This window comes from Neoarius graeffei, chromosome 8 (genome assembly GCF_027579695.1).
Source record: "Neoarius graeffei isolate fNeoGra1 chromosome 8, fNeoGra1.pri, whole genome shotgun sequence".
In the NCBI taxonomy this organism is placed as follows: domain Eukaryota; kingdom Metazoa; phylum Chordata; class Actinopteri; order Siluriformes; family Ariidae; genus Neoarius; species Neoarius graeffei.
The window spans coordinates 32113254-32180759 of record NC_083576.1 but is presented as its reverse complement, the minus strand read 5'-3'; the positions used below and the strand labels follow the sequence as shown (position 1 = coordinate 32180759).

At 41.1% G+C, this 67506-nt stretch overlaps 1 protein-coding gene across 1 annotated transcript; it reads right to left on the bottom strand.

The window, feature by feature from the left end:
- Positions 1-12986: 12986 nt before the first annotated feature.
- On the bottom strand, positions 12987-43468 carry rraga (Ras-related GTP binding A). The gene is made up of 11 exons (XM_060927581.1): positions 43300-43468; positions 40119-40232; positions 39799-39898; positions 24439-24505; positions 24096-24318; positions 23617-23712; positions 21260-21382; positions 21037-21128; positions 20821-20936; positions 20544-20668; positions 12987-13536 (listed from the first exon to the last, which is right to left on the bottom strand). The coding sequence occupies exons 2-10, from the start codon at positions 40143-40145 to the stop codon at positions 20565-20567; spliced, it is 948 nt and encodes a 315-aa protein (XP_060783564.1). The 5' UTR covers positions 40146-40232; positions 43300-43468; the 3' UTR covers positions 12987-13536; positions 20544-20564.
- Positions 43469-67506: the final 24038 nt, after the last annotated feature.

The window sequence follows — 67506 nt, the reverse complement described above, 5'->3', positions numbered from 1 at the left end:
CATAGCCGGGAAGATCTTGGCACGTATCTTACTCAACTGTCTCCTTCAACACCTTGAACAGGGCCTACTCCCAGAAACCCAGTGTGGCTTCTGGATTGGACATGGTACTGTGGACATGATTTTCGCAGCACATCAATTTAGGGAAAAATGCCAAGAACAGCACAGCGACCTTTACATGACATTTGTCAATCTAACCAAGGCCTTCAACACTGTCAGTAGAGATGGTCTATGGAAAATAATGGAAAAGTCTGGTTGCCCTAGCAGGTTCATCACCATTGTCCGGCAGTTCGACGATAGTATGATGGTGAAAGCTCTGGATGACAGAGAAGAGTCAGATGCCTTCCCAGTGACTAACAGGGTCAAACAAGGCTGTGTTCTTGCCCCTACACTATTCAGCATGTATTTCTCTGCAATGCTTACCGACGCTTTCTGTGACTGCCAGGATAGCATACAGGTTAGATACAGGACTGATGGCAGACTGTTCAACCTCAGACACCTACAGGCTGCCACCAAGGTAACAGAGTCGTCTGTTCACTGACGACTGTGCCCTCAATGTGAACTCGGAACAGATGATGAAGTACGAAATTCTCACAGACATGTGACAACTTTGGACTTCTCATCAGCACCAAAAAGTCTGAAGTTATGTGCCAGCCTATACCATACCAGGAAACCCCTATCAGGAACCTCACATCCAAGTTAAGGGCCAGAACCTTCAGGCAGTGGAAAGCTTCACTTACCTGGGTAGCGCACACTAAAGAGCGGTAAACATTGATGTTGAGATCAGCATCAACTGCTTTGGATTGCCAAAGCAAGTGCCACTTTCAGTAGACTACGCGAGAATGTTTGGGATCGGAGAGGGCTTAAGGTCACCACCAAACTAAAAGGTCTATACCATGCAGTGGTACTCACTACACTGCTATATGCTTGTGAGACCTGGACTGTCTACAGTAGACACGCCAAACAGCTAAACCACTTCCATACAAGCTGTCTCCCCAGACTCCTTAACATCAAGTGACAGGATAAAAAGTTCCAAACACTGAGGTCCTGGAACAGGCCGGCATCCCCAGCATCCATACTCTCCTTCAGAAAGCCCAAGTCAGGTAGGCTGGCTCTGCTGTTAGAATGTCTGATAGACAGTTCCCAAAACAGCTCATGTATGGACAACTAAGCCAAGGTAGGTGCACAGTTGGACGGCAGAAGCAGCGCTTTAAAGACTGCCTCAAAGTGTCCCTCAAGAACATGGACCTCAACCTTAGCACCTGGGAGTCCCTGGCTCAGGACCACTCTACCTGGCGAGGCAAACTTCATAGCGGAGCCCAAGTATCAGAGGCCAAGAGGAAAAAAGCACAGCACGCAAGGCTCGAGCCACATTCACTGAAAATCCAGCACTCACTATCTTGTGTCCCACTTGTGGATGTAGTTTCATGGCCCGGATAAGACGCGGTCATCTCCGGACACACAAAGACAATCCAACGCCTGCCAACTGAAGTCATGGTCATCTTCGACACCGAAGGACGAACAAATTTGAGAGAAATTATTTTTACACAAATTTACAGGTGCAGGTGAAGACCTGATATAAATAACTATAAGCACATCTGGCATTTGCAATGTATTGTATATCAGAGCACATGAACTCCATCCCACTGGATAACAGTTGTAAGAAGAAAAGAAAAAAAAACGAAAAAAAAACAATTGGACATATATAATATTTTGTCAGTAAGCTATTTGATCCTGGCTATTTATTAAGTTTCTGGTCATGTATTACGAAATGAAACTTCAACTCATTGGTCAGTCATGATATACAGTGCTGCTTGAAAGTTTGTGAACCCTTTAGAATTAAATATTTCTGCATATGACCTAAAACATCAGATTATCACACAAGTCCTAAAAGTAGATAAAGAGAACCCAGTTAAACAAATGAGACAAAAATATTATACTTGGTCATTTACTGATCGAGGAAAATAATCCAATATTACATATCCGTGAGTGGCAAAAGTATGTGAACCTTTGCTTTCAGTATCTGGTGCGACCCCCTTGTGCAGCAATAACAACTAAACATTTCCAGTAAATGTTGATCAGTCCTGCACACTGGCTTGGAGGAATTTTAGCCCATTACTCCATACAGAACAGATTCAACTCTGGGATGTTGATGGGTTTCCTCACATGAACTGCTCACTTCAGGTCCTTCCACAACATTTTGATTGGATTAAGGTCAGGACTTTGACTTGGCCATTCCAAAACATTGACTTTATTCTTCTTTAACCATTCTTTGGGAGAACGACTTGTGTGCTTAGGGTTGTCGTCTTGCTGCATGGCCCACCGTCTCTTGAGATTCAGTTCACGGACAGATGTTCGGATATTTTCCTTTAGAATTTCCTGGTATAATTCAGAATTCATTGTTCCATCAATGATGGCAAGCCGTCCTGGCCCAGATGCAGCAAAACAGGCCCAAACCATGATACTACCACCACCATGTTTCACAGATGGGATAAGGTTCTTGTGCTGGAATGCAGCATTCTCCTTTCTCCAAACATGATGCTTCTCATTTAAAAAAAAAAAAAAAAGTCTATTTTGGTCTCACCTGTACACAAAACATTTTTCCAATAGCTTTCTGGATTGTCCACTTGATCTTTAGCAAGCTGCAGATGAGCAGCAATGTTCTTTTTGGAGAGCAGTGGCTTTCTCCTTGCAACCCTGCCATGCACACCATTGTTGTTCAGTGTTCTCCTGATGGTAGATTCATGAACATTAGCCAATGTGAGAGAGGCCTTCAGTTGCTTAGAAGTTACCCTGGGGTTTTGGAGTGATCTTTGTTGGTCGACCACTCCTGGGGAGGGTAACAATGGTCTTGAATTTCCTCCATTTGTCTGACTGTAGATTGTTGGAGTCCAAACACTTAAAAGATAATTTTTGTAACCTTTTCCAGCCTGATGAGCATCAACACCAATTTTTTTGAGGTCCTCAGAAATCTTTGTTCATGCAATGATACACTTCCACAAACATGTGTTGTGAAGATCAGACTTTGATAGATCCCTGTTCTTTAAATAAAACAGGGTACCCACTCACACTTGATTGTCATCCCATTGATTGAAAACACCTGACTCTTATTTCACCATCAAATTAACTGCTAATCCTAGAGGTTCACATACAACCCCGATTCCAAAAAAAAGTTGGGAAAAAGTACAAATTGTAAATAAAAACGGAATGCAGTGATGTGGAAGTTTCAAAATTCCATATTTTATTCAGAATAGAACATGGATGACAATGTTTAAACTCAGAAAATGTATCATTTAAAGAGAAAAATTAGGTGATTTTAAATTTCATAACATCTCAAAAAAGTTAGGACAAGGCCATGTTTACCACTGTGAGACATCCCTTTTCTCTTTACAACAGTCTGTAAACGTCTGGGGACTGAGGAGACAAGTTGCTCAAGTTTAGGGATAGGAATGTGTGGCAGTTCGTGTAAATGGGTGGAGCACAGAAGGACGGCAGGACAGAACTGAGCATACAAAAACTCTCTTTATTCAGCTTTTCAGCTGTAAATACACACACACACACACACACATTAGCTGTCTGGTTATGGAGAGAGTCCCTCTGCTCTCACTCTCTCTCCTTAAGAAGGGCGCGGTCACTGGGAAGACACACAAACATCAATTAACAACAGGTGAAATGATTCTGCCACTTAACTTCCCCGACTCCGCCCTCCTGTCACAGACCGATGCTAGACCACGCCCCCGCTGCCACAGAATGTTAACCCATTCTTGTCTAATGTAGGATTCTAGTTGCTCAACTGTCTTAGGTCTTTTTTGTTGTATCTTCCGTTTTATGATGCGCCAAATGTTTTCTATGGGTGAAAGATCTGGACTGCAGGCTGGCCAGTTCAGTACCCGGACCCTTCTTCTACGCAGCCATGATGCTGTAATTGATGCAGTATGTGGTTTGGCATTGTCATGTTGGAAAATGCAAGGTCTTCCCTGAAAGAGACGTCGTCTGGATGGGAGCACATGTTGCTCTAGAACCTGGATATACCTTTCAGCATTGATGGTGTCTTTCCAGATGTGTAAGCTGCCCATGCCACACGCACTAATGCAACCCCATACCATCAGAGATGCAGGCTTCTGAACTGAGCGCTAACAACTTGGGTCATCCTTCTCCTCTTTAGTCCGAATGACACGGCATCCCTGATTGCCATAAAGAACTTCAAATTTTGATTCATCTGACCACAGTCCATTTTAAATGAGCCTTGGCCCAAAGAAGACGTCTGCGCTTCTGGATCATGTTTAGATACGGCTTCTTCTTTGAACTATAGAGTTTTAGCTGGCAACTGCAGATGGCACAGTGAATTATGTTCACAGATGTTCTCTGGAAATATTCCTGAGCCCATTTTGTGATTTCCAATACAGAAGTATGCCTGTATGTGATGCAGTGCTGTCTAAGGGCCCGAAGATCATGAGCACCCAGTATGGTTTTCCGGCCTTGACCTTTACGCATGGAGATTCTTCCAGATTCTCTGAATCTTTTGATGATATTATGCACTGTAGATCTCATCTCATTATCTCTAGCCGTTTTATCCTGTTCTACAGGGTCGCAGGCAAGCTGTAGCCTATCCGAGCTGACTACGGGCAAAAGGCGGGGTACACCCTGGACAAGTCACCAGGTCAGCACAGGGCTGACACATAGACACAGACAACCATTCACACTCACACCTACGGTCAATTTAGAGTCACCAGTTAACCTAACCTGCATGTCTTTGGACTGTGGGGGAAACCGGAGCACCCGGAGGAAACCCACGCGGACACGGGGAGAACATGCAAACTCCGCACAGAAAGGCCCTCGCCGGCCACGGGGCTCGAACCTGGACCTTCTTGCTGTGAGGCAACAGCGCTAACCACTACACCACCGTGCCGCCTGCACTGTAGATATGTTCAAACTCTCTGCAATTTTACACTGTCGAACTCCTTTCTGATATTGCTCCACTATTTGTCAGTGCAGAATTAGGGGGATTGGTGATCATCTTCCCATCTTTACTTCTGAGAGCCGCTGCCACTCCAAGATGCTGTTTTGATACCCAGTCATGTTAATGACCTATTGCCAATTGACCTAATGAGTTGCAATTTGGTCCTCCAGCTGTTCCTTTTTTGTACCTTTAACTTTTCTAGCCTCTTATTGCCCCTGTCCCAACTTTGAGACATGTTGCCATCATGAAATTTCAAATAAGCCAATATTTTGCATGACATTTCAAAATGTCTCACTTTCAACATTTGATATGTTGTCTATGTTCTATTGTGAATACAATATCAGTTTGAGATTTGTAAATTATTGCATTCCATTTTTATTTACAATTTGTACTTTGTCCCAACTTTTTTGGAATCAGGGTTGTACTTTTGCCACTCACAGATATGTAATGTTGGATCATTTTCCCCAATAAATAAATGACAAAAGTATAATATTTGTCTCATTTGTTTAACTGGGTTCTCTTTATCTACTTTTAGGACTTGTGTGAAAATCTGATGCTCCGGTTTCCCCCCCACAGTCCAAAGACATGCAGGTTAGGTTAATTGGTGGCTCTAAATTGATTGTAGGTATGAACAAGTGTGTGAATGGTTGTTCGTCTCTGTCCACCCTGTGATAACCTGGCGACTTGTCCAGAGCGTACCCTGCCTCTCGCCCATAATCAGCTGGTCTAGGCTCCAGCTTGCCTGCGACCCTGTAGAACAAGATAAGCAGCTACAGATAATGGATGGATGAAAATCTCATGTTTTAGGGTCATTTATGCAGAAATATAGAAAATTCTAAAGGGTTCACAAACTTTCAAGCACCAGTGTGCGCACGCGTGTACGCATCCACACATATGTATACAGTTGAGTTACCTGCTCCTAAATTATGTGCATACATGTCCAAGCCAGGTCCTAGACTACTTGTGGAAAAGAGGCATATTGTGTTTAATATCAGCAATCTAGCACCGAGACCATGCAAAAACTTGTTCAAACCATAACACAAGCTGAGGACTGAAGCCAGGGTCCTGAACCTGTGAGGCAGCAATGCAATACTGTACCACCATGTTGTGCTTTTTGAGATGTCAAAACACTTCAAAAATGTTCTTCCTTGATTCAACTTTTAAATTATGCATACATTTGTAGTCAGAATTTTACATACAGTGACATGAACGTGATCTTGGATATGAATATCATGGCAATATTTGGGCTTTCAGTAATTTCTTTGAATTTTTTTTTCCACCCCCCCCTCGTGCACAAGTTTTAATTTTCTTTGGGTTTTCTGAAATCAACACAGGGTCAAAAATTTACATACGTCTTAGATTATTAATTCAGAGGTGTGGAAACTTCCAAAATCTCTCATCTTGCCAAGGGCTCTTAACTTCCCGTTAGTGATCATGATTGACTGCAGCTGGTGACTTCTCTGTGCCTTCATAAAAAGGGGTTTTGTTTACATCACTCATTGGATTGACCAATACAGAGTAAAATGGGAAAGTCCAAGGAACTCTGCACAGATCTGAGAGAGGACTGCACATGTACACAACTCCGGAATGTCTCTTGGAGCCATTTCTAAACAACTGCAAATTCCAAGATCAGTTCCAAAACAACTGTATCCAAGTTATTGTGAGGTGTAAATCACTTTGCCAAGCCACTTTGCTTCAAGAAAACCCAAACTGTCATCCTCAGCTGAAAGGAAATTGGTTTGGATGGTCAGGAACAACCTGGGAACCACCATGGCACAGCCCTGCCATGAACTGGAAGCTGATGGATCACTGTCTACAGTTCAGATCACCATGGACCAAGTCTGCTATCTAAGAAATGACCCCCTACTCCAAAATTGACACTCATCTCATCTCATTATCTCTAGCCGCTTTATCCTTCTACAGGGTCGCAGGCAAGCTGGAGCCTATCCCAGCTGACTACGGGCGAAAGGCGGGGTACACCCTGGACAAGTCGCCAGGTCATCACAGGGCTGACACATAGACACAGACAACCATTCACACTCTCATTCACACCTACGGTCAATTTAGAGTCACCAGTTAACCTAACCTGCATGTCTTTGGACTGTGGGGGAAACCGGAGCACCCGGAGGAAACCCACACGGACACGGGGAGAACATGCAAACTCCACACAGAAAGGCCCTCGCCGGACCCGGGGTTCGAACCCAGGACCTTCTTGCTGTGAGGCGACAGCGCTAACCACTACACCACCGTGCCGCCCAAAATTGACACCTTCAAGCTTAAAGTTTGAAGCTGACCACACGGACAAAGAAAAAGCCTTCTGAAGGAAAGCTGTATGGTCAGATGAAAAAGATTGAGTTGTTTGGCCACAATGACCATGTACAGAGGGACACTGTACCAGCTGGTGGTGGCGGCAAGATCATTCTGCTCTGGGTCTGTTTTGCTGCTAGTGAAACTGATTCATTGCACCAAGTGGATGGAATAATGGAGGACTACCTCAGAATTCTTCAGCATAAACCATCAGAAACTTGAAAACAACTTGGGAGTTACAACAGGACAATGAACCCAAACATGCATCAGAGCTGGTTGTGGAGGATAAGACAGGCTAACATTAAGCTTAAAACAAGTTCTGACTTCAACCCTATTGAAAATGTATGGACCATGCTTCTTATAAGCAGCATACATTGGCATAGACCCATACATTGAGCCCATGTCAAGAAGAAAAAAATAAATTTAATTGAACTCTACCAATTCTGCCATGAAGGGTCATGAAACATCCAACCAGAATTCTGCCCATGGTAAACAAAAACGTTTGGTCAAGGTGAATCTTGCGTAAACATTTTACCCCAAATATTAGGTGTGCTGTATGCATATTTTTGACCCTGTGTTGATTTCAGTAAACCCAAAGCAAATTAAAACTTCTGCACCAAATTCTAGGTTTTTTTTTTTTTTGGAAGATGCATGCTGTATATTCTGCCACAGCAAAGGAACAGTTCAAAGAAATTACTGAAAGCCCAAATATTGCCATGACATTCATACCCAAGATGACATGTCACTGTATGTAAACTTCTGACCACAACTGTATACTGTGCTCTAAAAGCATATGCTTGTATTCTTCCTTTTTTCAGTGTACAGTTTTGGTTGAATACAAAGCTGAATTTCTGCATACTTATTGTAATGTTCTGCAAATGAGAATTGATAAGACTCATGACCTTAACCCAGTCGAAATATCTAATTTTAGCATTTTATCTGAATTCCAGTGATCAAAACATCAGTTAATAGCACTGGCTTAAGACTTCTTGTCCTGTACTTTAAAATGGTAATGCCCTTGAAGCTTGCGGTTTCAACAAAATTTTGAAACGATCTCTTTCAGCAGGTCTGGTTCAATTAAAAACATCATACTTACTGACTACGTTTACATGCACATCCAAATCGAGCTGCTGTCGGTAATCGAGCTGAAGGTCCCAGCAGGGGTGCCAGAGAAATCCAATCGTACATGCACACAATGAAATCGGGCTATTGTGTGAGGTGCATTGTGCACCCAAGCCATAGGTGGTGCTACACGCCCCATCGTGTTGGTACACTTCCGGTTGTCGTCATGAAGAGCTATTCAAGACTGTAAACAAAGTTATCAGTTCCGTGTTCTCCATTGCGCGTTTTTCTCCTGTCCATGAATTTTAATATATTCAACTCCTTAAGCTGAATGAGCATGAACTGTCTCCTCATTGCTCCAGAAGTGCACGTTTCTGCTTGCCTGTGGCAGTGGGGGCGTGGTCAAGCGCCGGTCTGTGACAGGAGGGCGGAGCCAGGGAAGGTGAGTGGCAGAATCACTACACCTGACGGTAATTAACCTGTGTTTGTGTGTCTTTCCAGTAACCGCGCCCTATTTAAGGAGGCAGAGGGAGTGCAGAGGGGAGAGCTCATCCCGGGACTAGAACACAGCGTGTGTGTTTCTCTCTCAAGAATAAAAGTAGGCTGTTAAACTGAAAAGTCTGACAATAAAAAGCCTATTAGTACCAGAAGCTTTGTCCTGCCGTCCTCTGTGCTCCACCCACACTTCAGAGAGCTCTACATCACCATTTTCTCTTCTTCGTTTGTTCCTCCTGACCTCTTCTGCTGCTCGCTACTACTGTTGTCATGCCGACCGAGGCTGTTGTGTTTCCCGCTTGTGGTCTCGTCACTTCCGGAAGGGGCAGCAAGTAGCTCGACTACTAGCTCGATAGGGTATACATGCACTAAGTAGCTCGGCAGAAATCGCATAATCTAGGTCGTGTAGCTCGATTCCGAGAAATCAAGTTCGGTTCAATTTCAGCCGAATTAAGGTGTATGCATGGCATTTTGAACTTCGATTTCAGTCGAGCAACAGCAGAAATTCGATTCTCTCTATGTGCATGTAAACGCACTGAGTGTTGGTGCTTTTGCCAACAGATGTTCAGAGGTACAGCCAACAACTGAGATGCAAGCTTATCAAGCAAAGGTCTGAGAGTTGAGAGGTTTTTTCCCCCTGGCTCCAACACATTTTTCCCCCAGTCACATTATAATTAGTTATGGAGAATTTGTATAAGAGAGTACGGAATACTAGTATATAACCAAGACCAACTGAAATGCACACTCAGCATGCACTTTAATAAGTCCCAAGTGTTTCAGCCTGCAGGTCCTCCACATGCAGAATTTTTTCCACACCATTCTGCATAAATGAGAGAAACTTGTGTGTGAAATTCCCAGGAAGTCAACAGTTTCAGAAAGACTCTGATCAGTGCATCTGGTACTAACAGCAATACTACAGTCAAAGTCAGAGATCACCCCCCCAATTCTGATGTTTGATGTGAACATTAACTGAAACTGTTAACCTGCATCTGTATAACACTTCACATTGTGCTGGGCACAAGACTCCATTACAAATGGTGGTGCTATAGTGTCATAGGCCACACCCAGGGCCAATACTTTGTCCCCAAATACACGCCAAATTTCATGAGGTTTTGCTCATGGGGACCACCTCAAAAAAGAACAAAGACAAGAAGTAGAAGAACAACTCCTCACATCCAATAGGGTCTTTGTTCCTATGTACTCATCAGGCCTTAATGAAATTAAAAATACAGATTTTTTTTTAAAATATAAAATTATAAAGAGCAGGAAACTGCATGGGGTGGCACGGTGGTGTAGTGGTTAGCGCTGTCGCCTCACAGCAAGAAGGTCCGGGTTCGAGCCCCGTGGCCGGCGAGGGCCTTTCTGTGCAGAGTTTGCATGTTCTCCCCGTGGGTTTCCTCCGGGTGCTCCGGTTTCCCCCACAGTCCAAAGACATGCAGGTTAGGTTAACTGGTGACTCTAAATTGACCGTAGGTGTGAATGTGAGTGTGAATGGTTGTCTGTGTCTATGTGTCAGCCCTGTGATGACCTGGCGACTTGTCCAGGATGTACCCCGCCTTTCGCCCATAGTCAGCTGGGATAGGCTCCAGCTTGCCTGCGACCCTGTAGAAGGATAAAGCGGCTACAGATAATATGAGCGCGAGAGAGAGAGAGAGACAGAGAGGAAACTGCATTAGTCTAAATTTGTTGACCAAAAGGTTTGTCAAAAAAAAAAAAACCACACAACTCAGGTACAGTTGATGCAGTTTTATAAGGAAATTGACCTCTAAGGTTTTTTTGAGCATCTTGGAGAGTGAATATGCCACAGCTTTTCTGAAGACTTGAACACACTTACCACTGCCCTTGCCCCCCCTTCTCTCCCAGGTCTGAAAAGTGGTCCATTACAAAAGTTACCTTCTTTACAGACATACAATTTTCTGGAACATACATGTTTGGCTAGAGGAGTGACATTGGGTAATCTAATTTTTTTCTTAACTGACCAGATAATGAATAAACCCTAAAAGAAAGCTCCAAGACAAAATTAGGATCATTACCCAATACTCTGACACAATAACATACAAGAGATATTTTCACCAACAACTAAAGTTATATTTAAAAAAAAAAAAAAAAAAAGTCCTTTTCCACGGGCGGAATACATTAAAGCAGTCATATGACTATCACGCGAAAGGGGCATGTGGTCACTAGAATCAACAAGCATTTTCCATTAACTTCTATAATTGGCATGACAGTCTTCACTGTTTGGCACAGTGTGTAGTAAGCCTAGCAGTCGCATAGCAGAAAATGGTTGAAACGGGGCTAGAACCCCCCCACACACACACACACTTCTGAGAGAATTTGGCTCCAGGACAATTCTAATTAACAAGCTCTTACTTAAGCTGCAGTCACACTGAATTTTTTTCTCCAAGGCAAAGCAAAGTCTGGTGACCATGGACAGTCCTGGTCTGATGCGTTGCTGCATGCAAAGCACAACATCTACTTGCATGCAATTCCTTATTTTAAAAGGAGTGAATAAAATGACTATCAGAACTTTGATCATTTAAACTATGACCAGGATAAAAGTGTTACTGAATGCAAATGAATGAGCACAGTATAACAAGAATCTGTACATTCTCATGTTAATGAAAATGGTCTTTATCTCCCTGTTTTGAAGCAGAGAATGGTTCTGTCCATAAACCAAGCGCAACTAGCTTATAGGCTTGTTAAATCTGTTAGCAGGTTTGTTTAGCTAGTTTGTGACTGCCTGTTAGCTTTGCCTAGCCCACCGCTAAAGATATATACCCACTATCCACTTTATTAGGAACACCTGCATGGCTGAATATTCATGGGGTCATTACAAGATCAACTGTGAGCTCTCTCTCTCACACACACACACACCTACTCTCATATCAGAATGCAGCAATCGAAGGAATAGGACATTTATGAATGTTGACTTCAAAGAATTAACCCTGAAACAAGTAAAGAGCAGTGTTCTCACCAGGTATTTCAACTCACATCCTGGTAAACTCATTTTGAAATAGCATTTTACTTCTGAAATAGCATCAAAAATCCATGCTATGCTTCATAAATACAGGAAGATGTGCAACAGTATCCAGTAACTGGTATCCACAGTACAGAAGCCCAAGCTGAAGCTTGGTACCAAGTGGCTAAGATTTGTGGTTGCTTTTTTTTTTTGGGGGGGGGGTTAGACAGATGGCGATACAGAGAGAGGTAAGCCAGTATACCCCTGCTCCAAAGGGTAGACTGGTTGTATTTATAAAATAAATAAATAAATTGGGGGGGGGGGGGGAGCATGATCTCTTATTTTGATTGTGGTATGGATTTTGGTACCAGAAGGTCTGGTTTGAGTATTCAGAAACTGCTGATGTCCTGACAATTTTACTCACAGTTTATACACCTCTCTCTCAGTCTGTGTGTGTGTCCATCCGTCCCCTGACTGAGAGACAGCTCTGTGGGTGAAAATGCCTTGTTAAAAAGGGGTGCTCGGGGGAGGGGAAAAAAAAAAAAAAAAAGGCCAGACTGATTTTGAGTTGCTTCCTGGCAGCTCAAAAACATTTACGTTTGTGGTGAGCAGAAAAGCATCTCAGAATACACACCACATCAGCTCTTGAGGTGGATGGGCTACAATAGACCACCACATTGGGTTCCACTCCTGTCATATAAGAACCTGAGGCTATCATAAGTACAGACTCACTGAAACTGGACAATTGATTTTTTTTTTTTTTGGTGGTGGTGGTTGGGGGGGGGGGGGGGGGGGGGGGAGGTGTCTTTCAGTCTTTGGTTGTCCAGCTTCAGCAAATCTGTGCATATGATTGCCTCAGATTCTTGTATGACAGGACTGAAACCCAATGTGATTTTTGGTTATTGTAGCCCATCCACTCCAAGGTTTGATGTGGTGTGTTCTGATATGCTTTGCTGCTCACTGCACATGTAAAGAATGATTACTTGAAATTCCCAGGATATCAGCAAGTGAAAAAGTGAGTGTACACACTGCTTCCTTATAAAACTGGGTGTCCTTAAAAGGGTAATAAGCAGTTCCGCCATGCAGATGTGACCCCAGGCCCACTTAGAAATATATTTGACGTCATATGTAGAAGGAAAACCAAGGAAAAAAATTTTTAACTTAAGTAAAAAATAAATAAAAATAAAAACAAAAGCCACACCCCACCGAGTTTAACTGCTTTGCTTTTATTTGCATTGCCATCACCAAGAAATAAATAGGGAAATAAACATCACAGAAAAAGGAGGGATGTGAACTTTTGCTTCCTTTGAGATGGTCAGTGAACAAGAATGTGGTTCTGTTCTCTTCATACAACATTTTTTGGAACAAACCATATTGTTTCAAGCTGCAGTGCAGGCAGCAGTTGTACAACACCACACACCAAAAAAAGGCCGGGGGGGGGGGGGGGGGGGGGATGTGCAAGTCTAAATTACTTAGCTTACTGTATGGCACTGATCATATGTTAAGGGACATTTAAAATGTGCCTCATCCTTAAAATGTCAATTTTTATGACCCAACATCTCACTTGTTTTCCCATGATTACACCCAGTTCCTCATCAATCCCAACCAGCCTCATGTTCAGGTCTTCCAAGGAAAAGGTACGGCAAAGTTTCATCTAAAAAAATGGCAAAAGTCTCTAGAAAACCACCCTGGATGCAGTGAAGTCAGCAGATATGAGGAATTCCCCAGGGTGCCATTTCCCTGGCACGCAGGCCCTCTAGTGGATCATGGGAAGAAAAAGAAAGAACAAGTAATCAGAAAATGTACTGAGAAGTACCCCATGGCACACAATAATAAAAGTTTTAAAAGGTCCTTTCTGATGCGTTAGACTAAGACCTCAGTGAAGGCTTTTGTGTGAGAATAATTGTAAGGACAAAAATTCATATTAAGCCTGAGGCCTCCTTCCTTTCTTATATTTCATAAATAACCATGAAGACTTCCTTTCTGCTCACAGCATTGTGCAGAGCAGGGGAGAACCACCCCTTTCAAAGTCAGCTTTAAAAAGCACCAATTAATATCCAATTACGGCAACCATAAGGAATGAAGCAGCTAAAATCTGGCTCCATGAGGGGACAGATCGAGTACAAAAGGACAATTACTAGTGCATTTCAAACACTTGGCATATTGTGAAAAGTTCAATATTTCCCCATCAGTTATTTAAGAAAGTGAAAATTTAATATATTCGACTCATTACACGTAAACTGTTTCAAGCATTTTGCAATTTTGATAATTACAGCCTACAGTGGGGGAGGGGAGAAAAAACCCCACCCCACACAGTTTGAGTAAAACAGTATAAATACCATGCATCTCTCAGTCATCCAGAAGAGAATCTTTAGGGGTGTTCACACGGCAACTTTTACTCCGGTGTAGCACCAGGGCTGCCCCGGTAGAGCGTTCACACGGTACAAAGTTATACCGGTGTAGCCCCTGAAAGCTGCTTAAACCGGTGCAAATCTAACCCTGCTCGGGAGGTGGTTTAAGAAATTTACTCCGGAGTAAATGCTAGCTTGCGGGGCAGCACCGATATAAAATGGGACGTCTGAACGCTACAGGGGTAGACTCGCTACGCGTGAGGAGAGTTGATTACATACGGGCATTGCATAACTTGCATCCTGGTATTTTGCGCTTCCAAAATGGCGAATATCAACAACAACATAACTGCGTGTCTTCCAGTGTTGCCAGATTTGGCAGTTTTAAGTGCATTTTGGCGGATTTGAACATATTTCGGGCTGGAAAACGTCAGCAATATCTGGCAACACTGGTGTCTTCATCCACGTTGTTTTCCCGGCGCTTGGTGATGCCATGACAACCGGGAAAAAGAAGTACATTTTCACGCATGCGCATATTTCATTTCCGCATTATTACTATCGGAAATGATAGTAATAATGATAGGAAATGATAGTAATAAAAGGAAATATCAAAACTTTATTACTATCAAAGGAAATGATAGTAATAAAGTTTTTGCTACTATAACACGGTCGCAGAAACTGCCGTGTGACCGCAAGCGGGGCTGCACCGGTGCTAACACGCTTCTCTCTAGTAAGCAGGGTTGTGACGTGTGAACGCTGCACAAAATTTACACCGGTGTAAGATATATCGCAACAAAATACATCGGTGCAGCATCGATGCAAATATGTGCCGTGTGAACACCCTATTTGATACCCTCCACAAAGAGGGTAAGCCACAGAAGGTAGTTGCTGAAGAGGCTGGCTGGAAAAGGTGCACAAGCAACAGGGATGATCGCAGCCTTGAGGGGACTGTTAAAAAAGTTGATTCAAGAACTTGGGAGAGCTTCACAAGGAGTGAACTGAGGCTGGTGTCCGTGCAGCAAGAGCCATCATGCACAGACATCTTCAGAAAAGGGAGCACATTCCTAATATCAAGCCACTCCTGAACCAGAGACAATGTCAGAAGCATCTTACCTGGGCTAAGAAGAGAAAGAACTGGACTGTTGCTCAGTGGTCCAAAGTCCTCTTTACAGATGAAAAGTAAATTTTTCATTTCATTTGGAAATCAAGATCCTACAGTCTTGAGGAAGAGTGGAGAGGCACAGAATCCAGGGCCTTTGAAGCCTAGTGTGAAGTTTCCACAGTCAAGTTTATTTGTATAACGCTTAACAGCAGACATGGTCACAAAGCAGCTTTACAGAAAATTAAAAAAAGAAAGCCTTTCAGCAGGAGCTAATTTTATCCTTAATTTATCCTCAAGGAGCAAGCCTGTGGCAAGGAGGGAGAGAAGGAGGAGAAAAAAAAAACCCTCAGAAGACATGAAGAAACTTCAAGAGGAACCAGACTCAAAAGGGAACCCCATCCTTATTTGGGTGATAATGGATAGCATGATTGTAAATAACTCGTTTCTATAACTGTCCTATAGGGTCAAAGTATAACTGTAAAACCAGGAAATTCATTATAGTTTTAACATGAAGTCTGTTTTGTTAAAAAGTTATAAAAACTGTTCACTGATTGAAAATTGATGAGCAGTCTGTGATTATTTGGGGTCCCAGGTCATCTCAAGTCCAAAGTCAATGCAGCCATCTACCAGGAGATTTTAGAGCAGTTCATGCTTCCATCTGCTGGCAAGCTTTATGGAGATGCTGATTTCCTTTTCCAGCAGGACTTGGCACCTGCCCACAAGTACTACCAAATGGTTTGCCAACCATGATATTACTGCACCCGACTGGCCAGCCAACATGTCTGGCCTGAACCCCACAGAGAATCTATGAAGCACTGACGAAGATTAGAAGAGACACCTGACTTTGCATTGATGCAGTAATTTGTGGTAAAGGAGCCCCAACCAAGTATTGAGTGTATAAACATACTTCTCAGAAATTGGACATTTCTGTACTGTAAATCCTTTTTTGATTGATCTTTGGAAATATTCTGATAATTTGAAATACTGAATTTCCAATTTATGAGCTGTAAGCCACAGTAAATCAAAATTAAAACAAAAAAGGCTTGAAATATTTTCCCTTTACGTGTAATGAATACAGAATATGAAATGTTTACCTTTTTGAAATAAATTGTGGGAAAAAATTAATTTCAATATTCTAATTGTTTGAGATGCACTAGTATACATTCCTTCATTATTTAGAAAACATTACATGAGTCACTCCCACTATAGAAATTGTGACAGGACACGAGTACACAGGACAACCCAAAACATGTTTACTTACATACTTTCTAAATGTACAATTTATATGGCAAGAAAGCAATATGGCAAATGACACCATTACACAAGATATGTTGATGGTGACAGACCTGCTGTATTATTTACATTGTGTTGCATTTTTCCAAATCTACAACCCCAAAATCAGAAAAAGTTGGGACAGTATGTTAATTGAAATTAAAACTGAAAACAACGATTTGTAAGTAATCTTTGACTTATATTGCATTCAAAACAATACAGCACAACATTTGATGTTTTACCTTATGACATGCTGTTTTTTCCCCCCAAAAAATAAACACTTGAATTTTGACTCTTGCAACACGTTACTTAAAATAAATAAATAAATAAATAAATAAATAGGGATGGTGAAGCATTTACAACTTTGTAACGCTGCCATTCCTTCGAACACTTAAGATATTTAGGGACTGAAGACACCAAGCAATGAATTATTTTGGGTGTTATTTTGTCCATTTCTTCCAGCAAACAGGTCTTAAGGTGTGCAACAATAGGGGTCACTCATTTTCTGTTGCAAAATTCACCCCACATTCTGTATTGGGGACAGACTGGACTGGCACTCACTTCTTCCACAGCCATGCTTTTGTAATGTGTACAGAATGCGGTTTTGCATCGTCTTGTTGAAATCTCCCTGGCAAAGGGGTCATCGTGAAGGCAGCACATGTTGCTCCAAAATCTCAATTAACTTTTCTGCATTAATGCTGCCATCACATAAGTTACCTTTGCCAAAGGCACCGACAACCCCATACCATGACACACCCTGGCTTTTGGATTTGTTGCTAGTAACAGTCTGGATGGTCCTTTTCGTCTTTGGTTTGGAGTACATGGCGTCAATTTCTTACAAAAACAGACCTGAAAATACTGACTTGTCTGACCACAATATGGTGGTCCATCCCAGATGTCTCTGAACCCAGAGAAGTCAACAGTGCCTCTGGACACAGTTACCATAAGGCTTCCTTTCTGCACAGTAAAATTTTACCTGGTGTTTGTGGATGCAACTCTGTATTGTAATGCTTGACAAAGGTTTGCCAAAGTCATCCTGAGCCCATGTGGTTGTATCAGCTATAAATGAATGACAGTTCTCAATGCAGTGCCGCCTGAGGGATCAGAGATCATGGATGTTCAGCTTAGGCTTCCATCCTTGCCCTTTACGCGTCAAAATTCCTCCAGAGTCCTTGAATTGTTTAATGAGGTTATGTACTATTGAGGGTGAAATATGCAAATCCCTTCATATCTTTGACAAAGATCGTTTTTCAATATTTCAATAATTTTCCTCACACATTTGACAACAACCTGAAGGTTTTTGGACCAGCTTTGCTCCTCAAAGACTAGGCCTTCCCTGGATACTGATTTTGTACCAAATCATGATTACAATCACCTGTTGACATCACTGGTTTCAAATCATATTATGGCAGATATCCCAAGTCTCCCGGAAGTTCCGGGAGTCTCCTGCATATTGATAGCAGCTCTCTGATGCCCACAAGTTACATACAATCTCACGGAATCTAGAGTAAGCTTCATCCCGAACCTATCAGCCAGTCAGTGCATAGAGCAGGAAGAGCATCAGCTGCTCCAGCCATTTTCTGGAACCCAGGAAATTAATACATGGTACAATTTTTTTTTTTTAACTGATATGGTGTTCAACTTTCACAGTTATGATAAAGCAGTGTCAGTTTAAAAAAAAAAAAAAAAAAAAAAAAAAGCAGTAAAGCAATGTTCTGTGGTGAAATATCTATCCTGGTCATCCTTCCTTATTTATGGGGGGCAGGGTGTCCAGATTCAATCAGTAAGGAGCTTAATATATGGCACATTGTAGTTATCATATTTGATGGGTTGGGGTCCGCCAAGTCCCCAAGTAAGGGAGTCAGCTATGAATCGGAGTGAACGGAGTGAATTCAGGTATTGTTCATCTCCAAAAGGCCACCCCCAAAATCCACCAGAATGCAGGAAATCAACCAAATCCAAAAATTTCTGGGGGAGTACCCCCGTACCCCCTGGCAATGCATTTGCTCCCCCCAAATAAATAAATTAAAAAAAAAAAAAAAAAGGGGTGTTCGTTCCCCAAAAGGGGGGAGGGAGGGACCTCCCTGAAATGAATTTGGTCAGGTTGGGATGTCTGTTATTGAAATGTTTTACCTCATTACTAGCCTCAAATTGCCCACATCCCAACTTTTTTTGAAAAGCAAGAATGAATGCATTTTAACAAATGAAGTTGACCAGACAAGAAGTGAAATATCTTGGGTTCATACTGTCTGCAAAGAGGTGCAAGTCAAAGTAAATTCAGAAGTCACTCCTGTTGAGCAGCTGAAGTCTTGTCAAGCAAGAACAAATTTCAATTGCAAAACTAACAATTAATATCCTCAGATCCCATATGATTAAAAAGAGTGTTAAAGGTGGACTGCGTTTCAGATTTTTCAAGTGCAAGTCATAAAACGAATTTTCCCCAACACCCAATTATTTTGTGTTTAGTGGACCGAACGCTACTGAATTTGAATCACAGACTTCCAATTTTATTGTTATTTTTTAATAGAGCAATTAATGAATTTAGGGCCATGTTGCCCAAAATTCTCTGCTACTTTTTCCTGCTTCAGCATGACCCAATTCAAGATACTACATCATGCATCACATGGTGGGCTTTCCCCAATCATGCAAGGCATTGTGGGATACAAATTTGAAATCAGAGAGAAAAATGGAGGACATGAGTGTGCGAATGAAACGTAAAAGACCAACTACAGTAATGGAAAGTGGGGGGGGGGGGGGGGGGGGGGGAATTATATTGCGAAGGAAAGGAAACAGGACCAAACGAGCAAATGTCGGCAGTCAGTGAGCACCTCTGTGTGATCAGCTGTTCGTTTAGCGACAAAATGATCTATCAGTAACGCAAACACTGGAGGCCAGCTGCCGTAAAACCAAAAAGAAGGTAAACCTGCGCATGCACACACAGACTTCCTCGGTCTGCTTGACTGTGCAAAGTGAGCAATTTCATGCATATTTGGTAGGGAATCCCCTCAAATTACATAACTTCCCAGCCACAGAATGGCCTGTTTGAGTTATTACAGAAATAAACATCATAATGACCAAATTTCATGAAATTAAAAAGGCTGTCTAGCTTTAAAAGGAAAGGTAATACAACAATGGTAATAATGCCTCTATCCCAACCTTTTTATTTAATTTATTTAAGTATGTTGCAGGTATCAAATTCTAATTTCGCCTATATTCACAAACCACAGTCAAGTTGGTCAGTAAAACTACTGAAAATCTTTTCTTTGTACTTTTGTCAGGTAAATTAAAAGGGTTCACATGAATTGACCCAAAAAAAAAAAATCTCTAATGCATTTTGGAAAATATCCCAACTTTTCTGGAAATGAGGTTAGTAGTTTAACCCAACAAGTTACTTGATTCAAAAAGCTTTGCTACTCATTGCCCTAAACTGCAGGACAAGAGTTGCATTTTGAAGCGAGAAAATGTTTGTCTCAGACTAATCATTCATTAGTTAAATACGTGATACAGCCAGATAAAGAGGTAAGGTCAGAGAAATTAGTACAGTTAGCATGGAGGGTTCAAGAACTGTTTAACATTCCCACAAAAATGACTTACATTAAATAACTTGTCACGAGTCCATCAGTAGCGCACCGTAAAGGAGTTTGTGTGCAGACATGTCAAATTAGTTTTTATGATGACGTGACCTAGCACTCCATAGCATGCTTCATAATACACTCCAACTAACTGATAAGGAAGTTATTTTTGATTATCGATTTTGTCGATTAGTTGTTGTAGCCCTACAGCAATGACACTGCAAATGCTGCATCATTTCCCGTCTTAGCATAGCTTCAGCTGAAAAATCAGAAAATGTAGTTTTCTAGTGTCTCCCACATCACTGTAGGAAGATATTTAAAATAATAATTTTAATAATAATAATAATAATAATAATAATAATAATAATAAAAAAACTAACAAAAGTGACAACTAAATGATGGCACCTCCGCCTATAGTTGCTGATCCACAGAAAAGTAAACTAATTATGGCATATTCCGATTGGCTTACCTGAGGAGAGGGTTTAGATGTCTAACGCATGCGCATGTGCAAGCTGTGCTTGGGGCCGTCCACCCTCTCCAGCTTTTCAAAATGCTTCCTGGCATTACGAATGTTGATGAGGGTCGCAGCAGAGGCTAGATGCAGAAGAAAATCAGGATAGAGAAAGAGAAAAGAATGAATAACTAAATCCAAAACCTAGCACTCTACCATTGCTGCAACCACAACAAACAAAAAAATTACTTGCGATTTAAAATGTCTAAATCAAAGTGAACAGATTTTCACTTACGTATGGAAGGGTCAGACATGATCACCATGACATAGGTGTTGGAGGTGAACACATCAATAAAAGCAGCAAAGTTGGAGTTACGCACTTCCATGCTCTGGAAGGAAGCAGCCAATTTACTGTGGGATTACAGAAAAACTAAATGAGTCTGGTATCAAAACCATTAGTGTGTGTTTGCTGCAGTGAAAGCAAATAAGAATGAAAAGCCAAAGCAGACACCTGCAGCTCAACTTAAACTGTTTAATAATGTTGCTGATCTTCTCAAAGCGGTGCGCATCTCGTTGCTCCTTACACTGATAGTGAGAGATCACCTGAGAAGTAAGGACAAAATGTAGGAAAGAAGTTTAAGTGAAAGAACACTGGTTCCATGCTAGCCTGTCACAGACACACACGACTCTTTTCACCAGATTTTTTTTTTTTTTGTGACTCCATACATACTTACCAGAAAGGTGGCTCTTTCAAAAAGCAGAACCTCATCTGCCTCAATGATCTGGGCAAAATTGCGCAAGTTAGATTCGAGCTGCTGGACATTTGGGATTAACTGATAGACAATGCTGGACCACGCCTGCACACAAAATCAATCATAATGACACAAAGGTAGTGGACATCTCAGTCTAATTATACATGCTCACAGCTCAGGTAATCAGCAGACCTGCAAGCAAGCAACAAAAATAGTCAGTACAGGAAAAGCTTATGTAATGGAGCAATAGATTAACTGTCTTAGCAGTAAAGGCTTTGTTGATGTGATGTTTGTGCTCCAGCATACTGCAAGACTATGATAAAGTGCACGATCGATAGATAGATCGATCGATTGATAGATAACTTGTATTTAAAAAAAAAAAAAAAAAACACACCCCCCACTACACACTTTGCTAGAGCAGTGGTTCTCAGACAGGGACTAATAAATCCCTTCAAAGCACGTTCATTTGCAACCCCGATTCCAAAAAAGTTGGGACAAAGTACAAATTGTAAATAAAAACGGAATGCAATAATTTACAAATCTCAAAAACTGATATTATATTCACAGTAGAACATAGACAACATATCAAATGTCGAAAGTGAGACATTTTGAAATTTCATGCCAGCAACACATCTCAAAAAGTTGGGACAGGGGCAATAAGAGGCTGGAAAAGTTAAAGGTACAAAAAAGGAACAGCTGGAGGACCAAATTGCAACTCATTAGGTCAATTGGCAATAGGTCATCAACATGACTGGGTATAAAAAGAGCATCTTGGAGTGGCAGCGGCTCTCAGAAGTAAAGATGGGAAGAGGATCACCAATCCCCCTAATTCTGCGCCGACAAATAGTGGAGCAATATCAGAAAGGAGTTCGACAGTGTAAAATTGCAAAGAGTTTGAACATATCATCTACAGTGCATAATATCATCAAAAGATTCAGAGAATCTGGAAGAATCTGTGCGTAAGGGTCAAGGCCGGAAAACCATACTGGGTGCCCGTGATCTTCGGGCCCTTAGACGGAACTGCATCACATACAGGCATGCTTCTGTATTGGAAAATCACAAAATGGGCTCAGGAATATTTCCAGAGAACATTATCTGTGAACACAATTCACCGCGCCATCCGCCGTTGCCAGCTAAAATGCTATAGTTCAAAGAAGCCGTATCTAAACATGATCCAGAAGCGCAGACGTCTTCTCTGGGACAAGGCTCATTTAAAATGGACTGTGGCAAAGTGGAAAACTGTTCTGTGGTCAGACGAATCAAAATTTGAAGTTCTTTATGGAAATCAGGGACATCGTGTCATTCGGACTAAAGAGGAGAAGGACGACCCAAGTTGTTATCAGCACTCAGTTCAGAAGCCTGCATCTCTGATGGTATGGGGTTGCATTAGTGCATGTGGCATGGGCAGCTTACACATCTGGAAAGACACCATCAATGCTGAAAGGTATATCCAGATTCTAGAGCAACATATGCTCCCATCCAGATGACGTCTCTTTCAAGGAAGACCTTGCATTTTCCAACATGACAATGCCAAACCACATACTGCATCAATTACAGCATCATGGCTGCGTAGAAGGGTCCGGGTACTGAACTGGCCAGCCTGCAGTCCAGATCTTTCACCCGTAGAAAACATTTGGCGCATCATAAAACGGAAGATACGACAAAAAAAAAAGACCCAAGACAGTTGAGCAACTAGAATCCTACATTAGACAAGAATGGGTTAACATTCCTATCCCTAAACTTGAGCAACTTGTCTCCTCAGTCCCCAGACGTTTACAGACTGTTATAAAAGAGAAAAGGGGATGTCTCACAGTGGTAAACATGGTCTTGTCCCAACTTTTTTGAGATGTGTTGTCATGAAATTTTTAAAAAAATCACCTAATTTTTCTCTTTAAATGATACATTTTCTCAGTTTAAACATTTGATGTCATCTATGTTCTATTCTGAATAAAATATGGAATTTTGAAACTTCCACATCATTGCATTCCGTTTTTATTTACAATTTGTACTTTGTCCCAACTTTTTTGGATTTGGGGTTGTATATTAATTGTGTAGTCCAATTATTTAATATGCTTACTAAAGACAAATGTGTACCATCACGGACAAAAACTGAGCTTTTATTTCCTTTCCACTCATCCCAAACCAGCTGCAGGTACATTCAAAAGGTTTTCAATTATTTTCCTTACTTTGATTAAAACTCCGTTTATATACACAAGTTCACATGAGTCACTCATGTTTAAAATGTTATAGTGATCAAACTTCAAAAATCACAGTCATTCAATCCAACACATGATCTTACAACTCTGATTCATGAACTACACACTGATAAACAGTGTTACCTTATAAAGTGTCTCATCCCAAATGGAGGTTCTGAAGCAGGTACATAACAGTGGGCGGGAAAGCCTCTTCAGGTCTTCCTCACGTTCTTTAAAGATCTGCATTAATACACAGTATTAAACATGTTCAGAAAGTTGTATTGATAGTAAACAGGCTGATAATGTCACGAAGTTCATTGAAGACCGTGATAAACATGAGATAAATAGCTAGGACTGGGTAATATGATGCCATAACAATAGTGTGATAAACTGTCACAATACACTTTGATTATAATGCTGAGATTGCAGTATCTTTAGAACATTGTTTTGCTTGCATAACACAATCAAATTGAAAGCAGATCAGATATTAGGTTTTAGGAATTTACTTATCTTTTAAGAAACATTTGTAGAGTTTAAAATTTTATAACTACCCCTTTACACGGTTACATTTTTAAAATTATTCTTACTGGTATTTTTACAATTTATAGAGACAACTTTCTAACCAAATCTCTCTGATCTTCCTGAACCAGGTCCATTTTGTGCACCAAGCAGAAGACTTTAGCATCAGGTGAATTTTGAAGGATGGCTTCCAAACAGGACTGGTAGTAATGCATATCCTTCTCCAACTCTCTGCTCTCCACATCGAACACGTATATCAGCACCTCCACGTTCCGGAAGATGTTATCTCTCTGACTGGTGAAATAGTTCTCCATGAAGGTATCCTGCCTAAAGAGAAAAATCTGCAAGTAAATAAATGAAAACTGTGCGGCTGCATACTGAACATCTCATGTTTCTAAGTAGTCTTCATATTATCTTGAAACAGACAAACAGCATCAAGGCACTCACCCTCCACAGTCCCACAGGTTCAGCACCAGATTGCCCAGAAAGCGCACATGGGAGTGCTCCACATCAACTGCAAACAGAATTCCCATGCTTTGGTTAATTGCACCATTATAAACTCCTGCTGTACCTGAACCTGCTTCAAAACTGAAAACTCCACAGATAGAGTCCACAAATGGTGCTCGCGATGTGACCTACTGTTTTGTCAACATTTGTGAACTCCATCTGTGGGGTTTTCAGTTTTTGAAGCAGGTTCAGGTACAACAGGAGTTTATAATGGTGCAATACCTTTCTGTCCTCATTCTTAAAATGCATGAGTTTTTCTATCTTGTGCAAGTCAGAGAAAACCTGCCAAATATCACTCCATCTGAATTCTGGCAAATGGCCAAAAACTAAACAGGTTTTGACCATTTTCTTTCCTTTTGACACACGTGTTCAGCAACAGTGCTTTAAGAACACTTTTGTGTTCAGCATATAAGAGACATTTTCACACTTACAAATGTACATAAAATATTTTATTATTGTAAGGAATAAATATGACCGCCTGTGTCGTTATCAGAAATGAAGTGGATTACTTTTTGCACTGCTATTCCACTTACACCACAGTGATCAGCTAGTCATTGCAATTTTCAGGTCTCCACCACTAAGCAGTGGAGGCATAATATTTTCAGGTTGTCCACCTGTCAGTTTGAGTTTCTCATCAATGCAATATAACAAGAATGAGTGGTTGAATGTTTAGAGGATTTATCCTCTAAACATTTATCCTCATTATTTCTTCAATGGCTTACTTCCTGTTTGAAGGATATTTTAAAGGTGGTGTCTGGCATACAAAATTAGTAACAAGATGGATCTGGCTTGTTGGCAGCAGAAGCATCCCTACTGACGCCATTGGTGTTGAGTTCTACTTGTCTCTTATTTACTTGTGTTAATGCTTTTTAACTATTTATTGTTACATGCAATATTATAGAACATCTGCCAGACAAGTCCTCTTATCCCTTATGTTATAGCTATAAAACAGCCATTCCCTCACCAGCTCCCCCCATGAAGCAAGTCCTAAGTGAATAGATTTCATTTCTCACTCACACATTTTTTTACACACATACACATATACACACACACACACACATATATATCAAGGTCACAGAATTGTCTCTGAAAATTGTACAGTATCAATGACCATCAATGAAGCATGTTTCATTGATCACCACGTCTCGATTTGGCTCTCAGACTTCCATTACATCCCTGTGGATAAACTGTAACAACCTACAGAAACAGTAACATGCTGTTACATAAAACTAAACCACATCACATTCGCCCCATCATCCAGAGATCCAAGTTCGAATCCTGATGATGCCACAGCCATCCATGGCCAGAAGCCCAGGAGACCAAAATTGGCCTGTCTCAATGAGGGGTAGAGGGAGATCAATTACAGCAACACAAGCCAATCTTAGGCAGATGTGAGCTCATGCATATGGGAGTAGGCAAATAGCACTTTCCTTTAAGTGCGTTACACCAGAGTTCTCAACATTTTCTACTTTAAGGCCCACCTACTCATACTTGTAACAAGTCGGAGCCCATTAAAAAAAAAAAAAAGATCCCCAATTATTTTGTCTCATCTGTTCTATTAGAATCTAATAAGCCATTGTAAAATGTATTAACAGAATGCAACATCACTCCGTTACAGATGGGAGCCCAGGAATTAAATAAATGCAATAAAAACAATATGTTTTTAATTGCAATTATTGTATTTAAAACTGTATGGATGTGCCAGAAGCCAAACCATGCATGCAGGGCATTCTCAGTCAAAAGGGATTAACGATCCAAAAATGGAGTCTGATTGATTAACAAGAACTTATTGCCATGTTTGTGTACAGCAAACAAGCAAGTTATTAAAACCAAGAAGTACGGGTCACGTGATGCATTTGGCGCGAGAGGTTCGTTTCTGTTGCCCTCCTGCTCCAAAGGCCAAAAATCTTTAATTATAACTGATTAAACCACAGGCATTTATAGTATTTTACCAGAAAGCATGTCTGGAACTGAAGGGAACACAAACCAGCAAGAAACTACTAGAAGGAAAACGCGTATTGACAAGAAAACACAGTCGGCTAATCCTGATTCTGGTGCCTATGATGGCAATGCTGAGGACAGCGCTCCTAACACCATTGCTCAAAATGTCACGGAGAAGATTAGCGCCTTGATGGAGCTGAAATTCGCCGAGTTAGTCTTCCTTGCACAGTTTGAATGGCCGCATCAAAGAAAATACCAATAGGATAACAGATGCAGAGAGTCGGATCTCAGAGTGTGATGATCGTACAAGTTCTCTGGAGAGTAAAGTTGCCGAACTTGAACAAAAAGTTAAGTCCCTAACCAACCAAGCTGAAGACACTAAAAACCGAAGTCGCAGGGACAATTTACGCATCATTGGCCTCAAAGAAGGTATGGAAGGGACATGGAGTCAAATTTTTTGAATCGTGGCTACCTGAAATGGGCTTGGAAACAAAGCATGGGTCTATAAAGGTTGATGGAGCTCACAGAGCCCTTGGGCCACGAAAGAAAAACTGTGTCAGACTTGTTATTCTAAAATTGCACAACTACAACGACAAGCAGAAGATCCTTCCAGCCAGGGCTCGAAATTAACTTTTTTTCTGTGTGTCCCCCAGTGGTCCCAAATTCTGTGTTGTATTGTCCCGAATGGAAGCAATAGTGTCCCCATTTTTTTCCTCTCTGAAATAACCAGTGGTTAATATTATCATATGAAGTTACTATTATATTTGTAACTATGCGATTTTGAACCCTTTATATCATTTTTACAATAAGTCACAAGACACAAGCGACACATGTCCTATACATCATCTACTTCAAAATTAGTTATTGCATTTTCAGTTTATTAAACTTTGGCGATCTCACTGTATGAATAGATACCTGTTTATTTAAAGGGGCCAACTAGCTCATTCAGAAAATGTTTCAACTCCCTACATCTGCAGTACACTTTAGTTGAAAATAAGACTCCTTTTATGTTCATTTCATCTACTTATACCTTGAATATCTGTTGGCACTTATAAGGCCAACTTATAATTTTCACCATTACCGTTATCCATTTTATGAACTTTCCGTTATCCATTTTATGAACTTTCCGTTATCCATTTTATGAACTTTCCGTTATCCATTTTATGAACTTTCCGTTATCCATTTTATCCATTTTTTCCGTTATCCAGCCACATCATTCCTGTTGTATTTTATAACGTGTCTAACAGTGTTCATTAAGTTCATTCAGTTGCTCGCGTTGCCTGCAGAGCAGGCGATGACACTTTGGATCCTGAAGGTCCCGGAGACGTTATGTCTGGGCTTTCAGTTTCTTCCCCGCGGTCGGTCCGCTTCAACCACTTCAGCATTTTTGTTCTGGCAAGAGTCGGCGCAGCGTGTGCGGTAGCAATTCCATTCCAAGTCCATATAATGCGGACTCCGGCCGAAGATTCTAGAACAGAATGCGCTGCTCTGTAGCCTACGGATGCAGGTGCATCGAAAGTGTAGCTACTATGTATTTTTCGCTGTTAACGTTTTAAAATTAAAATTGACAAATTAGGTGAATGTCTACGTATGGTTTACGGCTTTGTAAATAATATTAATGTAGAACTTTTTTTCTAGATCTATTTTTTTCCATTGTCCCGGGATTGTCCCAGATATAATAATTTTGTGTCCCGATGACATTTTTTATGGTCCCCGGGACGTCGGGACACCGTTAGTTTCGAGCGCTGCTTCCAGCCATCAGAGAAAAGAACGAAATCTATCAGGGGAATAAGGCTTACATCCGACAGGACTTATCTCGAGTGAGGGAGGCTAGGCACCAGTTCAACGCCACATGTGAACAACTTATCCAGACAGGAATACAGTTCCAAATGCTCTATCCATCCACTCTGTGGTCCACCCTCAATGGCGAGGCCCACTCCTTCAAGTCTCCTAAAGATACGGACAAATTTCTGACCAGGTCTGGATCCGATTGACTACTAGGCTATTGATTGTAGAACCGACTTAGGCTACCCTTTTGTTTCAATCCTCATCTAGGCTAGCCCATAAGGAATGTCATTCTATATGGCGTTTGCGAATTTAATTTGCCTGCAAGACACCAGTTTTATTTTTTGGTAGGCTACTTGCTACCTTTTTTTTTTTGGTTTGTTTGTTTGTTATTTTCATATTGGTCCAAGTCGAATCTATTTACTGGATATAAGGACTTGCTCAAAGACTGTGGAGATTCCTCATTTTTTCTTTGCAAGTAATTGCAATTAGTCTACATTTGTGGTGCCATTTTTGTTTAAGTCAGGAAATTGACTTGACTGATTTTTGTTATGGGGCTACATACAGTATTTCTCTTCTTATAGCCTACATGCATTGCTTAATTACTTTTTTAATCCTGAAAGGGGTTTTCAATGCGCCAATTGGCCGATTTGGGGGGGGGGGGGGATTGTGCATTACAGGAATGGAATTACCTCTGCTTATGTTTTGTTCTCACTTATTGATGGAGGGACACCTCTTAGCTTCACTTGTCCCAAGTCACTGAATGCCATGTTATGGCTGTTTTTTCTTTCTGTTCTGGGTGGGGTTTGTTTTTTTTTTGGATATATTCCATTGTTTGGGGATGGACCTTTAGAAACAGCTTTATTCATTGTATTATTTTTCAGTAATTCTGTGAATTATGCTCCTGCCATTAAGCTATATCTGATTTCATCTTCAACCTATCTACCTATGGTTTCTTCTTACTCAGATACCAATTCCACAGTACTCAACACAGTTAAATGAGTGACATCAAAATTGCATCTCTTAATGTGAAGGGCATCAATCATGTTATCAAACATCAGAAAATACTCTCCTTCCTGAAAAGGGAGAAATGTCAGTTAGCTTTTCTTCAGGAGACTCACTTGCCTGATTTAGAACATGCTAAATTGAGGAGGGGCTGGGTGGGACAGGTGTTTTACTCTTCACATAACTCCAGAAGCAGAGGGGTTGATGTTCTTTTACATCGTAGCTTGCCTTTTACCCTTGATAAAACCATAACTGACAAAGAAGGTCGCTATGTACTTCTGTCTGGGTATTTAATTGGCGAGCATGTTGGTTTTGGATGCATATACGCCCCTACTGCTTATGAAGCATCTTTTTTTCCGCAGCTTCTCTCAGACCTGGCTTCACTTTCCTCTTCATACATGGTCATAGGAGGTGACTTCAACTGTGTACTTAACCCTAACATTGATGTTTCACCTCCTTGTTCTGCTCCATCAAGGAAGAGCACCAAATTGCTTGAATTAAGGATTTAGACTTGTATGATCTCTGGAAAACATTGCACCCTTTGGATAAAGATTACACTTTTTTTTTTCTATCCCAAACCAAGTTTTTTCTAGATCAGGCCACACCAATTTAATTAGTTGGTTCTCGGATTTTTTCAGGAAAAATATGAAGCGAGTGGGCGAAATAAAAATGTGCTCTGATGGTAAAATTAGCGGTGGAAATAGACCAAACAATACAGGCAAACCAGTAAACAGATAGGCTAAATAAACAATTGAATTACAGTCAATTGAACATCTACAATGCACAGAAAAAAAAAAAAAAAAAGATTTGACCAGGAGTAGGCTACTTCACAAGTCTTTAACAAAAGTGAAAGGGGCGATTTGATTGGTTTTCGACGTCATGTGATCTCATGTCACGTGACCTTTTCTGTTGGCAGGAGTTTGATTTTTTTTTCCTTCATTTTGCATTTTCTTCAAGGGGCGATTCAGAGAACCAACTAATTGAATTGGTGTGGCCTTAGACTACTTTTTCTCATCAAGGTCGGTCCTAAATAGGATAGTAGATTGCACAATTTGTATTCAGTCCATTTCTGACTATTCTCCTATTGCTGTAACCATCTCCCCTCCTTATAGACCCTTTTCAGTCACATGACCTTCGTAAACGCGACCGCCATTTTGGACATGTAGTGGACTTTGGCTCGAATCAGTTTGAATGCGAGGAAGGCGACAAACGAAAAACATAAAAGAAAAAGGAGCGAGATGCAGAAAACACCTTCACTATCCAGCGACGTAGGGCATTTACAGGGCGAGCAGAGGGAGAGATATTTGCAAAAATTGAGGTTAGCAGGCTTAGAGAACGACGTTTACCTGCTTCCACCAGGATTGTTCACTGACGTACGGAAGTACACAAAGCCCTCGTCTTTACCTGACTTCGGCCCACATGATCTGTATACCTATGTCGTTAAAAACCCATCGCCATACACATACACGCCAACGTCCGGAGCAAGCCGGAGCGCGCTGCTTAATTTGAGGGGAACCTCGGCCGGAGCACTCCGGGAGCAAGCCGGCGCGCGCTGCTTAATTTGAGGGGAACCTCGGCCGGAGTGCGCTCCGGAACCTCGGCCGGAGCACTCCGGGAGCAAGCCGGCACGCGCTGCTTAATTTGAGGGGACCCTCGGCCGGAGCACTCCGGGAGCAAGCCGGCGCGTGCTGCTTAATTTGAGGGGAACCTCGGCCGGAGCACTCCGGGAGCAAGCCGGCGTGCGCTGCTTAATTTGAGGGAGAGCAAGCCGGAGCGCGCTCCAGAACCTTGGACGTTGGCTCCGGCAGCTATTTACATTGGATCCGGTATAAATACAGGGGTGATAGCGTTCCGGCGCCGCGCCGGATTTCCGGCGTACCGTAGCTGGGGGAAAAAAAAAAAAAAAAATCTAGTTCGCCCATTGTCCTGTGCCATTCTGAGATGCGCAGATAGACAGTAAAGGGAATTCGCATGATATGGAACTAGTGGGGAAAAAGTGCCGTCACGGCACGAATTAGACCCTCCGAGGGTCTAACTCGTGCCGTGACGGCACTTTTTTCCCCACTAGTTCCATATCATGCGAATTCCCTTTACTGTCTACCTGCGCATCTCAGAATGGCACAGGACAATGGGCGAACTAGATTTTTTTTTTTCCCCCAGACACGGTACGCCGGAAATCCGGCGCGGCGCCGGAACGCTATCACCCCTGTAAATAGCTGCCGGATCATAATTACAGTAAACTAGTAAATACAGTAAAGGAAAAACTTGAGACCGAAAGGTTTTAACAGTCATCCAAATGACTGAACGTAAACATTGCTACAGTAACATACCAGCTACTTGTTGACATTAGCTAGTCAACAATAGCTATTACAGAAGAACAAAGAGGTTACAATGGGTTATTTTAACCTATTTGGTTACACACTCGCCGCCACAGAATGTTAACAGCAGTGTAATGCCTTTTCTGGCTAATTTTATTCGTCTTACCTCCAACAAAGTGGTCACTACACAAGCGTTGGTATGCCGAGGGCCGCCAACCTGTTAATGGCCGCTATCCATCTTCTCCGTCGGGATCCGATAAAATGATAAACCTTGCCTTGTTTGTTGATGGTTACTACATCCAGGTGCACAACAATATAGTGGCATGATGGAAGTCTTGCTGAAAGTAAAAACTTTCTTTGCTGCCGTTCCTCAATGTTGGCTGTGGTAAACTACTGGTAGTACACGTCCAAAATGGCGGCCGCGTTTGTCGTGACGTCACGTGAAAAGGGTCTATAGGGACCCAACCTGCAGATGCTGGCGACTGAATCCTGTTCTGCTACAAAAACGGTGCTTCATTGAATATACTGGCATTAGTCCCTCTACCCTATGGGAATCTGCCAAGGCATATATATGCGGGGCCATTATATATCATACTCTTCAGCAGAGAAGGATGCCATTAAAAAAACAATTGGAACTTGAGAGGGTTGTGCTTGACCTTGAGGCTCAGCTCAGGCTCATATACAGTATCTCCTTGGCAAAACAGTTAGGGGCAGCCCGATCTGCTCTAAATCAGCTGTTAACCCACAAAGCAGAAACACAAATATTCTTTGCGAAACACAGGTTATTTGAATCAGGCAATAAACCTGGCAGGCTACTTGCTCAGCTGGCACGCGGTAAAACTGAGCCAAATTTGATTTCATGTCTAACAGATAAACATGAGTCTAGACACTTCAAATCAGCAGATCTAAATAAAAAGTTATGAGGTTATTCTATGAGGAACTTTATAGCTCAGACTGCACATCCTCTTCAGTAGTCAGATCCAACTTTCTGGATGGAATGGAATTGCCATCTTTGTCTGTTGAACAAAAAGCAGAATTAAGTAGACCGATTTGCAAAGAAGCTCTAGAAACTATCAATGACCTCAAAGGGGGCAAGGCTCCCAGCCCAGATGGTTTTGGTCCTGATTTTTATAAAAGACTTTTAGTAAGGTGTTCGTTAACCCCCTAACTGATATGTTTTTGGATTCTTTTGACAAGGGCTGTCTCCCCCCTACTTTAAATCTCGCCCATATATCTGTTATTCTGAAGAAGGGCAAGCCAGCTGACCAATGTGGGTCCTATAGACCTATTAGTTTAATTTCAGTTGATCGTAAGATACTTTCCAGGCTTCTAGCGAGACATTTGGAGGACTTGCTCCCAGTACTTATAAACCCTGATCAGACTGGTTTTATTCATGGGCACCATTTCCTCAGTAATGTAAGGAGGCTACTGAATATTGTACAGTTTACAACTGAGAAGAAGCAGAAAGCTCTGGCTATCTCCCTTGATGCTGAAAAGGCCTTCAACAGAGTCAAATGGAACTACTTATTTGATATAATGCAGAGATTTGGCTTGGGGGTGACTTTCTTAAATGGACTAGAACTATATAAATCACTCTCCTAAAGCTGCAGTCATAACCAATGGCCTTCAGTCTGAGTGTTTCTGTAGCTAGAGGTGTTCGTCAGGGATGCCCACTTAGTCCTTTACTTTGGAACCACTAGCAGAGCTTATACGGTTGCATGCTGATGTGAGAGGAATTGAGCTGGGTACCAGGGAGCATAAAATCACCCTGTATGCTGATGACGTCATCTTGTTTGTGACATCCCCCAAATCGTCCATCCCAGCTATTATGAGCATATTAAATGAATTCAGCACCATATCCGGATATAAAATTAGTTTTGATAATCAGAAGCCATGCCTCTTGCGCCCTTGAATAACTGATGTTTTGGATGATTTCCCTTTTAGATGGTCAGTTTTTGGTTTTACATACTTGGGAGTTAAGATTTCTCCAGATTTGAGGGAGTTGTGGAAACTTAATTTTGCCCCAGTGTGCGCAGCAGTCAAGAGAGATTTTGAGCGATGACAATTTACCATTGTCATTGTTTGGTCGAATTAGTCTAATCAAAATGCATGCCCTTCCCCGTCTATTATACCCCTTGCAGATGCTTCCTATATATCTATCCAACAAAGAAAGTCAATAGGGACTTGGAAAGGGCAGTCTCAAAGTTTACTTGGCAAGGCAAGAAGCCCAGACAGAGGTTTAAACTGTTACAACTGCCTACAGATACGGGCAGCCTTTCTGTACCCAATTTGATTTTCTACAACTGGGCCTGCCATGCTTGGCATCTTTGGTTATGGCTTCAAACATATATTAGGAACGAGGCATGTGTTGACTCTTGGGTGTGTTTCCCACATTGTCCATGGAGCCTGGTTACCTGTGACATAGTTAGCATTAAATCTGAGATAAAACTTAAATCACATCATTTACAACCCCGATTCCAAAAGTTGGGACAAAGTACAAATTGTAAATAAAAATGGAATGCAATAATTTACAAATCTCAAAAACTGATATTGTATTCACAATAGAACAGATAACATATCAAAATGTCGAAAGTGAGACATTATGAAATTTCATGCCAAATACTGGCTCATTTGAAATTTCATGACAGCAGCACATCTCAAAAAAAGTTGGGACAGGGGCAATAAGAGGTTGGAAAAGTTAAAGGTACAAAAAAGGAACAGCTGGAGGACCAAATTGCAACTCATTAGGTCAACTGGCAAGAAGTCATTAAAATGACTGGGTATAAAAAGGAGCATCTTGGAGTGGCAGCGGCTCTCAGAAGTAAAAATGGGAAGAGGATCACCAATCCCCCCAATTCTGCGCTGACAAATAGTGCAGCAATATCAGATACCCCTTTTCCACCAAATCAGTTCCAGGGCTGGTTCAGGGCCAGTGCTGGTTCACAACTCGTTCAACTTGCGAGCCAGCTGAGAACCAGTTTGCTTTTCCATAGCTCGCAGTGCTAAGGGGAGCCACGTCACTACGTCGCTGTATATGTCAGTTACGTCGCTGTGTTTGCATAAACCTTGGCGCGAACATCAAAGCAACAACACAGAAAAAGAAGCAGTAGCAACAACAACGGATGACATCACGTTTGTACAGCTGCTGCTTCTCATCGCTTAAAAATGGCGACCTTTCGCGGTCTTGCGATTGTTGTTGGTCTTAACAACTCTGCCCCCCCACTGACGTAAGCGGTTCGTTCCTCTGGCCTAGCAAAGAGTTGCTGCTAGCCTGGAACCAGTTTTTCTGGCCCAGAGCCAGTTCTTTGTTCAGTGGAAACAGAAAACCCGGTTCCAAACTAAGCACTGGGCCGAAACCAGCCCTGGAACTGCTTTGGTGGAAAAGGGGCAAGAAAGGAGTTCGACAGTGTAAAATTGCAAAGAGTTTGAACATCTCTATAGTGCACATCATCAAAAGATTCAGAGAATCTGGAAGAATCTCTGTGCGTAAGGGTCAAGGCCAGAAAACCATACTGGGTGCCCGTGATCTTCGGGCACTTAGACGGCACTGCATCACATACAGGCATGCTTCTGTATTGGAAATCACAAAATGGGCTCAAGAATATTTCCAGAGAACATTATCTGTGAACACAATTCACCGTGCCATCCGCCGTTGCCAGCTAAAACTCTATAGTTCAAAGAAGAAGCCGTATCTAAACATGATCCAGAAGCGCAGACGTCTTCTCTGGGACAAGGCTCATTTAAAATGGACTATGGCAAAGTGGAAAACTGCTCTGTGGTCAGACAAATCAAAATTAAAGTTCTTTATGGAAATTAGGGACGCCATGTCATTCGGACTAAAGAGGAGAAGGATGACCCAAGTTGTTATCAGCACTCAGTTCAGAAGCCTGCATCTCTGATGGTATGGGATTGCATTAGTGCGTGTGGCATGGGCAGCTTACACATCTGGAAAGACACCATCAATGCTGAAAGGTATATCCAGGTTCTAGAGCAACATATGCTCCCATCCAGACAACGTCTCTTTCAGGGAAGACTGCATTTTCCAACATGACAATGCCAAACCACATACTGCATCAATTACAGCATCATGGCTGCATAGAAGGAGGGTCCGGGTACTGAACTGGCCAGCCTGCAGTCCAGATCTTTCACCCATAAAAAACATTTGGCGCATCATAAAACGGAAGATACAACAAAAAAAAGACCCAAGACAGTTGAGCAACTAGAATCCTACATTAGACAAGAATGGGTTAACATCCCTATCCCTAAACTTGAGCAACTTGTCTCCTCAGTCCCCAGACGTTTACAGACTGTTGTAAAGAGAAAAGGGGATGTCTCACAGTGGTAAACATGGCCTTGTCCCAACTTTTTTGAGATGTGTCATGAAATAAAAAAAAAAAAATCACCTAATTTTTCTCTTTAAAATGATACATTTTCTCAGTTTAAACATTTGATAATCATCCATGTTCTATTCTGAATAAAATATGGAATTTTGAAACTTCCACATCATTGCATTCCATTTTTATTTACAATTTGTACTTTGTCCCAACTTTTTTGGAATCGGGGTTGTACAATAGTGTCAGAGTATGGCGTGATATAGTTACATTTTTTAGGGAGAAAGAATGTTAAATCTTTCATCTCCCATTACTCATAACCCTGATTTCCCAGCAGGCATTGGGTCCTCCATGTCCTCTACTTGGCGAGAAAATGGGATTCATGTATTTGCAGACTTGTTCAAAGATAACACCCTAATGTCTTTCCAGCAGATACAAGAATTATATGATGTCCCCAAGACACATTATTTTGGTTATTTACAAATTAGGCATTTTATAGCTTCTCTAACAAATTTTTCCCCTACTAGACTACCTCCTAACGATCCAGAAAGATTTCTCTTGGAATGCAGAACTATAGAACACTGTCAGCCTTTCATTCCCAACTTACTGCATCAGATGTGTATGAGCTCCCCAATATTGCCCTTAAATGGGCAGGAGACTTGGGTAATGAATACATAGAAGATGACTGGAAAGTGGCTATAGAGTTAGTTCTGTATCTACATGTAACAGATTTAGAGAGACTCAATACAAAATACTTCATAGGCTCCACATCACCCCTGTTATTTTGCATAAAATGGACAGATCCATCTCTCCTCTTTGCATCAAGTGTCACTCACAAAGGGCGACCTACTATCATTGCTTCTGGGAATGCAAGCTCATCTCCAGATTCTGGACTCACATTGCTAAAATAATCACAGAGATACTTGAGGTCGAGATCAAGAAAGACCCGTGTGTTTTCCTTGTAGGTCTCCCCTCTAGAGAACTTCAACTCTCAGAATCACTTCTTGAAAAGCTCCTTTTAATTGCCCAAAAGTGCATTTTGCACAACTGGATTAGAGAGTCCCCACCAACTATTACTCAGTGGTACAGAGAGGTTTTTAACTTCCTCCCACACGAACGATTACAGGCTATTATTAAGGAAAAGGATGAGCGGTTTCTAAAAATCTGGTCCCCCTTCCTAAACTATTTGCCACAGGATTTGGGGCACCTGCTTAGAAGAGGTGAACTTGGTACCTTTCTGAATAAAAAAAACCCACCTCCTCGGGTTAAGATTATACCTACATAGGTTAGATTGACAGAGTAACCTGACTGACTCACAGATGCATTTAGACTGCTGTATGTCTTTTTCTTTCCGTATCTTATGGTTTGGAGCCAATCTTCCCTTTTATTTCATTTTATTTTTAATTGTTAGTAGTATTTTTTTGTTTATGTTTTTATTCTATTATTCATTTTTTCCTGATTTCTTGTATGACTATTACTATAATTACTATTATTGACATTACTACTACTTATTTTTTGTTAATATCTGCACTGTGTAGCTGTCTATGGGGGGGATGCGATGTCTTGTTATTGTCCTTTGTTTAAATTCAATAAAGAGTTTATATTTAAAAAAAAAAAGCCAATAAGTACTCAAAAGAGGTGGATATAGAAACCACTCAGTGGGATAGATCCTTACACGTGAACAAGCAAGGAGTTTTCCTATGAAAGAAAAATTCACTCGCTAAATTTGACAGTAGCAGAATAAATTTTGATCCTATTGTAGCAATAACTAAATACAAAAATAGCTAGGCATACTATTAACTAAATGTGAAGATAATTAACAGATAATCAGAATTTTTTTTTTAAAGACTGTGTATATTTGTATCTGTACATGCATGACCCCATAAGCTCTGCTGATCAACTTATGTTTAAATAAAGTTATTCATTCATTACAAGTTGGGAAATTATCCAGCCATTGAGTTCCCAGACATCTCAAACTACCTGGTGCTGCAGACATCATTCTACAAGGACACAGATGAAAACCTGGAAGAGCACAGAAGAGAACAACTTCTTGTGTGTGGCTGGGTTAAAGATCTAGGGATCAGGACACAAGATAAATTCTGGATCATTTCCCCTGGGTAAACAGGAGTTTCTGGGCTTTTCGTCCACATTTTTGGTAGGACGCTACAAATTTTGGTATCTGGTGTAAGCAAACGATGCCGCTCAATTCCCAATCCTCCCTGCTCTTCTCTTCTCTTCCAGTAGGTATCACAGATCCATACGATTTACCCACAAATATTTGCTCTGCCCACTGCATGTATGCGCACTCACTCTTGCTGTGTATGTATAGGCATGTGCGCATGCAGGTTAAATGTGGAGGAGGAAGTGACAAAAATAAAGGCTTGTTCTTAATTCACCCACAAATATATTCATTCCACTTGAAGTGTTCAGCAAACCAGCTACTGGATTTGGGACACTATGACATCCCGAACTATTTAGTATTTGGCTTCAAACATTTGGGGGGGGGGGGGGGGGGGGGGGGGAATCATAGCTCACTAGATGGCGCTTTGCAGCCCACTAATGGACCTCGGCCCAGTGGTTGAGAAGCACTGGATTACACTACCCCCATCACCGCATAAGATTGAAAAGATGCAGGAGTGACATCTCAGAGGATGGTTGCTTGGCAGCTGTTGTGTGATAGGTCTCCTACCTGGTGCATGGAAACTGGAGAAAATTGAGATAGGGGAAAAGATTCCATCTTTTCACTTATGAGAGATTGTGAGTTGGCTTCATTATTAGCATGTCCACCTCTCAATTGGGAGATAGAGTTCTACTCATGATCAGGTCATACCAAAGACTGGTACCTACTGCCAGCTGGTGAAAAACACCACAATACAGATGCGAGTAGGAAATCAAACTCTCGCAGTTGCCAGAGGACCAGCACCTCACTGTAACTCTAGCTATGTAATAGAAGGCCAAGGGCTACTGAAATGGAGATCAGTGCCCTAGCACAGGAGGGACCTTTCACTTTTTTTTTTTTTTTTGGGGGGGGGGGGATTTTTAAAAATGTAAATAAAATAATAGTACTTGTTATTGAGATACATATGGGGAGTGAAAAATTTTAGGAAAGTGCATTTGTTGATTTTGAAAACAAAAACAAACTTCAATGTGCAAGAATTAATCTGATTCTGAGCAGTGATTACAAAAAACAACCACTGAATGAAGTCCGTGAAAAGCTGTTGTGCCATATCCTGTGCATAGAAGCCATTTTGTGGATGATGGAAATATTTGTTTGGGATGCTTGCAACTTGTTTTGGCTAGTTTCAGTTAAATCCTTGAAACTTATCTTTGCTCACACATGTGCTCCCTGCTTTTTCATAAGGTGACCCCGCTCAGTAACTTTCCATCACCCACTGAAACGACCCCATCACATTCAGCGAACTCCGCTTCCTAATATTACATTTTCCAATCATTTAGATACAACACACTCTTGAATATATATATATATATATATATATATATATATATATATATATATATATATATATATATATATATATATATATACACTCATGTTTGTCCTTCAATAAACTGAGATATCTCTGAACAGCTGAGTCTACGTCAGTGCTGTCGCCCCCAGATCCAAGGGGCAGAATCTCCTCAGCAGCAGGGGATTTATATTTCTAGATCGCTCATACTAGATCAATTCACCTTTGTTCAGTACAAACAAATCAAGATCCTTCAGTGGATTTTGTGGCAGATCTGTCAAGTTTCTGCAAATTCAGATACAATGAAATCTGAAATGGATTTTGACTGAAACGGTTAAAGGTGCCAACAATGATACAAGATCCACAGGAAGAGGTTTTCAAAATTTAGTTAAAAACAAGTGCAAAGTAGCTGGAGGAAGAATAACCGGTTGCTTGCTCATATATTCATCTTACTTGTGGCTCCCAGACGGCGAGTGTCTCTGGCAATGTAGTTGGCGAAGATGATTGATCTCATGCTGGTCTTTCCTGAACCACTCTTTCCCATCAATAACACCTGGGGGGGGAGCCACACCAACAACTCAGTAAATGCAACACTCTGAGGCTCCAATTGCCATTAAATGAACATGGGTTTCTGATTTATAAAACTGTAACTGAGATGTAGAGAACATTTTTCCATCCGGTACAAATTTTTGCACGAAACCTAAACGTAACTTATCCTACTGCTTTTACTCACTCGTCTGTTAGTTTCTCTGAAAAGTTCTATAAAAAGTCACCTTTTTCTTCATGGCTGTACTTGACATCTCCCTTGTCAGTGACAGAGCCTTCTGTAAGCAATCTCAACTAAGAATACACCACCACACCAAGATGATCTCCTTCAGTCTTCAACACTACAACACAAGAAAAGGACATTTACAATTACACCATGGAACACAACTTTTGTTCCTAGGTAGGGGTTATTTCTAATTACTTGTGCCTCAAAAGTAGAGAAAATTGCCATCAATCCCCTCAAGTGTTGCTTTTGGGACCAGGACATTGATTTCCAAGTCAGAAAACATCATATGAATCAGAATCACCATATATTTATACTAAAAAAAAGTTATACAAAAACTACAAAAGATGTAGTAGCGAGTAGTTTTCCCAAGACTCATGATTGTAAATCACCTTCATCAAGCATCCCCCAAATGTAGCCTCCCATCATGTTCTTATTATACTGTCTGTGGTGACAGCATTCAAAGTCCAGTATCCTGGTGGAAGTACTTAGTTTGCTCCTCTGAGCATACACTTAAATGTTCTCCTTGAATTTATCAAGATGAGCATCAAGGATATGCACTATGACAGACATCTCACAGACCGCTGTACCGTGAGGCCTCACCATAATCTCGACCAATCCACATAGTTTTCAGCTTTGTGATTGCCTAGGAAGCCTCAAAACACTGCAACAAAGCTATTCCAAGCTGCTGCCTTCTTTCTACACCCCCTTTTCAACCAACAGGGAACAGGTTCTGTTTTGACTCATGCAACAAATTTTGAACTGTTATTTACCAGTTTATTTCGACCAAAAATAAATTGGTTTGGAACCTGATAAGTTGGTTCCCAGCTGGAACTGAAATTATAGCTGGTTTTTTTTTTTGGGGGGGGGGCAAACTGTGGGCATGTCATTAGGTTGGAGAGGAAGCAGAGTGCAGCAATGGAAAAGGATACCGGGGGGGGGGGGGGGGGGGTAAAATAAATCTGCAGGTAACCAATATACACTGCCATCTTGCAACTATTGTTTAATCCTGTTGTGCATTGGGCAACACTGTCCATTTATGACATCCTTCATTACAGGGACACCGCTCAAAACTGGTGAAAATATGGGCCGGTTCACTAGCTGGCACCAAGGTTCAAAGAATCCTGAATGGAACCAGTTCAAGAACCCGTTTCCTGTTGGTTAAAGAGGGGCACTAGTGAGCTTCTTAGGGAATCCCTTGCACTCCATTTTCTTTATCTGTGGTCTGACAAAGAAACCAGCTCAGACAGCTTAGGAAAGGAAGGTACCTGATGGTACTGTGGCCAGTCCCACTTTTGGTAGTGCACCTTGGCATCCCTGCTGGCTCAAAGACAAAAATAACAGGGAAACTTGGTAAAACCTCCTAGACCCATCAGTAATGCCACCATTTTGAAGTCTCTGATGACCTCCCAGCTGTACTTTCCATACGTTGTGTCCAGCAATGTCTTTATGCTATCCTCTTTGAGGTCATTTAAAAAAATAAATAAATAAATAAAACTTTGAAAATTTATCCATTTTTCTGACTCTGAACAAAAAAAAGAAAAGCAAAATTCACCTGTTTTCTCAATGAAAACAGGACAATTTCAAAATACCAAATGTCCTGGTCACAAAAGTACAGTTTGAGGGCAATAACCTTTTTTTAATACTTCTGCAGTATACGAGCAGAGGAAATAACACTCACTACCCAGGGGGAATTATTTCACAGTGTAGGAATACTGCAATCTGAAGAACAGGGGTGCATTTCCCAAAAGCCTCTTAATGCTAAGAGCACCTTAACTCGGAGAGCGAGTGTGTTCATTGTGCTGCTCGCGCTACCATTTAACAATGCTCACTGGGCTACGATGCTTTTGGGAAACTTGGCACAGGTCAGGGTCAGCTTGGCTTGGCTTTTCTTACATAAAATAAACCACATTCTGTCTGAAAGCTTTTCACTTGAAACAAAACGACCAGGGGTAGGTTTCCCAAAAGCCTCTTAACCCTAAGAGCACCTTAACTAGGAGAGAGAGAGAGGGAGAGAGAGAGAGAATATTGTGCTGCTCGCTCTAGCATTTAACAATGATCTTTGTGCTACGATGCTTTTGGGAAACTCAGGTCAGCAGAGCACCAGGGAAAGAAAAAAAAAAACAAAACAAAAAAAAAAAAAAAAACACTCGAGTCCAAAAATATCATTTTCACTCCACAGGTGCCTGAAAAGCCTGGAACGAATGAATATAAAGCTTAAAAAAAAAAATATATATATATATATATATATATATATATATATATATATATATATATATATATATATATATATATTTTGTATTTCTTATTTGCAAAATATGCTTCACATATTTTTAATACAACTAAAGGAATCCTAAAGTATAAAAAGGTTTAGGAATACCTGGTGTAGAATAAAATAAAATCCCACAATGTAATAGGTTTGTGTCGAAATAATGAACCCTGCTTGGAGCATTTCAGTCTGACTTGAGAAACAAAAGATCACGTGACCAAAGATCACAAGTTGTCTGTCGTGTGACAGTTACTAAACCTTGATGTAACGACAGGTCCTTGGCAAAACTTGGTCGCGAAACACCCAGACGATTATTCTCAGAAGAAGAAGGGGGGAGGAAAAAAGAAAAAAGGCCGGCTGATCCATGTGTGGCGTTAAATACCCGATTCGATATCTGATCACAGAGACGGAAGCGGTTTCTAAAATAAGAGGGAAGCCATAATAAGAGTGCGAGGATATTTAAAAAAAAAAAAGTTTATGAAGGTAGCTAGCTACCGCTAATGTAAACTAGGCTACAGCTAGCTTAGTGAGATGGCTATTTAAAGGCAGGGTACATCTAATAATTTGAGAATAAATTCCGCTGGAACAGGTCGAAATGGCTCTTCGCTACTGGATATGTTAACCAGCTAGCACAGCTAGTTAGAATAGCAACTGAAATTAGCTAGCTATCCTACCAGCTACCGTGAGCGTATTCGTTTTGTGAACAGAATAACGTTTAAATAAAACTATTTAAAAACGACAATCCTTTAAAGTGCATGATTAACGAACAGTATTATCAGTCCTGATGAGCAGGTTATGTTTTTAACTGGCTACTGGGTTCAGTTAGCTAGTGAAATTCACGGTAAAAAAAAAAAAAACAAACTCTTCCTGAGCAACTCAAACATTCAGCTATACATAAGAGAAAATAACCAAGTACCTGGTCCTCAATTGCTGGCTTCGTCTTCCTATAATATACCGTCCATGGACAGTTAACTTACTAAAACCTCAAAGCCATTAAAATCCCCTTTCCATTATTTATTTCAAGCCGTTAAAACGCTACTCCAAACATTGCCTTAAAAAGCCCAGAGCATGTGACCAGTTGTAAACATGGGGTGCGTTCAAGAAGCCGGAGGGTGCGCTGATAAAACGCAGATTACCGCCAGCAACAGTTCTGCGCAGAATCACCATCCCGCAATACTTTACCGAAGAAAAGAAAATGTTTGAATAGATGACTTTTTTTTTTATTTAGACGACACATATCAGACTAGACAAGTACATACAGGTGTCGGGGTACAATATAGACATATCACAAGGCATATGTAGGCCACAGGTATAGGCAGGAGGACAAGAAATAATAATAAAAAAATAAACGTCACAAGTGAGTTATACAATAGTTCCATACAAAAGTACAGTTCTCTGGGCTTTAGCATTATTGGATTATCTTATTGTTTCATGTAGTTATTCACATCGATCATGAAGGCTGGAAAATAAGGTTTTCCATCACTAAACTTGCATTTGTTGATGTGGTACTTGGCAAACAAAAATAAGTTTATAATGAAGTATTTGCTCTCATACTCTTTTCATAGTCAAATATACCGAAGAATACATCTTTAAAACAAAATGAAAGATTGATATTTAGGTCAGTGTGGATAAATTCTTGGACCTCTGACCAAAATTTCAGTGAGGACAGTTCCAAAACAGATGTGAAGTGTTTTCTAGCAGTGCATTACAAAAGGAGCAAGTAGTATCAATGTCTTGTTTATAACGTTTAAGAAAAGATTTCACAGGGTAAAATCTATGAATTAACTTAAAGGTGTTACTTTAAAGGTGTTACCCTTACTTTATTTGTAACAAAGTACTTGAATGGTTAAGTCCATACCTTCCTCCAATGTATGTTCTCTACAGTACCATTCCAGAAATGGACAACATATGGGAGAGAAACAACGTCACTTTGAAATACAGCTCTGATTTTTCTATTGATGTTGTGATGTTTGGAGGATAAGCACAGATTGCCTATAACCGTGTCAGATAAAGAGGTCAAATGAGCAACGTGTGATGGCAAGTTGCCCTTTAACAGCATAATGATCCCTGTAGGAATTGCATCGAAAATAATAGCATATTCCTTAACAGTGATAAGTATACCATACGTTCTAAAAAAATCAGAGTATTCATATAGTCTACCACTGGAATCAAAAAGCTGGCTAACTAGGGTGATGTTGTTTCTGAACCAGTTATCAAAGAATAAAGTTTTCCTTTTGTAAAGAATATCCTTGTTATTCCATATGTAACATTTATGCGGTGAGAAATTGTGTTTATATAGGAGAGACCAAGCCAAGAGCATCTGTTTGTGAAAATTTGACAACTTCAACGGGAACTTATATACATTGAAATTACACATAAGCAAAAATTCCAGGCCACCAACTTTAGAAAAAACATAGTTGGGGATGAAATTCCAAAGTGATGTCGGGTTGTTCATAAACTGTCTGATCCAATTAATTTTAAAAGTGTTATTCAATGTCGTGAAGTCTAGGAAATTCAACCCACCACAATGGTTCTGGTTCATTATAACTGATTTTCTAACATAGTGTATCCTATTTTTCCAAATGAAGTTAAATAACATGTCAATTTTTTTAATAGACCACCATCAACAGCCAAAGAAAGAGCACTATAAGTAATTCTAGAAATACCGTCAGCTTTGGATAAAAGTATTCTGCCTCTTAAAGACAGGTCCCTTTGTAACCATGAGTTAAGTTTCTTTTGTGTTTTATTAATGATGGGGTTAAAATTCAAAGAAGATCTAGAGATTTGATCTTTAGAGATTGTAATTTCTAAGTATGTGACTTGGTTCCTTAAAGGGATGTTCCTTAAAAGGAACAATCTTTTATAGACAAAAGTTCACACTTGTTAATGTTCAAGTGGAGACCTGAAGCTTCAGAAAATGCTTTAATGATATTTAATGATATAGGAACTTGGGGAGGCATCCTTAAGAAAAAGAGTGGTGTTATCAGCAAGCTGACTAATAATGATTTGTCTACCAGCTATTGAGATTCCTTGTAAAGCACTAATTGAAATATGAAGAGCAAGGAGTTGCGAGGCTATTAAGAATAAATACGGTGAGATAGGGCAACCTTGTTTAATTCCACGAGAAACATTAAATCTAGGAGATGTGCCATATTTTAATTTAACTGAGCTACTACCATTCTTATAGAGGGTTTTAATAGTTTTACAGAAGAAATGTCCGAATCCAAATTTGACAAGGGCTTTTAAGATGAATTCATGTTCAAGAGAATCAAGAGAGTCTTGTAAAAATCTAGAAAAAGAATGAGACTATCATCATTGACAAGATCATTATAATCTAATAAGTCTAAGACAAGTCTAATATTGTTTGCAATATGACGCTTCCTCATGAATCCAGATTGAGACTCATCAATGATAGAGTCCAATACATATTTCAGTCTATTAGCAAATATTGTAGCTAACACTTTGTAGTCATTGTTTAGGAGTGTAATAGGACGCCAATTTTCTAGGTTTTCTATATCTTTATTTGGTTTAGGGATGAGAGTGATAACACCTTGAGTCATTGTTGGTAGAATTTCATTTTCTATGCTTTCTGTAAATACTGTGGTTAGAAAGGGGGCTAGTTCTGTACTGAACATTTTATAAAACTCTGAGGTTATACCGTCACACCCAGGACTTTTATTGTTTTTCAAATTCCTAATAGCTTGTAAGACTTCATCATGGGAAATGTTATAGTCACATGCATCTCTATCCTCTACTGCAATAATTTTACAAAGGTTAATTGATTCCATGAAGGAGTTGGACACTTCTTCGCAGTATCTAGAGGTGTACAGATTACTGTAAAAGCTATGGCAGAAGGCAGATATCTCTTTAGGATTGCTAATTATTTTATTGTCCACTTTTAATTTATCTATTGTAGCATGAAAAGCTTTATTCTTTTCTAATCTAAAAAAATAGGCAGAGTTTTGCTCCCCCTCTTCTAACCACTTTGCTCTAGAACGAGCTATGCTCCTTTAGCTTTTTCTTCATATAGCTCATCAAGTTTGTTTTGAAGTTTAATGTATTCACCTCTCTCTGTAATAGACAAGGATTCCTTTTTAGAAAGACAATCTAATTGACTTAAAACATCTTCCTCAGATGCCCTTTTTTGTTTGGCCATTGTCCGTACCAAACTTTCTTAAAAACATCCCAAGTTCATATTTTAACAGTTCCCAATTTCTCCCAAAAGCATTCTGTGTTTCTGCATTATTCCAATGAATTTTGATTAATTCCTTTATTTGTTCTTTAACCTGGGAGTAATTTAGGACAGAATTATTCAATTTCCAGAATGAAGCCTTGGGGCCTGCAGAGTTGGACCCAGATAAGCGTATTGATGAACAGATTGCTTTATGATCTGTTAATGGGGCATTACAGAGCTCCACTGAGATGTTACTGTATGTCAAGCATTTGGATATCAGCCAATGATCAATTCTTGATTGTCTTGACCCATCCTTATTAGACCAAGTAAATTGACGACTGTTAGGAAACAAACTCCTCCATATATCAATAAGATCAAATTTGTCCATAAAACACTTTAGGGCTGGGTTGATGGACACTGACTGCCTTGGAGGATTTCTGTCTAGGGTATTGTTTAATGCTATGTTGAAATCCCCACCTAGGATTAACGAGGCATTGGAGTGTTTGGATAGCCACCTCAAAATCTTCTCCTCTCAATTGTCAAAAAGCGTGCCATTATCCAGTTGAAGCCGTGCTTGAATATTCCTACCCCAGCTGATCATTCAGATCCGTGTGCTAACCATATGTCATTTCCCCACTGTGACCTCCAAAAGTTAGAATCATTAAGAGTAGAGTGACATTCTTGAAAAAAAATTAAAGTCTGCCTTAAATTTCTTTGCAAATAAAAATAAAGCCTTGCACTTCACATTATCTTTCATACCCCTGACATTAATTGACATCAAAGATAAGGACATACAGAACAATATGGAAAACACACCAAACAAGAAAGTTTTCAAACTTCTCTCACTGAACAATTAAGAGCAGGATAACTCTGCAACAGATCAGCTAACCTGAGTTGCATATGTCAAGGGAATGGGAAAACTCATTCCAATACAATAAGCTAAAATGGTTTTTACTAACTGGTAAACCAAAAAGTATATATTCTTATTTTTTTCCACTTCTCAAAGAAAAATCGAAGAAAAAGAAAAATATAAGGAAAACCAACCAAAAAAAAACATATATATCTCCCTTAAGCAACCTTATAACACAGGATGTGGGCGCCACCACCTGGTGACTAAGGTATTAATTCAATTGAAAATCTCATCTCATCTCATCTCATCTCATCTCATCTCATCTCATCTCATCTCATCTCATCTCATCTCATCTCATCTCATCTCATTATCTGTAGCCGCTTTATCCTGTTCTACAGGGTCACAGGCAAGCTGGAGCCGCAGCTGACTACGGGCGAAAGGCAGGGTACACCCTGGACAAGTCACCAGGTCATCACAGGGCTGACACATAGACACAGACAACCATTCACACTCACATTCACACCTACGGTCAATTTAGCAGTTGAAAATCAAAAGCTTCAAAAGTTGTGTTTGTGAACTTACTATGAGTGACTGAGATATGTATAAGTATCTATACTCAAGGAGCAAATGTTGGTCATAGATGTTTGTAATAACAGCAAAGTGGCAAATACCATCAATCACAATTTTAGTTTGTGACCCTATTACCCTCGATGTAAGCAAAGCTCCCTCGGAAGCCCGCTTGCTTCCCTTCTTTCCTCTCCTTCTCTACCAGTGGCCACAATTTCTTTCTAGCGTCCTTTATCTCCTGTGTCAGGTCTTCAAATGTCTTAATGTTCTTGTCGCGGAGAATCTTGGCGGCTCTGGCGGCTCTCCAGATCTTGTCCCTGTGTGCTCGAGACAGGAACTGTATGATGATGCGTCGGTTGAATTGTTGTGTGCCATCGGAGCGGGGACCCAATCTATGGACAACATCCACTGAGAAGGTGAGCTGACCCGCAATTTCGAGTGAGATCTGACAGAAGAGGTCGATGATGTTCTGTCTGATGTTTTCGCCTTTCTTCTCTGGAATGCCAGCCACTCGTAGATTCCACCTCCTCTTGTAGGCATCCAGCTCACTACACTTGGCAAGGAGTTCTTTGTTCTCTTTTTCTAATACGCAAACTTTGCCTTTCAAGGATGCAACATCAGTCTTAACGTCCTCCACTTGTTTCCCCGTGAACTCAATGGCCTCAGTGGCATGTCGGATGGAGTTCGTATTGTCTTTAACGATTCCCTCAAGTGAATACATATGCCTAAGAGATTCTTCCTGCATTTTCTCGATTCTCTCCATTACTTTGAGCAGGTGACAGTTTGACACAGGTTCAGGATCGCTACTCTCATAACCGTCGCTTGCACGAGTTTTAGATTTCTTTGATTTGGGCTTAGGAGTGTCTTGTAGAGCTAGATGCATATTGTGATCAACCAACTCGGCTGCATTTGCTTCGAGCATGTCATTCAAAGATTTTTTAGCATAAGAATGCATCACTTTTTGTATATCCTCTTCAGTCTTTTCCATCTTACAGTGGTTTCAAAAGGAAGAGAAATTACGGCAAAAAAAAAAAACTTGTTCTGTATACTTCAGTATCTGTTTCACGAGTGCCAATATAATAAAAGTTCACACTAGCTAGACTAGCAACCTCGTGGTTATACACCAACTTGCAACTTACCAAAAAATAAACGCAAATAAATGACTTAAGAAGGAGAAGTGAGTCCTTGGTAGATCCGAGTAGGATTGCTAAACTAGTTTACTGGAGCATATTAGTTCTCAGGTGTTGAATTTTCATCAGGACGTTGTTTATCGATGATCTTATTGCAGAGTGTTTCAAACTTTACCGATCACACAGACACCATCTTTTTTCACTCTATCATGCTTTGGCGAGCTCTCGCGCATCCTTCATTCCAACAACAACATCTCATTGAATAGATGACTTGCAACCAAGTGATCAAAATGTGCGACGTCATGAGCGTCCGCCAAGATGGTGGATATACAAAGCAACTAGAATGTCAGCTGCTGAAAGCATGTCTGGAAGCAGTGCTGAATTTTCTCAGTATTACCATGATTTGAACGGTCAAGTGAAGATTCGATACAAAGAGAAGATAGATATGTGTGGTTTTGACCCATATTATTTAAAAAAGTCAGACTTTTCTGAAGATAAGATGCTTCTACCAACCATCGAGTACGAATACAGGTCATTTTGTCCAATAAGATATTTTGTCCAAAGCCTTTTTCATACACAGTATCAATTATTTTATATTTCAGGTATTTGTTTGTTCAAAAAAAGGAGGAATTCTCAATGGAATTTGACTGAAGCAGCTTCAATGCTAAAGAGCGTACTAAGGGGAGTAACCATGTAGGCCTGTGCCACTTGCTGACCCTGGGATGTGTTAACTGCTTTGTCATTGCAGGCTGCTTGCTTGCATGTCTATGTTTCCGGTTAAATCATATTAAATCTTCAAGTGCGGAGAAGCGCTCTCATGGGGGCTTCATTCACGAATCCCAGGCTGAGGCGCGGCCCTACCAACCCGAGACCATGATCTTTTGAAGGGGGAGGCTTAGAGGGAGGTGCATGTAAAATTTGACTTCGCTGTGAGCTCCCTGGCCAAGTTATTAATTTTTAAAGCCGGCTGGATCATATTAAATCTTTAGGTGCGAAGCAGTGCTCTTGCGAGGCTTTCATTCGCAAATACCAAAATGCCTGAAATATAAAATAATTGATAGTGCATATGAAAAAGGCTTTGGACAAAATGTCTTAACTACTGGATGAAATGGTTATTGGACGAAGTGTCCTGATCCCCTCATCTCCTCTCCATACTAAGCCTCAGAGTTTCCTCACCCTCTTTCCGAATCACGAAGGGAATTCTAAACAATCGGAACGTTCCACGGTCACAAGTACTGTTGTGGCCACAGCCATATACAGCACAAAGATATGGCATAGCCAGTGGCGGAACAACTGTACACAAGACCCCCCAATCAGGGCCCCCCCCACATGGCGAAATTGCAAACAAACAAATTAGAAGGCTTGTAGCATATAGGCCTACTCAAGCTATATCTAACAAAAAGCAGTTTTTAAGAACGTAGCCTTTGGACCTAGCCATGGCGAAATTGCAAACAAACAGAAGGCCTGCGGCATATAATCAGGCTATATTAGAACAGAACTTGCTCAAAGTTTTTTTTATGATTATTATTTTATTTTTTTGATAGGCCTACATAGCCTGTATTTTCGATTCATTTTTTATTATGTTCCAAATAGACACTAAACAACAACATAAAAAAATCCAGCAATCATGAATGGTGCACCCTCATTGTGTAAGCACGTCTTTAACTACAAAGGCGACACAGAAACCTGCGTTCGTCATTAAAAAGGCATTCGACGCGCCTTGCGCTCCGCAAAGGAGTCGACTATTTGAGGGATGTTAAGCGCGCTTGCTTGCTCATTCTCAATTGATAAAATGGCCAATCCACAGAGTCTCTCTTGACCCATTGCACTCCTGAGATAATTTTTTATCAATTTTAATTTGGAGAAAGAGCACTCTGCTGTCGCAACTGAGACAGGGAGAGTGAGAAAAAGCAAGAAAGCCCTGCACACCTCACTAAATGTAGAAGCTACTGCTGGATGATCTACTACCAGCAAGCTAGCCAGGCTAAGCACAGATGTGTGTCTCGCTATCTGCTCCTTGAAACAAGCCCTAAATGACACTAGTTGACCAGGAAAGCTGGAGTCAATATCCCGACTATAGTGATCACACAGTCGACGGGCCACTTCGTATAGAGAGCGTGCATCTGATGTCACGAGGTCACGTGATATTTGTTTATCTGCCATCTTGGACGGCATGGCCACGCATAGAACTTAGACAAACCCGTTCTAATTATCAAGTGTGTGGGAGTAGATCTTTCGAGAATGGTTATATCTTGTTCAACATTTGGTTGTACCAATAGACAGGGCCAAAAGGAGGGCCTGTCATTTTATAGATTCCCCGCAGACGAGGAGAGACGCACAAAATGGGTGTCCGCTGTGCGAAGAGAAAACTGTTACCCCAGTTCTACCAGCCGAATTTGTAGTGAACACTTCATATCAGGTAGGTGTAATCTTCTAATTCAATACTCCTAGTACATCTGTTAAGTTGATTTTCGGATTGAATGATAACTGCATACTTAGAAACTAGACAGTACAGTGTTTGTGGCCGTTAGTCCGCTTGATCTCTAACGTTTAAAATGGCTATGCCTAGCCCTACTACCCTGGCCTAGTCTATGACAATGTTTTATCTTTTTGGCTCATATATGCCTTTGAAAGGCCAGTCCATAGTAGGGATGGCGAAAACTAAATAAAATCTTGACCGACCACCGAGCCTCATTAGCCAGTTAAAGTCGGTTAACCTATGAGTTTAAACAGGGATGCAAACAGCGCACCGTTTGGCGGATGCCGCCTTTTTCACGGCTGAATCGTGCAGATCCGATTTTTTTTTTAGGGGGGGCGTTGGAGTGTCTGAATAATTTCATCAGAGTAAATTCTGTATTAAAATTACTAAATAAGCAAATGCCGTTACAGTCCATGAAACATAGGAAGTATGAGAAGAAAACAGTAAATCAGAAAGCTGCGCACGTTTTCGCGGAAGCTGCGCAAATGTGCACAGCTTTCTGATTTACTGTTTTCTTCTCATATCTGGAACTGAGTTTAGATTTTGAACATTCTTAGGATAAAATGTCCTGCATAGTCTCTTTATGATAAACATCTTAATGCCACTTACCCGTGAGGTTATCAAGTAGACATTCTTCTTCGGAACCTTCCAGAGGTATAGTTGGGATACCCATCCCGCAACAAAATATTTATAAGCTTCCAGGCTCTTGTAAGCTTTGAGGGCTTTGCCAGTGTAACACGATTCACGATTAACAAGAAAATTGTAAATGTCGTGGTAGGCCAGATCGGGCAAATCGCCGGCACCGCATCTCCGAATTTCCCTGAACAAGGATTGCGGCAAGTTGTACAGATCTGCAATCCCCAACCTGGAACACTTTTCCACGTAACGCTGCCTCACGTCACCTTCAAGATGCTGAACAAACTTAGACAAGTTATCGCGCGATGTAGATGGGGTATTTTCTGAATTTTCTTGGGGATTACTCCCTGGATCCATTACGCTCGCGCAAGGTAAACAATCCTGAAGCCGTCCAGTATGGCGGAGTATACACGGACGGGTCACGTGACTGCACATCCTCTATAGCTCCTCGTCCTTGGCATGCTGGAGCGTATTTGGATGAATAGCCTCAAACAAATGAGCAGTCCGATTTAAACTGACAAACCTTTGTGACAGTTGCTGAATGATTACATCAAGGCATGCATAGAACACATTCACCAGAAAATAATGTTCTGCATCGGAAAGCCTACTGTCTTCGCTAAGGTGATCAAAGTGGAGCTTCACTTTTTTCAACCTTGTGGCTACAAATTGCATTTGACTGCCCCATTTCACAGCCAGTGCCAGAGTGGAAGCCTTTGCCTCATCAAACTGCTCCCTGTACTCCTGTAGAGTTCGTACAGCATTCTGCAATAATGCAGACGCTTTGAGGAGATCAATGGTCTTCTCCTGCAGTAACTTTGAGATGGCATTAGTGCACTCCAAAATCTTTATCTGAAGGCTGATTAAAAATATGAACTGAAATTTAGTAATGGCCTTTTTAAGTGCCTCTGCCTCATCTCATTCATTCGTTTTCTCACTTGTAAGTGAGAGCTTTAATGACGTCTCCATATCTGTACTTTAACGCAACAAGCGCATCGTAGCAGGAGGACCAGCAGGTTGGGCAGAAGCGTTTAAAGGTTATGTCCCTGATCTCTGGGCTCAATAAGTTGCCAAGTAATGCCCATCTCTTAACACTGTTGGCAACCACATCATAAAACTGTCTAATCTCTGGGATAGTTTTGACAGAATCATTCAGTACCAAATTCAGACAATGAGCCGCACAGTGCACATACAAAGCAAGGGGCTCCCGCTCCGCTATTCTCGCTTGAACACCAGAAAAAATTCTGCTCATGTTCACTGCGCCATCATAACCCTGTCCACGGCATCTGGAGAGATCTAAGCCATTCCCTTCAATGCAGCTAATAATTCGGCCCTCCAGTTCAGAAGCGGATGCGTTCACAGTTATCTCGAATCCAAGAAAAGCCTCAACTATCCTGATTTCACAGGGTTTTTAATTTTTTTTTTTTTTAACCATGATGAGAATGTGTAGCAAAAATGAGAGATATATAGGCAAACTAGTCTGTAATCATGTGAAAACTTGTAGGTTTCAAGGAATTTCCAATGAAATCGCATAAGGCACATTTATTGGGAGGGCCTGAATGTCAAAGGGTGGGGCCCTGTACAGCTAGGGGGAGGGCCAAGGCCCAGGGGCAATGGCCTCACCTGCCCCACCCTTTAGCTCCGCCCCGATTAGCTAAAAGAATGCTTAAAGCAGTGGAAAAACAAAGATTTGTGCACGCATGACTATGTTTTCTGTGGAATGTTGCTTGACCCCGTATTTGTATATCCACCAGCATGGCCGACAACCAGGTTTCTATTTTGCTTTGACACCACTTGCAAGTCAATAATAATAATAATAATAATAAAAGCTGTCACTGGAGGATCAAATAGTATAGGGTAAGTGTAGGATTATATATATACACACACACACACAGGCCCGCCGATGGGGGGGACAAACGGGTATGTTGTCCCGGGCCCAGGAAGGGGGGGGGGGCCCAGAACTGGGCTCTCATGAAGTTGCGATTATTTTATTTCATTTCAAAATGTGTTGATTTGGGGGAGAAATGTGCTATATTTGCATTCAATAAATGATTTCTAGATCTTTTGCCTTTATTGTCTTTGAAAAAGGCGTCAAGAACCCCCTACCACCCCTAATGCAAAAATGGTTTGGTCTGACTCTTTCAGCCCGTCCCTTCTGTGTGTGTGTGAGAGAGAGAGAGCAGCCCCTCCCCTAACCCGCGCGCTGCGAGCACAGTGTCACAGGATTTTCTCAGTGCGCTCCCTCCAAACAATGGGGATTTACATGAAAACGGAAGGAGATATTCACAAAATTCTTTCACAGTGAGTGCCACAAGGCTCTCCTGAACACACTGATGTAATCTTTTTGTCTGTAGTGTAAAAAATGAGGTCACTAGAGCGAGTTAAAAACGAGTGACTTTTCTGCCAAGTTTATAATGGCAGTCTATGGGGCTGCGTGCCTGTCCTCTCCTTACTTTCAGGCTTCTCATTCAAAAACTGTAAATCCTATCATGTAGGTAGACACATTGTGTGAATCAGGACAAGTGTGGCTACTACTTTTGAGAAAATTATGTGTGTGGAGTGAAAATTGGGGCTGAAAACACAGTTTAAATGAGAAAGTTTGAGCTATTTTTCCAAGCTCTCTACACTCTAACTTAACGAGCTCCACTGGTGTGTAATTCATGTTACAAACGAGGGGAGAGCAAGTCACACTGAACACCATATCAAACGCACAGGGCATTGAATCATTTCATAACCACAACGGCTTAATAACATTGTGTTTCATATATCTGATTGAAGCTAAGAATATTCACATTAGCCCGCAATCATATCCCGCCGTTTCTCGAGCGGTGTGTTCTTCTCTGCTTTTCACACTGGACAGTACGCATGCACAGTATACTATGTTCGCCCCCAGCCCTGCCTGTCCATCGCTGCTCCTTCAAGAGCACCCCAATCGCGTGAGTAGATTGTACAACCCCGATTCCAAAAAATTTGGGACAAAGTACAAATTGTAAATAAAAACGGAGTACAATAATTTACAAATCTCAAAAACTGATACTGTATTCACAATAGAACATAGACAACATATCAAATGTCGAAAGTGAGACATTTTGAAACTTCATGCCAAATATTGGCTCATTTGAAATTTCATGACAGCAACACATCTCAAAAAAGTTGGGGCAGGGGCAATAAGAGGCTGGAAAAGTTAAAGGTACAAAAAAGGAACAGCTGGAGGACCAAATTGCAACTCATTAGGTCAATTGGCAATAGGTCATTAACATGACTGGGTATAAAAAGAGCATCTTGGAGTGGCAGCGGCTCTCAGAAGTAAAGATGGGAAGAGGATCACCAATCCCCCTAATTCTGCGCCGACAAATAGTGCAGCAATATCAGAAAGGAGTTCGACAGTGTAAAATTGCAAAGAGTTTGAACATATCATCATCTACAGTGCATAATATCATCAAAAGATTCAGAGAATCTGGAAGAATCTCTGTGCATAAGGGTCAAGGCTGGAAAACCATACCTGGTGCCTGTGATCTTCATTACATACAGGCATGCTTCTGTATTGGAAATCACAAAATGGGCTCAGGAATAATTCCAGAGAACATTATCTGTGAACACAATTCACCGTGCCATCCGTCATTGCCAGCTAAAACTCTATAGTTCAAAGAAGAGACCGTATCTAAACATGATCCAGAAGCGCAGACTTCTTCTCTGGGCCAAGGCTCATTTAAAATGGACTGTGGCAAAGTGGAAAACTGTTCTGTGGTCAGATGAATCAAAATTTGAAGTTCTTTATGGAAATCAGGGACGCCATGTCATTCGGACTAAAGAGGAGAAGGACGACCCGAGTTGTTATCAGCGCTCAGTTCAGAAGCCTGCATCTCTGATGGTATGGGGTTGCATTAGTGCGTGTGGCATGGGCAGCTTACACATCTGGAAAGACACCATCAATGCTGAAAGGTATATCCAGGTTCTAGAGCAACATATGCTCCCATCCAGACGACGTCTCTTTCAGGGAAGACCTTGCATTTTGCAACATGACAATGCCAAACCACATACTGCATCAATTACAGCATCATGGCTGCGTAGAAGAAGGGTCCGGGTACTGAACTGGCCAGCCTGCAGTCCAGATCTTTCACCCACAGAAAACATTTGGCACATCATAAAACAGAAGATACGACAAAAAAGACCTAAGACAGTTGAGCAACTAGAATCCTACATTAGACAAGAATGGGTTAACATTCCTATCCCTGAACTTGAGCAACTTGTCTCCTCAGTCCCTAGATGTTTACAGACTGTTGTAAAGAGAAAAGGGGATGTCTCACAGCGGTAAACATGGCCTTGTCCCAACTTTTTTGAGATGTGTTGTTGTCATGAAATTTAAAATCACCTAATTTTTCTCTTTAAATGATACATTTTCTCAGTTTAAACATTTGATATGTCATCTATGTTCTATTCTGTATTAAATATGGAATTTTGAAACTTCCACATCATTGCATTCTGTTTTTATTTACAATTTGTACCTTGTCCCAACTTTTTTGGAATCGGGGTTGTATTTCAGTTGCCTTCAGTGCAAATTCTGATGTCATTTGCACTGATTAAGTATGCAAAATCAATTTTTTCTTAGATGTTTCCATATTTTGTGCCAGTACTCTCTCTCTCTCTCTCTCTCTCTCTGTATATATATATATATATATATATATATATATATATATATATATAAAATGTGTGCGTATTTACAGTGGTGAAACCTTTAGAATTTTCTACATTTCTGCATAAATATGACCTAAAACATCATCAGATTTTCACACAAGTCCTAAAAGTAGATAAAGTGAACCCAGTTAAACAATTGAGACAAAAATATTATACTTGGTCATTTATTTATTGAGGAAAATGGTCCAATATTACATATCTGTGAGTGGCAAAAGTATGTGAACCTCTAGGATTAGCAGTTAATTTGAAGGTGAAATTAGAGTCAGGTGTTTTCAATCAGTGGGATGAAAATCAGGTGTAAGTGGGCACCCTGTTTTATTTAAAGAACAGGGATCTATCAAAGTGTGATGAAAATGCAGTTAAAGAAAGAAATCAAGCAAAACGTAAAGCATATAAGAATTTTAACACAGAAGAGTTTATTAATTATAAATATAAAAGAGCAATGGCAACAAAAATTGTTAAAATGGAAAAAAGAAAGCTTTGGCATAGTTATTGTCATAGATTAAATGAAAGATCAAACTTGTCAAAAATGTGTAAATTAATAAGAAATATGAATTATAATCAAGGTAATAATATAACTGAATTCAAAAAAGACGATGATGATGTGGGCGTCGTGGCTCAGGTGGATGGGGCACCGTGCCGGGGACCCGGGTTCGGTTCCGGCCTGGGGTTGTTTCCTGGTCCCTCCCCGTCTCTCTCTCCTGCTCGTTTCCTGTCTCTGCACTGTCCTATCCAATAATAAAGGTGAAAAAAGCCCAAAAAAAATCTTTAAAAAAAAAAGATGATGATAATTATACTAAAAGTAATTTTGAAAAAGCAGAAGTCCTTACTTCCCATTTTGCTAAAGTTAGTAGTGATTCTAATTATACAAAAGAATTTCTAGATCATAAAAACAAATTTGAAGAGGAAAATAATCATATATTTACAAAGTCTACTGATTCTAAGTCTACATTAAATTATATATTCACTTTGGATGAATTCAATAAAGCCTTAAGAAAATGTAAAAACATTTCTCCTGGACCTGATAATCTTTGTTATATCATGTTCCAACATATGTCTACCTACTCTAAGCAATTTGTTCTGGACTTTTTTAATAATACCTGGACGGAAGGAATTGTTCCCAAAGATTGGATTCATGTTGTTCCTGTCTTAAAAACTGGAAAACCTAAATCAGATCCTGCTTCCTATCGTCCTATTGCTTTAACTTCAAACTTTTGTAAAATTCTTGAAAGAATGGTCACTAATCGCCTAAATTGGTTTTGCGAAAACATAAACTATTTAATAAAAACCAATCTGGATTTAGAAGAAAAAGATGTACCTTGGATCATCTCCTGAGACTTAGTGATGATATTATTAAAAGTAATATCATGCTTTATTATAAAAAAGCAGTCTTTCTTGATATAGAAAAGGCCTATGACATGGCATGGAGGAAGGGTATATTATATAATTTACATAATATTGGTATCTCTGATGCTATCTTTAATTGGATTAATTCTTTTCTATCTGACAGATATATCAGAGTCAAAGTAGGTTCCTCATTATCTTCTTTATTTGAAGTTCCAAATGGTGTTCCACAAGGAAGTGTTATCAGTCTAATTTTGTTTTTGATTGCTATAAATGACCTTGTTCTTTCTAACATGTCTTTCTCTATTTTTTGCTGATGATACAGCAATTTGGAAATCTGGAAAAAAAAACATACATTTTCTACAGAAACATATTCAACAGGCTTTAGATTTCATCAAATCTTGGTGTGATAAATGGGGTTATAAAATCTCTGAAAGTAAATCCTCTGTGGTTTTATTCCATAAAGGTAAAAAATATTATATAAAATTGATGTATAATGGTAAAGAAAATTAAAATGATAAAACTATAAAGTTTTTAGGCCTTTATTTTGACTCCAAACTTACATGGAAAACTCACATTGATTATCTCATAACTAAATGTCGTAAAAGAATAAATGTCTTTAAAGTTATTTGTGGCAGCAAGTGGGGTATTGACAAAGAAACAATGATCATTCTCTATAAATCTTTAATTCTATCATGTATTGATTATGGTTGTGAAGTTTATGATACTGCCTGTATTTCTAGGAAAAGACAATTAGATGTTCAAAATCAATGCCTTAGAATCTGCACTGGTGCTCTTAAATGTACTCCTATCTCTGTTTTGGAGATAGACTGCTCTATTATGCCTTTGGATCTAAGAAGAGAATTCAAACAAACTCAAAGTGCAATTAAATATAGATCTTTTGAAGATCATCCAATAAAAAAATGTCTTCTAGAAGAACAAAATTGTGACATTAATCTTCACTTTCATCCTTTATTCTCTAAAGTTGTTCATTTGGTTAACAGTCTTCCGGTTCCAGCTTGTAATCCTTTGGTTGATCCTTTTCCATTCTGGGAATACCAATCTCCAAAAGTTGACTTAAAATCTCTAAACAAGAGGATAGTAGTTGCTACATGTTACAATCAGCATTAGAACACATTCAACTCAAATACAATCAACACTTACATATATTTACTGATGGTTCAAAAAACAATCTCGGTTGTGCATCTGGCGTTGTAATTCCAAGTCTAAACATTCAAAAAAATTATAAAATCTTAAATGGTGGTATTTTTAGAGCTGAGTTACTAGCAATTACAAAGGCTTTGGAACTTCTTATTGATAAACCTCCCTCTCAAAGTGTGATATTTTCTGATTCCTTGTCTGTCTTACAAAAAATTCAAAAGGAAGATAATGACATAGAATTATTAGCTTTCCGATCTCTTATGTACCAGTTTAATCTTATGGGTAGTAAGGTTGTTTTTTGTTGGATTCCAGCTCATGTGGGTATTATAGGAAATGAAATGGCTCATAAATTGGCCAAAAGATCAGTAAATAAAACCTATTATGGCATTCATTACCCTTTTACCACTGCTGATATTACAAAACATATCAAGGATGTTATTTTTACAATATGGCAAGACAGATGGGATAATTCTCAAACTGGTAGATTCTTCTACCAACTTGAACCAAATATTACAACACATATCACATATTCTGACAAAAAACAGAAACAAACAAAGGATAATTACAAGACTTAGATTTGGAAAATGTCTACTTAATGATACACAATTTCTTTAAAAAAAAAAAACTTCCAATCAATGTACAGCTTGTGGTGTAAAAGAAAATGTCAAACACCTTTGATTGTATCAAATATCCAAACTTTCATGGTATAATTATTCAAAAAATGAGAAACAAACAATTAGAAATTAATATTAAACATTTACATAAAGAATTTTATGATGACATAAGTTTATTATTAAAAAAGAAATAAAAATTTCATTTTGGGAAAAAAAAGAAACTCGTATTTAATGTGTGTGCTTGGTCAGAATATGAGAACTAGTAGTTCCAATCCTTATAGGTAGCCAAAGCACTTCGAGTGGGAGCATCCCTAAAAGAAGCTAAAGCAAAGTCTGATCTTCACAACACATGTTTGTGGAAGTGTATCATGGCACAAACAAAGGAGATTTCTGAGGACCTCAGAAAAAGCATTGTTGATGCTCATCAGGCTGGAAAAGGTAACAAAACCTTCTCTAAAGAGTTTGGACTCCACCAATCCACAGTCAGACAGATTGTGTACAAATGGAGGAAATTCAAGACCATTGTAACTCTCCCCAGGAGTGGCCAGAAAAGATCACTCCAAGAGCAAGGCGTGTAATAGTCGGTAAGGTCACAAAGGACCCCAAGGTAACTTCTAAGCAATTGAAGGCCTCTTTCACATTGGGTAATGTTAATGTTCATGAGTCCACCATCCGTTTACATGCACATCCAAATCGAGCTACTGTCGGTAATCGAGCTAAGGGTCCCAGCAGGGGTGCCAGAGAAATCCAGTCCTACATGCACACAAGGAAATCGAGCTATTGTGTGAGGTACATTGTGCACCCAAGCCACAGGTGGCGCTACATGCCCCATCGTGTTGGTACACTTCCGGTTGTCATCATGAAGAAGAGGAGTGATTTCCACTTTACATTCACACCACATGTCATTGCCACCTGTTGGCTACAAACTGTCCTGTGCAGACCACTGTTTTGTAAGACAACTTATTTTGCACAATTGTATATTTTTCTAAAGTCCATTTTTTGCTTACAATTTAACTTATGTCTTAATAAACACACAAAAAGTTCAATTGTTTTTGTTTTTTGTCTCCTTGTTCCTCCTGACCTCTTCTGCTGCTCGCTACTACTACTGTTGTCATGCCGACCGAGGCTGTTGTGTTTCCCGCTTGTGGTCTCGTCACTCGTCACTTCCGGAAGGGAAGTAAGTAGCTCGACTACATAGCTCGATAGGGTTACATGCACTAAGTAGCTTGGCTACAATCGCATAATCTAGGTCGTGTAGCTCGATTACGAGAAATCCAGTTCGTTTCGATTTCAGCTGAGCTAAGGTGTATCCATGGCATTTAGAACTTCGATTTCAGTCGAGCTATGGCAGAAATTCGATTTTCTCTATGTGCATGTAAACGCACTGACTGAACTGGTGTGCGTGGCAGGGTTGCAAGGAGAAAGCCACTGCTTGTCTGCAGTTTGCTAAAGATCACGTGGACAAGCCAGAAGGCTACTGGAAAAAATGTTTTGTGGATGGATAAGACCAAAATAGAACATTTTGGTTTAAATGAGAAGTATTATGTTTGGAGAAAGGAAAACAGTGCATTCCAGCATAAGAACCTTATTCCATCTGTGAAACATGGTTGTGGTAGTATCATGGCTTGGGCCTGTTTTCCTACATCTGGGCCAGGATGGCTTGCCATCATTCAGTGCGTTTACATGCACATAGAGAAAATCGAATTTCTGCCATAGCTCGACTAAAAATCGAAGTTCTAAATGCCATGGATACACCTTAGCTCGGCTGAAATCGAAACGAACTGGATTTCTCGTAATCGAGCTACGCCACCTAGATTATGTGATTGTAGCCGAGCTACTTAGTTCATGTAAACCCTATCGAGCTACGTAGTCAAGCTACTTACTTCCCTTCCGGAAGTGACGAGTGACGAGACCACAAGCGGTAAACACAACAGCCTCGGTCGGCATGACAACAGTAGTAGTAGCGAGCAGCAGAAGAGGTCAGGAGGAACAAGGAGACAAAAAACAAAAACAATTGAACTTTTTGTGTGTTTATTAAGACATAAGCTAAATTGTAAGCAAAAAATGGACTTTAGAAAAATATACAATTTTGCAAAATAAGTTGTCTTACAAAACAGTGGTCTGCGCAGGACAGTTTGTAGCCAACAGGTGGCAATGACATGTGGTGTGAATGTAAAGTGGAAATCACTCCTCTTCTTCATGACGACAACCGGAAGTGTACCAACACGATGGGGCATGTAGCGCCACCTGTGGCTCGGGTGCACAATGTACCTCACACAATAGCTCAATTTCCGTGTGTGCATGTAGGATTGGATTTCTCTGGCACCCCTGCTGGGACCCTTAGCTCGATTACCGACAGTAGCTCGATTTGGATGTGCATGTAAACGCAGTGAGTGATGGAACAATGAATTCTGAATTATACCAGCGAATTCTAAAGGAAAATATCAGGACATCTGTCCATGAAGAAGTGTCAAGAGTCAACGTTGGAGACAAACCTGCTGGTTGCATAGCCCAAGTTGCCATGCGAGAGACCGCCAGCCTGCCTTCATTCAACCACTTCAAAGAGGAGAGACGTGTCCTCGAAGAGGATGCCTATGTCGATGACATATTGACTTCCCACAACAACCTCGACCACCTGAAACGCCTTACATCCAACATTGAGCAGATCCTTCAAGCAGGAGGGTTCTTCATGAAGCCCTGGATCTACTCAGATCAAAGTGGGAGGAGTGAGTCGAGAGGTGAGAAGATTGAGTCAAACACCATGATCCTGCCAAACCAACTCACCGAAGAGGATAACAAAGCCCTGGGCCTTGGCTACACCGTCGACGATGACAAGTTACATGTCATGGTTGCGGTGAACTTCTCCAAGAAGAAGAAGAAAATGCGCCTCAGCCAGGACTTGCTGAAAGAACAAGTGAGAGAACAAACCCCCAACCCACTCACCAGAAGAGAGCTGTTAAGCCAAGTCTCTGGTCTCTATGACCCTCTCAGCCTTGTGGCCCCAGCAAAACAGAAGGGAGCCATCCTGATCCGCAGGGCCTTCCAAGAGGCAAAAGTCATGTACTACGTAGAAGACACCTGGGATGCCGCCTTGTCCAGAGAGCTCAGAGACGATGCCATAAAGCTCCTCGAAGAGTACGCTGAGCTGAGCCAAGTTAGATTCCCCAGAGCTCTCACACCGCCAGATCCAGCTGAAAGACCATGTGCAATCACCTTCTCTGATGGCAGTGAGCGTGCATATGGTGCCATGCTGTACCTGCGTTGGAGCTGCAGCCATGGTGTCGTCGTAAGGCTAGTTGAGGCCAAGGCTAAACTGACCCCCCTCGACCATAAAGGTGACCCTGTGAAAGCAGAAATGTGCGGAGCAGTCTTTGCAGCACGGCTGAAGAATTACTTCCAAAAGCACTGCCGAATCGAGGTCAAGAGGTGGTATCATCTAGTCGACAGCCAGACCATCTTGGGTGCCATACAGCGTGAAAGTTATGGATACCAAACCTTCTACGCAAACAGAGTTGGTGAGATCCAGAGCAGCACTGACATCCGAGATTGGTGGTGGATTCCAGGTGCCGAGAACATTGCAGATATTATCACCCGAGGGGCCAGTCCTGATGACCTAATCGAGAAATCCAAGTGGCAGTCAGGTCCGCAGTTCCTTCAGCTTCCTGAGGGTGAGTGGCCAAAAAAGTCAGCGAAAGATGTTGCTGCACAGGCAAGAGACAACGTCACAAAAATGCAGAAGAAAACATTCACTGCTGTACTCACCCGAAGTCAGCTGAAGGCACAAAGCCCAATTGCAGTCCAGGACGAAGCACAATCCAAGTCCAGAAACCCGCCACCAACAGTAGCAGCAGTCCAAAATCTATTGGACGAAAGGCGCTTCAGCAGTCTAAGACGGCTGGTCGGGACGGTTGCATGGATTTGGAGGGCGGCTAAGAAGTTCTTGCATGCCAAGAGGGGAGATGAAGCAAAGTGGGAGGCAATACCTTCATCTGGCGTCATCACTGTCAGCGAAAGGAAAAACGTGTTCCTGAAACTATGTCTGGCAGCGCAAGAAGGTGTGAACTTCCCAAATACAACTACTGACAGGCTTGTTGTATACAAAGATCAAGTAACTGGGATCCTGATGTGTGGAGGGCGGATACAGGCCTTCAAAGAGGACCATAAAGCTGTTCCCCTGCTACCATACCAAGCCTGGGTCTCCACTCTCCTGGCCCGTGAAGCACACAGTGAGGGACATGACGGAGTGGCAGGGACTCTGCTGCGGTTGCAAAAGAGAGCCTGGGTGATCAGAGGAAGAATTCTGGCCCAAAAAGTCGTCGACAACTGCATCATCTGCAAGAAGGAAAGAGCAAGAACCTGTCAGCAAATCATGGGTAACTTACTGTCGGAGACATAGTGTGGCTCTGCGACCAAAACGCACTGAGGGGGCAATTCAAGCTTGCAAGAGTGGTCAGCATGAATGCAAACTCCAAAGGCATTGTCCGGGATGTCCCGGACGAGAGGTGAAACATTTTGTGGTAGTAGTGGGTTTTTCCAGAAGAAAAGGTAGAAGTAGAACCAGAATCAGAAGTAGAATCAGAAGTAGAAGTAAGTAGAAATAGAAGCAGAAGTAAGAAGTACTGTAAGTAGAAGTAAGGTGAAAAACCTTTAAACATACAAACAAAAATAAATGTATGAATAAATGCCTATTTTTCTACAACAAAGCATGCATGAATAAATGCCTGTTTTTCTACAACAAAGTAAGTATGAATAAATGCTTGTTTTTCTATAACAAGGCCCAAGTTAATTAGGCAACAATATATAAATATTTATGTATAAGGTAAATTAAGTATATTTTAACCATTTTTAATTGTTCAGGTAATATGTTGCTGAACAAACATAAATGAACAGAAAACCAGTTCTAAACTAAGAACCATTTTAACCATTAGCCCTTTAACAGGCAGTTTGTGCACTTTAACTGAAGATATTTTACTACACGGCGCTGAGAAAGGAAACTGATTAAATTAAACTAATGTAATGAAACGAAGGACACGTTAGCAACTACCAGCAAACTATAAGAAACAAACATTTCTCATGCCCACGGATTACTGCGAGCGCAGCGTTTGCATATAAAAAAGTTCAGTGGGTTTACCGGTAGCCTTTTTCGTCCTTTTTTCCCCGATGTGCTGTAAAGTTTGTGTTAGTAGCGAATTCTCTTTGCAACTGCTGTGCTGCTGCTTCGTTACAAACTGAATGTCAATTCTGCCTATCTTTCTAGAACGACCGCTGCCCTGCTAATTAGCGTTGTGATTGGCTGCCTGTTCAGCGCGCGCTGTCAAGCCATGCGCTGGTAGCGCAGCACTGCTATTCAGCGTAGCAGGGAGTGGCGGAGGCAGCTGTCAATCATGTGAGCCTGCGTTCAGACACTCCTTGCGGCAGGTCGCCGCGACACCTCCCACTCGATCTTGGCCTGGCGCGTCACGGGAAGATCGCACCCATCAGGCGAGCTGGTCTCTGCTGACTTGTTCCTCCACCGGGAGGAGGACGATGAGGCGTCGCACATCCCGATGCAGTGTGGTACCCTGCGGGTCCCCGGACTTTTTGGTTGGCTTTGGAGTCTTCACCTGAGCACGTCCACCTGGGGGGACTTTCACATGGACATCCCAGACAATGCCTTTGGAGTCTACATTCATGCTAACCACTCTTGCAAGCTTGAATTGCCCCCTCAGTGCGTTTTGGTCGCAGAGCCACACTATGTCTCCGACGGCAACATTTCTTTTTGCAGTGTGCCACTTGCTGCGGATGAACAGGTTCGGACCTGCAAGTTGGCTCCAAGACCTCCAGAAGTGGCTAACTTGTGTTTGCATTTCTTGCAGTCTCTTGAAGGGGTAGGTGGTGTAGTCTACTGTTTTGAAGTCTCCAGTTTGTGTGGCTCGGCCAAGCAACAGTGTGTTTGGGGTTATGTAGTTGATACGGTCCTCATGGCTCTGAACTCTGGCATCGATTGGCCTTTCGTTGGCAAGGTTAGCAGCTAGCTTAAGCACTGTCAGGAACTCATTGAAGGTAAAGCCTCCTCTGCCACCAAGGGGACATTTTGCAGATGTCCCCTAAAGCTGCGAAGACACCAGCGCGGAACCTCAGCAGGACACCTCTGATTGGGTTCAGGACGTCAGGGCCTTTGATCAGGATGTCATTTAGGCTGAGGCCACTGTACTTCTGGCTGCTGTTCCATACCAGTCTCACTGGGGTGGAGACTGAATGTGGATTTGGGGCTATCAGGTGACTTATATACCACACTGTCCCGGTCCAGCTTTGCAGAACCTCTTTGGACAGCTTTACTGCAGCTCTGCGGCTCACCATTTCGTGGACTTGTGAGGTGTAGGCCACTTTCCACTCCGGTTCCTTCGCAAGCTGCCTCTCTGTTCTGCAGAACGCGGCTTCAACTGCTCTCTTATTGTTAGGAAGAGATGCTGGGTCTAGGAAAAGAGGGATGCAGCACAACAACTTGGTGCCTGCAAAAGATGCCTCGAAGTCCATACTGGTGAAAGCTGCAAGAAAACCACTTACCTGTGCAGGTATCCAGAATGCAAAGATCAACACCACTTCCTCCTCTATCCAGTTGCCAGACCCCAGTCCCAAAGAACACCCAAGTTCAGTCCAGTGAGGGCTGAGGGCAGAAGACTCACTGACACCCAGGAGCAGTTCCTCTCCAAACTCACACCAGAGCTGGCACAACAGTGTTGAGATGCCTTCTGCAACATAGCATCCAGGGCATTCAACTCCAGTGCTGCTGAGAGAGGTCTTCTAGATGAACACTGCCTCACTGAGTACCCAGTCATCCTAATGCTCCTCAATGTCACTGCCAATGACGGACAGAGTGTCGAGACCCTCATCGACCTGGCATCAGACACAAACTACATAATGCACAAAGCTGCAAGCAAATTGAACCTGAGAAGTGAAGATGTTACACTGGTGGTTCATGGCATTGGAGGGATGAAGGTATCTGTTGCAACCAAGTGCTACCTGCTTAAGATACGTGTCAGCACCCCAAGAGGGACACTCAAAGCACACCAACTCATCTGCTATGGACTTGACAAAATAGCAGAAGTCCACAGACATGTCCCGGCAGAAAATCTTCTCAGACATCTCCCTGGAAGATCTGGCAAGACCAAAGGAGATCCAACTCCTCATCAGCCACAAAGAAGGGCAGCTGGTACCCCAGAAGGAAAAGGGTAGGTGGTGTAGTCTACTGTTTTGAAGTCTCCAGTTTGTGTGGCTCGGCCAAGCAACAGTGTGTTTGGGGTTACGTAGTTGATGCGGTCCTCACGGCTCTGAACTCTGGCATCGATTGGCCTTTCATTGGCAAGGTTAGCAGCTAGCTTAAGCACTGTCAGGAACTCACTGAAGGTAAGGCCTCCTCCGCCACCAAGGCTTTGCAGAGCTCTTTTGGTGACCTTGACAGCAGCTTTGGCAGCACCGTTCCGGTGGGGTGAGTCA

Bases quoted from the DNA above. Each gene is read 5' to 3' on its own strand.
- rraga (XM_060927581.1), bottom strand. From the start codon at position 40,145: ATGTCAAGTACAGCCATGAAGAAAAAG. The intron at 24,506-39,798 runs GTAAGATGAATA...TTCTGTTTGCAG, and splicing joins TCGCCGTCTGGGAGCCACAA to TTGATGTGGAGCACTCCCAT. The intron at 21,129-21,259 runs GTAAGTATGTAT...CTTACTTCTCAG, and splicing joins TTGAAAGAGCCACCTTTCTG to GTGATCTCTCACTATCAGTG.